Raw genomic sequence first — 70,573 nt, 5'->3', positions numbered from 1 at the left:
GTGTTTTAACGAAGTTATAAGCGATTTTAGTTTTCCTTAGGTTTTCGACCAAAAAGTCGATTTTTGAAGGGAAATATGGGTGATCACAAAATAAGCTTATTTTTCGATTTAAACGTGTTTTAACGAAGTTATAAGCGATTTTAATTTTCCTTAGGTTTTCGACCAAAAAATCGATTTTTGAAGGCAAAAATGGGTGATCACAAAATAAGCTTAGTTTTCGACTTAAACGTGTTTTAACGAAGTTATAAGCGATTTTAGTTTTCCTTAGGTTTTCGACCAAAAAATCGATTTTTGAAGGCAAAAATGGGTGATCACAAAATAAGCTTATTTTTCGATTTAAACGTGTTTTAACGAAGTTATAAGCGATTTTAGTTTTCCTTAAGTTATCGACCAAATAATAGATTTTTGAAGGGAAATATGGGTGATCACAAAATAAGCTTATTTTTCGATTTAAACGTGTTTTAACGAAGTTATAAGCGATTTTAGTTTTCCTTAGGTTTTCGACCAAAAAGTCGATTTTTTAAGGGAAATATGGGTGATCACAAAATAAGCTTATTTTTCGATTTAAACGTGTTTTAACGATGTTATAAGCGATTTTAGTTTTCCTTAGGTTTTCGACAAAAAAATCGATTTTTTAAGGGAAATATGGGTGATCACAAAATAAGCTTATTTTTCGATTTAAACGTGTTTTAACGATGTTATAAGCGATTTTAGTTTTCCTTAGGTTTTCGACCAAAAAGTCGATTTTTGAAGGGAAATATGGGTGATCACAAAATAAGCTTATTTTTCGATTTAAACGTGTTTTAACGAAGTTATAAGCGATTTTAATTTTCCTTGGGTTTTCGACCAAAAAGTCGATTTTTTAAGGGAAATATGGGTGATCACAAAATAAGCTTCGTTGTCGATTTAAACGTGTTTTAACGAAGTTATAAGCAATTTTAGTTTTCCTTAGATTTCGACCAAAAAATCGAGTTTTGAAGGGAAATATGGGTGATCACAAAATAAGCTTAGTTTTCGATTTAAACGTGTTTTAACGAAGTTATAAGCGATTTTAGTTTTCCTTAAGTTATCGACCAAATAATAGATTTGAAGGGAAATATGGGTGATCACAAAATAAGCTTATTTTTCGATTTAAACGTGTTTTAACGAAGTTATAAGCGATTTTAGTTTTCCTTAGATTTTCGACCAAAAAGTCGATTTTTGAAGGGAAATATGGGTGATCACAAAATAAGCTTAGTTTTCGATTTAAACGTGTTTTAACGAAGTTATAAGCGATTTTAGTTTTCCTTAGGTTTTCGACCAAAAATCGATTTTTGAAGGGAAATATGGGTGATCACAAAATAAGCTTAGTTGTCGATTTAAACGTGTTTTAACGAAGTTATAAGCGATTTTAGTTTTCCTTAGGTTTTCGACCAAAAAATCGATTTTTGAAGGCAAAAATGGGTGATCACAAAATAAGCTTATTTTTCGATTTAAACGTGTTTTAACGAAGTTATAAGCGATTTTAGTTTTCCTTAAGTTATCGACCAAATAATCGATTTTTGAAGAGAAATATGGGTGATCACAAAATAAGCTTATTTTTCGATTTAAACGTGTTTTAACGAAGTTATAAGCGATTTCAGTTTTCCTTAGGTTTTCGACCAAAAAGTCGATTTTTTAAAGGAAATATGGGTGATCACAAAATAAGCTTATTTTTCGATTTAAATGTGTATTAACGAAGTTATAAGCAATTTTAGTTTTCCTTAGATTTCGACCAAAAAATCGAGTTTTGAAGGGAAATATGGGTGATCACAAAATAAGCTTAGTTTTCGATTTAAACGTGTTTTAACGAAGTTATAAGCGATTTTAGTTTTCCTTAAGTTATCGACCAAATAATAGATTTGAAGGGAAATATGGGTGATCACAAAATAAGCTTATTTTTCGATTTAAACGTGTTTTAACGAATTTATAAGCGATTTTAGTTTTCCTTAGGTTTTCGACCAAAAATATCGATTTTTGAAGGGAAATATGGGTGATCACAAAATAAGCTTATTTTTCGATTTAAACGTGTTTTAACGAAGTTATAAGCGATTTTAGTTTTCCTTAGGTTTTCGACCAAAAATATCGATTTTTGAAGGGAAATATGGGTGATCACAAAATAAGCTTAGTTTTCGATTTAAACGTGTTTTAACGAAGTTATAAGCGATTTTAATTTTCCTTAGGTTTTCGACCAAAAAATCGGTTTTTGAAGGCAAAAATGGGTGATCACAAAATAAGCTTAGTTTTCGACTTAAACGTGTTTTAACGAAGTTATAAGCGATTTTAGTTTTCCTTAGGTTTTCGACCAAAAAATCGATTTTTGAAGGCAAAAATGGGTGATCACAAAATAAGCTTATTTTTCGATTTAAACGTGTTTTAACGAAGTTATAAGCGATTTTAGTTTTCCTTAGGTTTTTGACCCATTTTTGAAGAGAAATATGGGTGATCACAAAATAAGCTTATTTTTCGATTTAAACGTGTTTTAACGAAGTTATAAGCGATTTTAGTTTTCCTTAAGTTATCGACCAAAAAATCGATTTTTGAAGGGAAATATGGGTGATCACAAAATAAGCTTATTTTTCGATTTAAACGTGTTTTAACGATGTTATAAGCGATTTTAGTTTTCCTTAGGTTTTCGACAAAAAAATCGATTTTTGAAGGGAAATATGGGTGATCACAAAATAAGCTTAGTTTTCGATTTAAACGTGTTTTAACGAAGTTATAAGCGATTTTAGTTTTCCTTAAGTTATCGACCAAATAATAGATTTTTGAATGGAAATATGGGTGATCACAAAATAAGCTTAGTTTTCGATTTAAACGTGTTTTAACGAAGTTATAAGCGATTTTAATTTTCCTTAGGTTTTCGACCAAAAAATCAATTTTTGAATGCAAAAATGGGTGATCACAAAATAAGCTTATTTTTCGATTTAAACGTGTTTTAACGAAGTTATAAGCGATTTTAGTTTTCCTTAGGTTTTCGACCAAAAAGTCGATTTTTTAAGGGAAATATGGGTGATCACAAAATAAGCTTATTTTTCGATTTAAACGTGTATTAACGAAGTTATAAGCAATTTTAGTTTTCCTTAGATTTCGACCAAAAAATCGAGTTTTGAAGGGAAATATGGGTGATCACAAAATAAGCTTAGTTTTCGATTTAAACGTGTTTTAACGAAGTTATAAGCGATTTTAGTTTTCCTTAAGTTATCGACCAAATAATAGATTTGAAGGGAAATATGGGTGATCACAAAATAAGCTTATTTTTCGATTTAAACGTGTTTTAACGAAGTTATAAGCGATTTTAGTTTTCCTTAGATTTTCGACCAAAAAGTCGATTTTTGAAGGGAAATATGGGTGATCACAAAATAAGCTTAGTTTTCGATTTAAACGTGTTTTAACGAAGTTATAAGCGATTTTAGTTTTCCTTAGGTTTTCGACCAAAAAATCGATTTTTGAAGGGAAATATGGGTGATCACAAAATAAGCTTAGTTTTCGATTTAAACGTGTTTTAACGAAGTTATAAGCGATTTTAGTTTTCCTTAGGTTTTCGACCAAAAAATCGAGTTTTGAAGGGAAATATGGGTGATCACAAAATAAGCTTATTTTTCGATTTAAACGTGTTTTAACGAAGTTATAAGCTATTTTAGTTTTTCTTAGATTTTCGACCAAAAAATCGATTTTTTTAAGGGAAATATGGGTGATCACAAAATAAGCTTATTTTTCGATTTAAACGTGTATTAACGAAGTTATAAGCAATTTTAGTTTTCCTTAGATTTCGACCAAAAAATCGAGTTTTGAAGGGAAATATGGGTGATCACAAATAAGCTTAGTTTTCGATTTAAACGTGTTTTAACGAAGATATAAGCGATTTTAGTTTTCCTTAGATTTTCGACCAAATAATAGATTTGAAGGGAAATATGGGTGATCAAAAAATAAGCTTATTTTTCGATTTAAACGTGTTTTAACGAAGTTATAAGCGATTTTAGTTTTCCTTAGGTTTTCGACCAAAAATATCGATTTTTGAAGGGAAATATGGGTGATCACAAAATAAGCTTATTTTTCGATTTAAACGTGTTTTAACGAAGTTATAAGCGATTTTAGTTTTCCTTAGGTTTTCGACCAAAAATATCGATTTTTGAAGGGAAATATGGGTGATCACAAAATAATCTTAGTTTTCGACTTAAACGTGTTTTAACGAAGTTATAAGCGATTTTAGTTTCCTTAGGTTTTTGAACAAAAAATCGATTTTTGAAGGCAAAAATGGGTGATCACAAAATAAGCTTATTTTTCGATTTAAACGTGTTTTAACGAAGTTATAAGCGATTTTAATTTTCCTTAGGTTTTCGACCAAAAAATCGGTTTTTGAAGGCAAAAATGGGTGATCACAAAATAATCTTAGTTTTCGACTTAAACGTGTTTTAACGAAGTTATAAGCGATTTTAGTTTCCTTAGGTTTTTGAACAAAAAATCGATTTTTGAAGGCAAAAATGGGTGATCACAAAATAAGCTTATTTTTCGATTTAAACGTGTTTTAACGAAGTTATAAGCGATTTTAGTTTTCCTTAGGTTTTTGACCCATTTTTGAAGAGAAATATGGGTGATCACAAAATAAGCTTATTTTTCGATTTAAACGTGTTTTAACGAAGTTATAAGCGATTTTAGTTTTCCTTAAGTTTTCGACCAAAAAATCGATTTTTGAAGGGAAATATGGGTGATCACAAAATAAGCTTAGTTTTCGATTTAAACGTGTTTTAACGAAGTTATAAGCGATTTTAGTTTTCCTTAAGTTTTCGACGTCGATTTTTGAAGGGAAATATGGGTGATCACAAAATAAGCTTAGTTTTCGATTTAAACGTGTTTTAACGAAGTTATAAGCGATTTTAGTTTTCCTTAAGTTTTCGACCAAATAACAGATTTTTGAAGGGAAATATGGGTGAACACAAAATAAGCTTATTTTTCGATTTAAACGTGTTTTAACGAAGTTATAAGCGATTTTAGTTTTCCTTAAGTTATCGATCAAAAAATCGAGTTTTGATGGGAAATATGGGTGATCACAAAATAAACTTATTTTTCGATTTAAACGTGTTTTAACGAAGTTATAAGCGATTTTAGTTTTCCTTAAGTTATCGACCAAAAAATCGAGTTTTGATGGGAAATATGGGTGATCACAAAATAAGCTTATTTTTCGATTTAAACGTGTTTTAACAAAGTTATAAGCGATTTTAGTTTTCCTTAAGTTATCGACCAAAAAATCGAGTTTTGAAGGGAAATATGGGTGATCACAAAATAAGCTTATTTTTCGATTTAAACGTGTTTTAACGAAGTTATAAGCGATTTTAGTTTTCCTTAGATTTTCGACCAAAAAATCGGGTTTTGAAGGGAAATATGGGTGATCACAAAATAAGCTTATTTTTCGATTTAAACGTGTTTTAACGAAGTTATAAGTCGATTTTTGAAGGGAAATATGGGTGATCACAAAATAAGCTTATTTTTCGACTTAAACGTGTTTTAACGAAGTTATAAGCGATTTTAGTTTTCTTTAGGTTTTCGACCAAAAAATCGATTTTTGAAGGGAAATATGGGTGATCACAAAATAAGCTTAGTTTTCGATTTAAACGTGTTTTAACGAAGTTATAAGCGATTTTAGTTTTTTCCTTAAGTTATCGACCAAGAAATCGATTTTTGAAGGGAAATATGGGTGATCACAAAATAAGCTTATTTCTCGATTTAAACTTGTTTTAACGAAGTTATAAGCGATTTTACTTTTCCTTAAGTTATCGAACAAAAAATCGATTTTTGAAGGGAAATATGGGTGATCTCAAAATAAGCTTATTTTTCGATTTAAACGTGTTTTAACGAAGTTATAAGCGATTTTAGTTTTCCTTAGATTTTCGACCAAAAAATCGAGTTTTGAAGGGAAATATGGGTGATCACAAAATAAGCTTATTTTTCGATTTAAACGTGTTTTAACGAAGTTATAAGCAATTTTAGTTTTCCTTAGATTTTCGACCAAAAAGTCGATTTTTGAAGGGAAATATGGGTGATCACAAAATAAGCTTATTTTTCGATTTAAACGTGTTTTAACGAAGTTATAAGCGATTTTAGTTTTCCTTAGATTTTCGACCAAAAAATCGAGTTTGGAAGGGAAATATGGGTGATCACAAAATAAGCTTATTTTTCGATTTAAACGTGTTTTAACGAAGTTATAAGCGATTTTAGTTTTCCTTAGATTTTCGACCAAAAAGTCGATTTTTGAAGGGAAATATGGGTGATCACAAAATAAGCTTATTTTTCGATTTAAACATGTTTTAACGAAGTTATAAGCGATTTTAGTTTTCCTTAGATTTTCGACCAAAAAGTCGATTTTTGAAGGGAAATATGGGTGATCACAAAATAAGCTTAGTTTTCGATTTAAACGTGTTTTAACGAAGTTATAAGCGATTTTAGTTTTCCTTAGATTTTCGACCAAAAAGTCGATTTTTGAAGGGAAATATGTGTTTTAACGAAGTTATAAGCGATTTTAGTTTTCCTTAAGTTTTCGACCAAATAACAGATTTTTGAAGGGAAATATGGGTGAACACAAAATAAGCTTATTTTTCGATTTAAACGTGTTTTAACGAAGTTATAAGCGATTTTAGTTTTCCTTAAGTTATCGATCAAAAAATCGAGTTTTGATGGGAAATATGGGTGATCACAAAATAAACTTATTTTTCGATTTAAACGTGTTTTAACGAAGTTATAAGCGATTTTAGTTTTCCTTAAGTTATCGACCAAAAAATCGAGTTTTGATGGGAAATATGGGTGATCACAAAATAAGCTTATTTTTCGATTTAAACGTGTTTTAACGAAGTTATAAGCGATTTTAGTTTTCCTTAGATTTTCGACCAAAAAATCGAGTTTGGAAGGGAAATATGGGTGATCACAAAATAAGCTTATTTTTCGATTTAAACGTGTTTTAACGAAGTTATAAGCGATTTTAGTTTTCCTTAGATTTTCGACCAAAAAATCGAGTTTTGAAAGGAAATATGGGTGATCACAAAATAAGCTTATTTTTCGATTTAAACGTGTTTTAACGAAGTTATAAGCGATTTTAGTTTTCCTTAGATTTTCGACCAAAAAGTCGATTTTTGAAGGGAAATATGGGTGATCACAAAATAAGCTTATTTTTCGATTTAAACATGTTTTAACGAAGTTATAAGCGATTTTAGTTTTCCTTAGATTTTCGACCAAAAAGTCGATTTTTGAAGGGAAATATGGGTGATCACAAAATAAGCTTAGTTTTCGATTTAAACGTGTTTTAACGAAGTTATAAGCGATTTTAGTTTTCCTTAGATTTTCGACCAAAAAGTCGATTTTTGAAGGGAAATATGTGTTTTAACGAAGTTATAAGCGATTTTAGTTTTCCTTAAGTTTTCGACCAAATAACAGATTTTTGAAGGGAAATATGGGTGAACACAAAATAAGCTTATTTTTCGATTTAAACGTGTTTTAACGAAGTTATAAGCGATTTTAGTTTTCCTTAAGTTATCGATAAAAAAATCGAGTTTTGATGGGAAATATGGGTGATCACAAAATAAACTTATTTTTCGATTTAAACGTGTTTTAACGAAGTTATAAGCGATTTTAGTTTTCCTTAAGTTATCGACCAAAAAATCGAGTTTTGATGGGAAATATGGGTGATCACAAAATAAGCTTATTTTTCGATTTAAACGTGTTTTAACAAAGTTATAACCGATTTTAGTTTTCCTTAGGTTTTCGACCAAAAAGTCGAGTTTTGAAGGGAAATATGGGTGATCACAAAATAAGCTTATTTTTCGATTTAAACTTGTTTTAACGAAGTTATAAGCGATTTTAGTTTTCCTTAGATTTTCGACCAAAAAGTCGAGTTTTGAAGGGAAATATGGGTGATCACAAAATAAGCTTATTTTTCGATTTAAACGTGTTTTAACGAAGTTATAAGCGATTTTAGTTTTCCTTAAGTTATCGACCAAAAAATCGAGTTTTGATGGGAAATATGGGTGATCACAAAATAAGCTTATTTTTCGATTTAAACGTGTTTTAACGAAGTTATAAGCGATTTTAGTTTTCCTTAGGTTTTCTTCGATTTAAACGTGTTTTAACAAAGTTATAAGCGATTTTAGTTTTCCTTAGGTTTTCGATCGATTTTTGAAGGGAAATATGGGTGATCACAAAATAAGCTTAGTTTTCGATTTAAACGTGTTTTAACGAAGTTATAAGCGATTTTAATTTTCCTTGGGTTTTCGACCAAAAAATCGATTTTTGAAGGGAAATATGGGTGATCACAAAATAAGCTTATTTTTCGATTTAAACGTGTTTTAACGAAGCTATAAGCGATTTTAGTTTTCCTTAGGTTTTCGACCAAAAAATCGATTTTTGAAGGGAAATATGGGTGATCACAAAATAAGCTTAGTTTTCGATTTAAACGTGTTTTAACGAAGTTATAAGCGATTTTAATTTTCCTTGGGTTTTCGACCAAAAAATCGATTCTTGAAGGGAAATATGGGTGATCACAAAATAAGCTTAGTTTTCGATTTAAACGTGTTTTAACGAAGTTATAAGCGATTTTAGTTTTCCTTAGGTTTTCGACCAAAAAATCGAGTTTTGAAGGGAAATATGGGTGATCACAAAATAAGCTTATTTTTCGATTTAAACGTGTTTTAACGAAGTTATAAGCGATTTTAGTTTTCCTTAGATTTTCGACCAAAAAATCGAGTTTTGAAGGGAAATATGGGTGATCACAAAATAAGCCTATTTTTCGATTTAAACGTGTTTTAACTAAGTTATAAGCGATTTTAGTTTTGCTTAGATTTTCGACCAAAAAGTCGATTTTTGAAGGGAAATATGGGTGATCACAAAATAAGCTTATTTTTCGATTTAAACGTGTTTTAACGAAGTTATAAGCGATTTTAGTTTTCCTTAAGTTATCGACCAAATAATAGATTTGAAGGGAAATATGGGTGATCACAAAATAAGCTTATTTTTCGATTTAAACGTGTTTTAACGAAGTTATACGCGATTTTAGTTTTCCTTAGATTTTCGACCAAAAAGTCGATTTTTGAAGGGAAATATGGGTGATCACAAAATAAGCTTAGTTTTCGATTTAAACGTGTTTTAACGGAGTTATAAGCGATTTTAGTTTTCCTTAGATTTTCGACCAAAAAATCGAGTTTTGAAGGGAAATATGGGTGATCACAAAATAAGCTTATTTTTCGATTTAAACTTGTTTTAACGAAGTTATAAGCGATTTTAGTTTTCCTTAAGTTATCGAACAATAAATCGATTTTTGAAGGGAAATATGGGTGATCTCAAAATAAGCTTATTTTTCGATTTAAACGTGTTTTAACAAAGTTATAAGCGATTTTAGTTTTCCTTAAGTTATCGAACAAAAGATCGATTTTTGAAGGGAAATATGGGTGATCTCAAAATAAGCTTATTTTTTGATTTAAACGTGTTTTAACGAAGTTATAAGCGATTTTAGTTTTCCTTAGATTTTGGACCAAAAAATCGAGTTTTGAAGTGAAATATGGGTGATCACAAAATAAGCTTATTTTTCGATATAAACGTGTTTTAACGAAGTTATAAGCGATTTTAGTTTTCCTTAGATTTTGGACCAAAAAATCGAGTTTTGATGGGAAATATGGGTGATCACAAAATAAGCTTATTTTTCGATTTAAACGTGTTTTAACGAAGTTATAAGCGATTTTAGTTTTCCTTAGGTTTTCGACCAAAAAATCGATTTTTGAAGGGAAATATGGGTGATCACAAAATAAGCTTATTTTTCGATTTAAACGTGTTTTAACAAAGTTATAAGCGATTTTAGTTTTCCTTAGGTTTTCGATCGATTTTTGAAGGGAAATATGGGTGATCACAAAATAAGCTTAGTTTTCGATTTAAACGTGTTTTAACGAAGTTATAAGCGATTTTAATTTTCCTTGGGTTTTCGACCAAAAAATCGATTTTTGAAGGGAAATATGGGTGATCACAAAATAAGCTTATTTTTCGATTTAAACGTGTTTTAACGAAGTTATAAGCGATTTTAGTTTTCCTTAGGTTTTCGACCAAAAAATCGATTTTTGAAGGGAAATATGGGTGATCACAAAATAAGCTTAGTTTTCGATTTAAACGTGTTTTAACGAAGTTATAAGCGATTTTAATTTTCCTTGGGTTTTCGACCAAAAAATCGATTCTTGAAGGGAAATATGGGTGATCACAAAATAAGCTTAGTTTTCGATTTAAACGTGTTTTAACGAAGTTATAAGCGATTTTAGTTTTCCTTAGGTTTTCGACCAAAAAATCGAGTTTTGAAGGGAAATATGGGTGATCACAAAATAAGCTTATTTTTCGATTTAAACGTGTTTTAACGAAGTTATAAGCGATTTTAGTTTTCCTTAGATTTTCGACCAAAAAATCGAGTTTTGAAGGGAAATATGGGTGATCACAAAATAAGCCTATTTTTCGATTTAAACGTGTTTTAACTAAGTTATAAGCGATTTTAGTTTTCCTTAGATTTTCGACCAAAAAGTCGATTTTTGAAGGGAAATATGGGTGATCACAAAATAAGCTTATTTTTCGATTTAAACGTGTTTTAACGAAGTTATAAGCGATTTTAGTTTTCCTTAAGTTATCGACCAAATAATAGATTTTTTAAGGGAAATATGGGTGATCACAAAATAAGCTTATTTTTCGATTTAAACGTGTTTTAACGAAGTTATACGCGATTTTAGTTTTCCTTAGATTTTCGACCAAAAAGTCGATTTTTGAAGGGAAATATGGGTGATCACAAAATAAGCTTAGTTTTCGATTTAAACGTGTTTTAACGGAGTTATAAGCGATTTTAGTTTTCCTTAGATTTTCGACCAAAAAATCGAGTTTTGAAGGGAAATATGGGTGATCACAAAATAAGCTTATTTTTCGATTTAAACTTGTTTTAACGAAGTTATAAGCGATTTTAGTTTTCCTTAAGTTATCGAACAATAAATCGATTTTTGAAGGGAAATATGGGTGATCTCAAAATAAGCTTATTTTTCGATTTAAACGTGTTTTAACAAAGTTATAAGCGATTTTAGTTTTCCTTAAGTTATCGAACAAAAGATCGATTTTTGAAGGGAAATATGGGTGATCTCAAAATAAGCTTATTTTTCGATTTAAACGTGTTTTAACGAAGTTATAAGCGATTTTAGTTTTCCTTAGATTTTGGACCAAAAAATCGAGTTTTGAAGTGAAATATGGGTGATCACAAAATAAGCTTATTTTTCGATATAAACGTGTTTTAACGAAGTTATAAGCGATTTTAGTTTTCCTTAGATTTTGGACCAAAAAATCGAGTTTTGAAGGGAAATATGGGTGATCACAAAATAAGCTTAGTTTTCGATTTAAACGTGTTTCAACGAAGTTATAAGCGATTTTAGTTTTCCTTAGGTTTTTGACCAAAAAATCGAGTTTTGAAGGGAAATATGGGTGATCACAAAATAAGCTTAGTTTTCGATTTAAACGTGTTTTAACGAAGTTATAAGCGATTTTAGTTTTCCTTAGGTTTTCGACCAAAAAATCGAGTTTTGAAGGGAAATATGGGTGATCACAAAATAAGCTTATTTTTCGATTTAAACGTGTTTTAACGAAGTTATAACCGATTTTAGTTTTCCTTAGATTTTCGACCAAAAAGTCGATTTTTGAAGGGAAATATGGGTGATCACAAAATAAGCTTATTTTTCGATTTAAACGTGTTTTAACCAAATTATAAGCGATTTTAGTTTTCCTTAAAATCGATTTTTTTTCCAAAAAATCGATTTTTGAAGGGAAATATGGGTGATCACAAATAAGCTTATTTTTCGATTTAAACGTGTTTTAACGAAGTTATAACCGATTTTAGTTTTCCTTAAGTTATCGACCAAAAAATTGATTTTTGAAGGGAAATATGGGTGATCACAAAATAAACTTATTTTTCGATTTAAACGTGTTTTAACGAAGTTATAACCGATTTTAGTTTTCCTTCAGTTATCGACCAAAAAATTGATTTTTGAAGGGAAATATGGGTGATCACAAAATAAGCTTATTTTTCGATGTAAACGTGTTTTAACGAAGTTATAACCGATTTTAGTTTTCCTTAAGTTATCGACCAAAAATTCGGTTTTTGGAGGGAAATATGGGTGATCACAAAATAAGCTTAGTTTTCGATTTAAACGTGTATTAACGAGGTTATAAGCAATTTTAGTTTTCCTTAGGTTTTCAACCAAAAAATCGATTTGTGAAGGGAAATATGGGTGATCACAAAATAAGCTTATTTTTCGATTTAAACGTGTATTAACGAAGTTATAAGCGATTTTAGTTTTCCTTAAGTTATCGACCAAATAATAGATTTTTGAAGGGAAATATGGGTGATCACAACGAAGTTATAAGCGATTTTAGTTTTCCTTACGTTTTCGACCAAAAAATCGAGTTTTGAAGGGAAATATGGGTGATCACAAAATAAGCTTATTTTTCGATTTAAACGTGTTTTAACGAAGTTATATGCGATTTTAGTTTTCCTTAGGTTTTCAACCAAAAAATCGATTTGTGAAGGGAAATATGGATGATCACAAAATAAGCTTATTTTTCGATTTAAACGTGTATTAACGAAGTTATAAGCGATTTTAGTTTTCCTTAGATTTTGGACCAAAAATCGAGTTTTGAAGGGAAATATGGGTGATCACAAAATAAGCTTATTTTTCGATTTAAACGTGTTTTAACGAAGTTATAAGCGATTTTAGTTTTCCTTAGATTTTGGGCCAAAAATCGAGTTTTGAAGGGAAATATGGCTGATCACAAAATAAGCTTATTTTTCGATTTAAACGTGTTTTAACGAAGTTATAAGCGATTTTAGTTTTCCTTACGTTTTCGACCAAAAAATCGAGTTTTGAAGGCAAAAATGGGTGATCACAAAATAAGCTTATTTTTCGATTTAAACGTGTTTTAAAGAAATTATAAGCGATTTTAGTTTTCCTTAGGGTTTCGACCAAAAATATCGATTTTTGAAGGGAAATATGGGTGATCACAAAATAAGCTTATTTTTCGATTTAAACGTGTTTTAACGAATTTATAAGCGATTTTAGTTTTCCTTACGTGTTCGACCAAAAAATCGGTTTTTGAAGGGAAATATGGGTGATCACAAAATAAGCTTATTTTTCGATTTAAACGTGTTTTAACGAAGTTATAAGCGATTTTAGTTTTCCTTAAGTTATCGAACAAAAAATCGATTTTTGAAGGGAAATATGGGTGGTCTCAAAATAAGATTATTTTTCGATTTAAACGTGTTTTAACGAAGTTATAACCGATTTTAGTTTCCCTAAGATATCGACCAAAAAATTGATTTTTGAAGGGAAATATGGGTGATCACAAAATAAACTTATATTTCGATTTAAACGTGTATTAACGAAGTTATAAGCGATTTTAGTTTTCCTTAGGTTTTCGACCAAAAATCGATTTTTGAAGGGAAATATGGGTGATCACAAAATAAGCTTAGTTTTCGATTTAAACGTGTTTTAGCGAAGTTATAAGCGATTTTAGTTTTCCTTACGTTTTCGACCAAAAAATCGAGTTTTGAAGGGAAATATGGGTGATCACAAAATAAGCTTATTTTTCGATTTAAACGTGTTTTAACGAAGTTATAAGCGATTTTAGTTTTCCTTAGGTTTTCGACCAAAAAATCGATTTTTGAAGGGAAATATGGGTGATCACAAAATAAGCTTATTTTTCGATTTAAACGTGTTTTAACGAAGTTATAAGCGATTTTAGTTTTTCTTAAGTTATCGACAAAAAAAATCGATTTTTGAAGGGAACTATGGGTGATCACAAATTAAACTCATTTTTCGATTTAAACGTGTTTTAACGAAGTTATAAGCGATTTTAGTTTTCCTTAGGTTTTCGACCAAAAATCGATTTTTGAAGGGAAATATGGGTGATCACAAAATAAGCTTAGTTTTCGATTTAAACGTGTTTTAACGAAGTTATAAGCGATTTTAGTTTTTCTTAAGTTATCGACAAAAAAAATCGATTTTTGAAGGGAACTATGGGTGATCACAAATTAAACTCATTTTTCGATTTAAACGTGTTTTAACGAAGTTATAAGCGATTTTAGTTTTCCTTAGGTTTTCGACCAAAAAAGGGAATGGAAATATGGGTGATCACAAAATAAGCTTATTTTTCGATTTAAACGTGTTTTAACGAAGTTATAAGCGATTTTAGTTTTCTTTAAGTTATCGACCAAAAAATCGATTTTTGAAGGGAAATATGGGTGATCACAAAATAAGCTTATTTTTCGATTTAAACGTGTTTTAACGAAGTTATAAGTGATTTTAGTTTTCCTTAGGTTTTCGACAAAAAAATCGATTTTTGAAGGGAAATATGGGTGATCACAAAATAAGCTTAGTTTTCGATTTAAACGTGTTTTAACGAAGTTATAAGCGATTTTAGTTTTCCTTAGGTTTTCGACCAAAAAATCGATTTTTGAAGGGAAATATGGGTGATCACAAAATAAGCTTAGTTTTCGATTTAAACGTGTATTAACGAAGTTATAAGCGATTTTAATTTTCCTTAGATTTTCGACCAAAAAATCGAGTTTTGAAGGGAAATATGGGTGATCACAAAATAAGCTTATTTTTCGATTTAAACGTGTTTTAACGAAGTTATAAGCGATTTTAGTTTTCCTTAAGTTTTTGACCAAAAAATCGATTTTTGTAGGGAAATATGGGTGATCACAAAATAAGCTTAGTTTTCGATTTAAACGTGTTTTAACGAAATTATAGAAATTTAATTTTATTGGCCATAAATTTCGTTTTGGAGGAAAAATAAATATTCAAAATTCATTCACATTAAGCTGTGGCACCCCTTTGGAATATCTTATTGTTTTGTTTTGTTTTGTTTTGTTTTGTTTTTAATAAAAAGATAACTTTATCGAAAGTAAAAAAAAGTATTTTGCAATAAACATTTATTTAGTTTAACAAAGTCTCTAAACAAATAAACACACAACTACGCACGATCTCAAACAAAATAATAACAAAAAACAAAAACAAATTTGCTTAGAAAAACATGGCAGACTTTATCACCACTTACCACCAAGAACAAAAACTCTGGAAGGGTTTGAATAAACCTAAACTTTGCAATGAAAATATTTCTGCTGGAGCAAAGGCCTTAGAACTATTGCGCTCCAAAAATCCTCAAGATATAATGCAAATTTCTGATAGTGAAAAAGCCACAATGACCTATGGCTCAGCCCTAAAAGTAGCCATTAAAATAGCTGAATATTTTAGAAGTCTTGCATTAACCGCCGATGATGTGGTGGGAATTTTAGCACCCGATACTACCTATGTTATGCCAGTGGCTTTGGCTTCATGGTTTAATGGTACACCTTTTCAGGCCATTAATTGTAAATGGGAAACGGGTTTGTAAATAAATTTTAAATAATTTTTATAATTTAATGAATGTGATTACATTTTTAGCTGTTATTCGTAATCTTTATGAGTTTAGTCGTCCCAAAATTATATTCTGTGATGGTTTACAATATGAAAAAGTTAAAGCAGCTTGTGAAAATTTCAAACCCTTAATATATACTCTGTGCAATCATTTGGAAAATGTGCCACAAATAGAAGATTTATTGCAGCGGTCGTTAGGGTATGAGGAGGAATTGTATCAGTAAGTACAATATTTTTAAATATTTATAGAATTTTTATATTGTTTTTTTTTTTTTTGGTAAGTTGTTATCAGTTATGCAAAAAATTCTATAAAATATTTGACTCATAGATTGCCTGACCTTTTCTAATATTAAGCGATAGCTTAACTATATAAATAAATAAATTATAAATATACATATAACCATTTTTAAAAGTGTAGTTCAGAAAATTTTCAGAGTGCAAATCAGGCCCCAAAGTCTTTATCAGACATGAGTTCAAAGTTTTCTTTACTTTCCAGTTCTGTACCATGTTGACAGTATATTTCATAATCAATTTCTGAGTTTTAGAATCTAGTTCAAAAACTATTAAGAAGTCCGAACCAGAGACTAGTTTTAAGTCTATTTCTAGGCCTATTTTAGAATCTAGTTCAGGGTCTCGATCAAAGTCAGTTGGATTTCGTTTAAAATACAACAATTTCATAAAAATGTTGTCCGGAATCTAATTCAGAGTCTTATAAGAACCTACTTTAAAATCTTTATCAGAGATGAGTTCAAAGTCTCTTTCAGAATTTTATTTACTTTCTAGTTCGGTATCACATTTATGAGTCCAAATCAGAGTTATGTTTAGAGTATATTTTAGAATCTAGTTCAAAAACTATTAAGAAATCCAAACCAGAGTCTAGTTTAAAGTCTATTTCTAGGCCTATTTTAGAATCTAGTTTAGGGTCTTGAACAAACGCAGTTAGATTTCGTTTAAAATACAACAATTTCATAAAAATGTTGTCCAGAATCTAATTCAGAGTCTTATAAGAACCTACTTTAAAATCTTTATCAGAGATGAGTTCAAAGTCTCTTTCAGAGTTTTATTTACTTTCTAGTTCTGTATCACATTTATGAGTCCAAATCAGTGTTATGTTTAGAGTATATTTTAGAATCTAGTTCAAAAACTATTAAGAAATCCAAACCAGAGTCTAGAACTAGAATCTAGTTCAAAAACTATTAAGAAATCCAAACCAGAGACTAGTTTTAAGTCTATTTCTAGGCCTTTTTTAGAATCTAGTTTAGGGTCTTGAACAAACTCAGTTAGATTTCGTTAGAACATAACAATTTCATAAACATGTTGTCCAGAATCTAATTCAGAGTCTTATAAGGATCTACTTTAAAATCTTTATCAGAGATGAGTTCAAAGTCTCTTTCAGAGTTTTATTTACCTTCTAGTTCTGTATCACATTTATGAGTCCAAATCAGAGTTATGTTTAGAGTATATTTTAGAATCTAGTTCAAAAACTATTAAGAAATCCAAACCAGAGTCTAGTTTAAAGTCTATTTCTAGGCCTATTTTAGAATCTAGTTTAGGGTCTTGAACAAACGCAGTTAGATTTCGTTTAAAATACAACAATTTCATAAAAATGTTGTCCAGAATCTAATTCAGAGTCTTATAAGAACCTACTTTAAAATCTTTATCAGAGATGAGTTCAAAGTCTCTTTCAGAGTTTTATTTACTTTATAGTTCTGTATCACATTTATGAGTCCAAATCAGAGTTATGTTTAGAGTATATTTTAGAATCTAGTTCAAAAACTATTAAGAAATCCAAACCAGAGACTAGTTTTAAGTCTATTTCTAGGCCTTTTTTAGAATCTAGTTTAGGGTCTTGAACAAACTCAGTTAGATTTCGTTAGAACATAACAATTTCATAAACATGTTGTCCAGAATCTAATTCAGAGTCTTATAAGGATCTACTTTAAAATCTTTATCAGAGATGAGTTCAAAGTCCCTTTCAGAGTTTTATTTACCTTTTAGTTCTGTGTCATATTTATGAGTCCAAATTAGAGTCAAGTTAAAGTCTATTTATGGGTCTATTTAGTATCTAGTTCAAAGTCTATTTGTGAGTCCAAATCAGTGTGTACTTTAGAGTCGATTTCTAGGTCTATTTTAGAATTATGTTGACTTTCGATTTGAGTTTAACAATTTCCCGCAAATGTAGTTCAAATCAGGGTATTCTTCTTTTTTTCAGACTTGAGTTCATGTTATCTTTCAGAGTATACTTTAATTGCCAGTTCTGTGTTATATTAAGAATGTTGTTCATTTGGGAGTCTAAAATAGAGTCGAGTTTATAGACTACTTCTAGGTCTATTTTGAAATCTAGTTTAAAGACTATTTGAAAGTCCAAATCATTGTCTACTTTAAATCATGATCTGTAGAAAATTCGTGACGGATTAGAATGGGTTTTAAAAAAATTTAAACAACTCAAAGAAATACGATTAACTGATAATAAATCGAAATTATCGAAAGACAAAGCCTTACGAAATCCCTACTAAAACCAAAGAAGATATATTTCCCCTTTTACACCATATATTTCAGAGCTGAACCGCTAAAATATGGCAGCAAACAAACTATGGTCATAATGGTATCATCCGGTACTTCTGGTATGCCGAAAGGAGTTTGTGTACCCAATAGTACCTGTATAACAGATTTTGGGTAAATATTTACTAAAGACTAATGCACTATCCTCTTTCAACTCATATATTTCTTTCCCTTACAGTTTCACTAATGCCAATACCAAAATGTTTTCCACCAGCAGCATAGATTGGTCTAGTGGTCTTTTGACCTTCATGGCCAATGTTTTAGTGGGTGGAACACGCATTATTACCCAACAACCTTTTACACCCGAATATTTACTGCAACTTATAGTGAAATATAAAATAAACTTTCTTTCCACAAATCCGGCAAATTTGTTGCAAGCTTCACTTTTAAAGGAATACACCGGCGAAACTATGAAAAGTATTAATTTGATATTTACCGCAGGATCCTATTGTTCGGAGTTAAATCTCGAACGTATGCGTTCAGCTTTAACTCAAGGTTTATTATTTTATGGTTATGGTGGCACTGAAACGGGAGGTGTGGCAGGTAGACTAAACTCTAATAAACCCAAATCAGTGGGTAGAATTTTGCCAAATGTCCAGTTGAAAATTGTGGAGGTGGATACAGGCAAGCGTTTGGGTCCCAACGAGATAGGAGAGATCTGTGTTCGACATGATTATGAATGGTGTGGTTATTATAATAATGCTGAAGCTACTGCTGCTACTTTGGATTCTGAAGGTTTCATACACACCGGTGATTTGGGTTATATCTACGAGGACAATTTTTTATTTTTAACCGGACGTTGCAAGGACATAATGAAATATTTAGGTTTTCAATATTCTCCTAATGATATTGAAGAGATTATTGCTGAAATGGAGGATGTGGTAGATGTTTGTGTTTTTGGAGTTTACGATGAAGTAAAGCAAGATGTTGCAGCAGCAGCGGTGGTTAAGAGAGAGGGTAGTGTTTTAACAGCGGAGCATGTTGTGAAATATGTGGAAAGTAAAACAGAGGCGCAACATAAAAGAATACATTATGGTGTATTTTTTGTAAAGAAATTACCCAGAAATCATAATGGCAAACTTTTGAGAGATAAAATTAAGGAAATATGTTTGGAAATGGAAAGATGTAATAAGAAGAAGGATTATTAAACGTAAGTGAAGTAGATGTGAAAAAAATTTTAAAAAATCAAGAGTTTTGTATTTTAATGTTTAGACTTTTTCTTTTTATTTCAAGAAACTTTTGAGTTTTGGAAAATTTAAAGCAATTTTCTTTAATTGGAAGTAATAAATAATGTTATTAATATAATAATTAACTAATAACTTTTTAATGAAAAGAAAATACTTCTTTACAAAATCGAAGTTTTAATAAAATAAAATAAATCACAGATGTTCTTTATTTTCTCTATAAGAATTATTATTTAAAGTTTTAGAATAGAGTTTAGGATTTTTATAACAATTGGATGATTTCTTAATAAAAACTATAATCGACGAAAAATTAAATTAAACATTGATTTTCATTATTTACTCATATAGACAAACAAATAAATAATAAAAATTTATTTCTAATGCAAAACAAATGATCACCTGTTGATTTTTTATAAAAATAATCAAAAATATCTAAAAATCAGTTTTTAAAGGAATCACATATTTTCACTATTTTCTCTATTGAAACATTCTCTCTATCACTATTTTCATATAAAAATCAATTATTAACATCTTACCTTATAATCTGGAATAATATGCCATCGACATCTTCTTGTTCAATAAAACTGCTTCTTTTATTATTAATTTTATAAATTTCTCAAAATGTATATAAATTCATAAAAAATTTTTAATTTTATTTAATTTTACATTTAATTTTTTAATTAATTTTCAATTTCTTTTAAAATTTACTAAAAAAAAAATTCAAATTGGGCATTTAAATTACTCAACGGATATAAAAAACACGGTTGAATTGTTAAAAAACAAGTGCTGCCACCTTTAAACCAATGGCAACACTAAACGCGACGCTAACATTGCTCTCTCACATTATGCTCTCACAAATGGCAACAAGTACCGTTAGAAATTTTCTTCAACAAATTTTACCTCCAACTTTACACACAAATTTAACACTTTTAACTTTAAATTTCCACAAAACTTTCATTTCACACTTAGACACCAACAATTTATTTACACTTTTATGTACTTTTTACAATTTAAACTACACTTTTACACTTGAAATTAATGAACTTTTCACAACACAACCGCCATTAATAAAAATCACGAATAAAAACTAAAACAAAATGACAAATAACAGACGCATGCAGAGGGAATTAATAACTCAATGAGGTATTTCACAGCAAACAGCTTTTGTTTATATTATGTTATGCTTACTAAACACAGCTTTGACAAGATGTGTCAAACTAATGTGCGAAATGTCAACCCTTTTCTCTTTCTCTATATCCGGTCAGCCATAAGACCTGTAAGTGCTGTTCGTAATTTTTTTAATATTTTACCAAAAAAATCAAGTGAATTATTTAAAAATCCATTAAATTATAATGCAAAATCGAAAACTACATATATTAAACTATAAATGTGCATATTTATTTTGTGATAATATTGAGTTATTCACCAAGAAAATGGAAAAATTGTAGTAGACATTTTGACAGAATGTTAATGGTTGTAAAGTGTAGAAAAAATGGTTTAAAAACAAAGAAAATTAAACTATAAAAGTGAAAATTAGTGCTAATTCACTTGATTTTTAATTGGTATTTAATGGAACAACGAAATTGTTAAAAATTTAACTAATATTTAACTTATTCTCTGTTTAATTTTATGTGTTCCGTGTTGTTTATATCATATTGGTGGCACCAACAACTAATACTCCCGTTCAACAACTAAAACAACAACAATAATAAACCAACAGCCAGCAAGATGAGGAAGATTATGAAACAAAACAAAATCGTAATTGTCCTTAGTGGACGTTACGCCGGCCGTAAGGCTATCATTGTCAAGACCGTTGATGATGGCACTCCCGACAAGCCATTCGGTCATGCTCTCGTTGCCGGTATCGACAGATACCCCCGCAAGGTAACCAAGTCCATGGGCAAGACTAAGTTGAAGAAGAAGTCCAAGATCAAGCCTTTCTTGAAGGTATTGAACTACAACCACTTGATGCCCACCCGTTACACCGCCAGCGAAATCGGTTTCGATAAGTTGTCGGCTAAGGACCTTAAGGATCCCATCAAGAGGAAAACACACCGTTTCCAAACTCGTGTCAAATTCGAGTCATCCTACAAGGAGGGCAAGAACAAGTGGTTCTTCCAAAAGTTGCGCTTCTAAACAGTGCCACTGTCTTATGTGCTTATTCCCTCAAGGCATTCTGATGACGGACTCGTCGCCAACTGTGTTGCGAGTGTGTTTTCTTTAGTTTTTAATTAAATCAAACAAACAATAACATCAATATTTGTAGGATATTAAACATAATTTTCTATGTTTTCTATTCTTCTGCTGTGTGGAGCTCTGTATGGAGGAACTTTTTTTTGTGACGTATTTTTTTATGGAAAAAAGTTACAATAAAATAAAATTTTAAAAACAAATTTCGTTTTAAAACAGTGTTCAAATTAATTATTATGAAGTGAAGTGATAATGTTTACAGAAAGTGTTATTACAGGGTTCTAAAACTGATGTGGAAAAAATGTTTAACATTGTCATGGATGTTGAAGAATTTACACTACAAACATGTGTTTGTTTTCATTGTTTACATTGGAGAATTAACGAATTTGTTGTACCTCAAGTAAACAAATAATATTTCGGGTTGAAAATTTTTAAATATTGGAATTTAGATTCGTTTTCCCAAAATGCAAAGTTTAGTGAAACGAAATTTGGAAGTTAATGAAGATTTAGTTTTAAAAAAATGATTAGAAACTGTTTATATATTGGGACCACACATTTATTTATGATCTTTGCGGTGGTCTCATGTTTATTTAAATTGAATGTTATTAGGAATACCTATTCTGCTGAACTTCAATACAGTTTAGTAAAAGATATTATTATTTTAAAAGTTGCGACCAGTTAGGTTTTCCGAATAGTTGACAGTTTGGTTATAGTATGAGAACCTTGACTAATAAATTAGAAACTATTATTTTAGATATAATAAGCTACTGAAATACAAGAAATGATTCTGAATCCAAATTTTGTACTCAAACTTCGCCCATATCTAACGGGCCAAATAACGCCATACGTGATCGAGTAAAATTGATCATAATTATATGCGTTAATTCGCTCCCAGCTTTCCATTTAGAAAACTGCCTTTTTCGAGGTATTTGATTACAACTGCGCAAGATTACTCGAGCACATAGTTCTTTTCCTAGACATGTTGTATATTAAATTAAAGGTCTTTTGAATACCTTTCATTTGATGTAGATATTATCCATATAGAAAAAACATCGGGACTATATTTATTATTGACATTCAAACAATTTTCCGAATGGCGCTAGGGTCAAACGAAATTCATCACAGTCATTAACTCAAGTAATTGTAATGACTTTTATTGAGATTCTGGTATATTAAACATAGTTATGAGCTCAAAGTTGAAATATTGGACCGGTTAAGCAATTTCAAATTTCATAAAATTATTTTGAAAATTGCAAACACTAGTTTGATTACAAATTGTACATCGATGGACGGATATGGCTAAATCGATCTAGAAAATGATTCTACGCCGATTGTTATACTTTAAGGTTGGTATAGGACTAATATTTTTGGGCGTTACAAACATCAGCACAAACCCAATATAACCTCCGCACAAAGGTTAGGAAAAAAGAAAAAAATTACACTCATACGTTTAAAAGTTAAACATTTCAAAAGTCTAGTCTATCATCTAATCTATAGTCTAGTCTATAATCTAGTCTATAGTATAGTTTACAGTCTAGTCTAGTGTATAGTCTATTCTACAGTTTAGTCTATAGTCTAGTGTATTGTCTATTCTACAGTTTAGTCTATAGTTCTGTCTAAAGTCTAGTCTATAATCTAGTCTATTTAGTGTATAGTCTATCTAGTCTAGCTGAAAATTAGTTTAGTACTTTAAAGTACTATTTTTGTAATAAGTTAGTACTATTCTAAAATTTAAAATTTTCATGTCTGTTACTGCTCCTTTTTGTAAAATCTAGCCTTTCGTAGTCAAAATTAGAAATTTGAAACATTTCCCAAATTTCCCAACAATTTTTGAAATAAAACAAATTTTTTTCTATGGTTTCAAATAATTTAATTATTTACTTGACTATCTAAACAAATATTCGATTATATCAATAATATATTGTAAAATAAAACAAATTTTAATACATAATGGTCAAGAGAGTTTAAGTAGCAAGTAATGGGGGACATTGTTTTAACAAAAATTAAAAAAAAAATAATACAATTAAACAAATCATAAAAATAAATTGAGAATCACAAATAATACAATTTATTATAAATTTTAAAAGGAGGGATTTTTTTTTTTTTAAGTCAAGTAAAGTATAATTAAAAATTGCATTTGAATTTAAAGCAAAAAAGCCCAAGACTTTTTTGTTTAGTATGATAGAGTAGATGGAGTATATTTTATGTTTAGAATACAATTTAAATTTAAGTTATTAAACTAAATATGTAAAGAATAGTTGTAATTATGACTGGAAACTCATAATGAATATAGTAAATTAGAAAAAAGAAACAAAGAACTAATTAAAGTTGCAAGTTTTTGCTAAATCGAAGAGAAATAGGTTTAAAGTTTAGGGCAATCTGTAAAAAAAGAAAGGAAAAAAGAAAATATAATGAAAATTTGTTAGAATTAAGAAAGACTATAAAAACAAAGAGACATATGGAGTTAAAATTACCTGTATAAATTGTAGTTAAGTCCTTTTTGTATTTGATTTAAAGAAAGAAGAACAAACAGAGGATTTTGGGGGTAGAAGTTTTCAACAAAGTTTCCAATCATAGGTATTATTTTCAAACAGTCACAGGAACGTTTTAAAACATTTTCACTTCACATGTAAGCATTTGTTTTTATTTAAAGGCTGATTGTTGTGTAAAGGAGTAATAAAGGGGAATTTTTTCCAGCTTTTCAAAGGTTAGTATTTGTATTTTTATGTTGGGTTACTTAAACACTAAAGTTTGTAAAATATTGTAATATTTGGTGGTTAAATAAATTAAAAACTGAAAACAATGTTATATATTTTTTAAAAAGTTTTCCTGTTTAAAATTGGCTGTAATAGTTTCCATGAGGCCTGTTTTTTGATTTTGAACCAATTACATTTAAAAAATGTTAAACCATCCATGATATTGATTTGATTTTTTTTGACACATTTACATTACACCATAATAATTTTTTGAAAAATGTCAAGGTGGTAGCGTGAAGGGGGAACACATTTAAGCCGTTGTTTTTGGGGCGGGGTTTTTTTATGAGTTGACAAGGGGTAGGAGGGAAGAGAGAAAATTGAAACATATTGTTATTAGTTTTGCGTTTTTTTGAAGGACAATTTTATAATATTTTTTTAATAATACAAATAAAAATTTTGAAAAAACCAATTGTAAATTTAAAAAGCCAAAAAATGATAATTACAATTAAATAAAAATAACCATTACATACGTGTTATATGAAAAACCAATTGTACTACTTGGATACCCAAAGAAAATAATACATAGTGCGTGTTTGCTAAGAGTTTGTGCTAAAGATGTATTTAGTGTACGATTACACCTAATAAAACACAATTACTTAAACAATTGTTAGTAAAGCCCTTTAATTATGGACCATTAACATATTTCAGACCATTACTAAGAACCCCAAATATGTATGTGTTTTAATTCCAGATTCCAGTTAGTAACATTAAAGTAAAATTGTGTTTAATTTAACTGTTAGTTATTAATAAACGCATAAGGTTAATTAAAGCATTGCCTACATAATGTAACACTTTTTTCTTTATAAATAAAACCATAAAATACTTTTAAAAGAAAAATTATTTGCTGAAGGGATATAAACATATAAATAATACAAATTTATAATATAAATAATAAAAATCATATAAAACAAGAAAATAATAATCTACAACATAAGACTAAGACAATAAATTAACTTTACTTGAAAAAAAAAATAAACAATTAAAAAAATGGTTTAGCTAATAAAACGACAATTTAATAAGTTTAAGTGGGGAAAAATAAACTAACTATAACAGGCAAATTAAAGTAAATAATATAATAATATTTTAACAAAATAAAACAGGAAGTGGGTGGGTTTAAGGGATGTGAGGGATGAGGGTTAAATAGGGGAAAATACATAAATAATAATAATATTTCAAATAAAATAATTCGTAATACAAAGTGCAGTAGTAGAAGATAAAAAGGAGACATTACCAGTTAACACGCTTGTTAGAGAGAATATCCAAAATACTCTTAACCACATCGGTACTAGAGTTGGTGCCACCCAAGTCTAGAAATATAAAAAATAACAGTTTTTAGAAAAAATATACATTTTTTGTGAAACTATATAGTGTCTTATATAATCTAGTCTATAGTCTAGTCTATAATCAAGTCCATAGTCTAGTCTATAGTCAAGTATATAGTCTAGTCTATAGTCATATCTATAGTCTAGTCTATGGTCGTCAAGTCAATATTCTAGTCTATAGTCTAGATTATAATAAACAATTAAATCTAGTTTGTAGACTAGTCTATAGTCTAGTCTATAATAAACAACTATGTCTAGTTTATAGTCAAGTATTGTCTATAGTCTAGTCTATAGTCTAATCTATAGTCTAGTCTATAGTCTAATCTATAGTCTAGTCTATAGTCTAGTCTATAGTCTAGTCTATAGTCTAGTCTATAGTCTAGTCTAGTCTATAGTCTAGTCTATAGTCTAGTCTATAGTCTAGTCTATAGTCTAGTCTAGTCTAGTCTATAGTCTAGTCTATAGTCTAGTCTAGTCTAGTCTAGTCTAGTCTAGTCTATAGTCTAGTCTATAGTCTAGTCTATAGTCTAGTCTATAGTCTAGTCTATAGTCTAGTCTATAGTCTAGTCTATAGTCTAGTCTATAGTCTAGTCTATAGTCTAGTCTATAGTCTAGTCTATAGTCTAGTCTATAGTCTAGTCTATAGTCTAGTCTATAGTCTAGTCTATAGTCTAGTCTATAGTCTAGTCTATAGTCTAGTCTATAGTCTAGTCTATAGTCTAGTCTATAGTCTAGTCTATAGTCTAGTCTATAGTCTAGTCTATAGTCTAGTCTATAGTCTAGTCTATAGTCTAGTCTATAGTCTAGTCTATAGTCTAGTCTATAGTCTAGTCTATAGTCTAGTCTATAGTCTAGTCTATAGTCTAGTCTATAGTCTAGTCTATAGTCTAGTCTATAGTCTAGTCTATAGTCTAGTCTATAGTCTAGTCTATAGTCTAGTCTATAGTCTAGTCTATAGTCTAGTCTATAGTCTAGTCTATAGTCTAGTCTATAGTCTAGTCTATAGTCTAGTCTATAGTCTAGTCTATAGTCTAGTCTATAGTCTAGTCTATAGTCTAGTCTATAGTCTAGTCTATAGTCTAGTCTATAGTCTAGTCTATAGTCTAGTCTATAGTCTAGTCTATAGTCTAGTCTACAGTCTAGTCTATAGTCTAGTCTATAGTCTAGTCTATAGTCTAGTCTATAGTCTAGTCTATAGTCTAGTCTATAGTCTAGTCTATAGTCTAGTCTATAGTCTAGTCTATAGTCTAGTCTATAGTCTAGTCTATAGTCTAGTCTATAGTCTAGTCTATAGTCTAGTCTATAGTCTAGTCTATAGTCTAGTCTATAGTCTAGTCTATAGTCTAGTCTATAGTCTAGTCTATAGTCTAGTCTAGTCTAGTCTAGTCTATAGTCTAGTCTATAGTCTAGTCTATAGTCTAGTCTATTGTCTAGTCTATAGTCTAGTCTATAGTCTATAGTCTAGTCTATAGTCTAGTCTATAGTCTAGTCTATAGTCTAGTCTATAGTCTAGTCTATAGTCTAGTCTATAGTCAAGTCTGTAGTCTAGTTTATAGTATAATTTATAGTCTAGTTTATAGTATAGTCTATACCCTAGTTTTATAATTATTTTTGTTATTTTTATTTTAGCAATTAAATGTTGTATTGAAAAAGTTTTTTAAAACTTACCTGGAGTTCTAATACCCCTATCGACAATGGTCTCATAGGTGGCTTCCTGAATAACACGGGCATGTTCCTTATGGCCCAAATGATTCAACATATCAACACTGGCATTAATCATGGCAACAGGATTGGCAATATTTTTGCCGGCAATGGCAGTACCAGTATTACGAGTACCAGGTTCAAAAATGGCATACTTAAAAAGTATAAAAGCAACAACAAAAACAGTTAAAAAATAAATTCTATGTAAAAATTATAATAAAATAACAAAATACAAACATGATCACCGTAGTTACGGCCAGACAAAAGACCAGCACCACCAATCAAACCGCAAATGACATTAGAAACAATGGTACCATACAAATTGGTCATGTTCATGACATCGAACTAAAGGAATATATAAAAAATATAGCTTTACAAAATTTAAAATTCTTCAAAATTTAATCTATTTCACCCACCTGATGAGGATTAGATACCAACTGCATGCAAGTGTTATCAATAATCATGTTGTTGTGCTCCAATTCGGGATAATCTTTGTGCACTCTTTTGGCAACATCCAAGAACAAACCATCAGATAATTTCATAATATTGGCCTTGTGTATGGTGGTCACCTTCTTGCGACCATTTTGACGAGCATATTCAAAAGCATAACGAGCTACACGTTCGGCATTTTCGGTGGTGACGACCTTCATGCTCTCAACAATACCGGGCACAGATTCGTGTTCCAACATGGCGTACTCACCATCGGTATTTTGACGAATCAAAACAATATCGATATTGCTATGGCGAGCAGGAATACCGGGGAAAGATTTGCAGTGCACAACATTAACATACAAATCCAATTCATTACGAATGGCCACATTACGGGAAACTTCAGTTAGACTGTGAGATTTAGTTTCAATGTTACCCTTGATGGCTACACCATTACGTTTGATGGAGGTGATGGCATATTCCAAATCATCATTGCCCTCAGTAGAGGGATCAATGTCAATTACCTCAAAATCAATGGGAGCACCGCAGTAGGCGAAAATATCGCGAATGTAATGCATTAGTTCGGGACCAATGCCACCGCCGGGCAACATAGTTACAGCATGACGACCACCATATTGAGCTGAAGGAATATCTGTTTTCTTTTATTTTTTACAAGAAAATAAAAGTTTATACTTATAACCTCACAATTTCGTATTGCTAAAACAAAAAAAATATATTTTGCACAAAAACAACTTACAGTTAATTTTCTTTGCAAAGCAGATTTGGTATGGGCCACATCTTCAGTTTTTTCCTTAGTCACCAACAGGGGATAGCTCTGCAGAAAATTATGCGTATAAAAATATTAATATAACAATCACAGGATATTATTTTTCTGTCGCCAAATTATGTAATTTTTTTTTTCTTTCAAATTTTTATTTGTTTTAAAAATTTTTCTTTCGTTTTTCTTACCCTGCACAGGAATGGTGTTTGGGTCTTGAGCAATCTTTGCGTTAAACGTACAGCCATGGTTTTTTATAAATTTTCCGGCGTATTTTTAAATAAATTTATTAGAAAAATAATTTTTTGCAAAAATTGATGTTCTTTGATGGTCGGCCGTTTTGTGCACTACAGAGTTACTCGGATCAAGTCGCCTTCTAGCCGCCGGTCAATTTTTATAAGTCGTGCCACCGTCCTTTGAATTGCAAAGCCGGCATAGTCGTAGCCGCAGTTTTCTGTTTTGTTTTACACATATGAGATATTGTCAAAAACTTATCATTCCTTTTCAATTGAATTTAATTCCTAATAACTTTCAAAATAATGGAATTGTAACAAACTTCTAGATTGTAGGTCTCCATTTCAGCCAGCAATAATTTGTTCAAATCTTAAAAATCGGTTGTCAATGCTCGGGATTCGAAATTTGTCTTCAGAATTTCTTTAATTATGAATTTCTAACAGTTTTTTATATATCGGCAGATCCTCATTTAATAAAAAAAATTTCTTCAGATTATCATCTATGGAAAAACTGTTATAATAAAAATCTCTAAATTTACAGAGACAATTAATTACCTGTACAACAAACTATTATGAAGATGTTTTTCTAAAAAACGGACAACTTCAACTTATTAATTTTTAATTAATTTACTTTGGACAACTTTCTAATGAAAAATTTCCGTTTGGAATTTAGCCGACATATTATTTGCAGCCCCGTCCAAAACTAGTAACGGCGTCAAGCATATTTAAACGGTTTGAATTTAGTGATGCCACCCAGCCCAACAATTTTTATAATTAAATTTCTTTAAAAAAATTAAAAAACATAACCAGTAGGAAGAAATAAAAATGGAAGTATAAAAGTATAACGATCATATGCACATGTAAAATATATACCAACACAAATGAGATATTTTAAATATATGTCCTCCCTTTTGGACCCTTTAGTGCTTTAATTAATTTTGCACAACGTAGGTATACGGACTTGATTCTTTTCCTTAATTGGACAGATTTTCCTAATTTGTAGCACTTAATCGATTGGCAAACTCTTGACCGGTTTAGTTAGATGTTGGATCGATTACAAGGACTCAATAATATAATAATTTTTGTGAATTAAGAAACTTATTGGGTATCCGAAGACCCCATTTAATCAAAACAATATCCAGGGAATCATATATTTCCAATTAAAAACAAACTTTATAAACAGATGATTCCTTATGTGAGCTAATTAGGAAATAAAAATTGACCCATATTTTTCTCGTTTTATTTAGCTGCCATTGCTTTGGCAATTGTTACCATTTTACGTACAACATTTTTATCACAAATATCATAGGGCAGTACATCAGCCTTACCCATTGATACCTCACATTCCATTTTATTAACATTATTACTATCCTCAGTATTGTCTGCTGCCGCTTTGGCGGAGGCATGAAATTCTGTACATTTGCTGGTGGTTAATATTTCTTCTAAATTTGTTACATTTACACCCGCACCTGGCATTATTGTTATGTCCTTATGATGTTTAGCTATTAATTGGCACAAATAATCCAATCCCTCCTCGGCCGTTTGTCTAAAACCACTGGATAGTAAACGTTTAAAACCCATGTCTATAATTAACTCCACATTTTCATCCATTTTCTCAGGATTGGTGACATCGAAGGCCCGATGAAAGGTAAGCGGCAAACCTTTAGCTTTTTCCACCACCTGTTGGCATTGTTCTGTATTTATTTCTCTGCCGGCGGTAAGAGCACCAAAGACAAAACCATCTGCTCCTTCGGCCAGCAATAAGTCCATGTCATGTAAAATGGCAGACATTTCAAGTTCGGTATAAACGAAATCATGACCTCTTCTGGGTCTCAACATACAAAATATAGGTATGGTTAGAGGTAAATCTTTGAGAGCCTTTAAAATTCCCACAGAAGGTGTCAGGCCTCCTTCACTTAAAGCAGAGCAAAGCTCTAAGCGTGCAGCTCCACCCTCTGCAGCTGCTATAGCCGATGCTATAGAATCTACACAAACTTCCAATTTTATATTATGACTAGAAGACATTATTAATAAGAAATATAATTTGTTAATTAAAATTGGAGAAAGTTTTGCTATTATCAGTAAAATTTTATTTATTTATCTTTACGTCAAGTGCTGCCAAGTTTAAAAATGACAAATAAACATACTTTTTTTGTGTTATGACTACTAAACACAGCTTTATTAAATGTCATGACAAATTTACGTAAGGTGATATTGATAGCTCAGCTATTTGTATGAGAAATGTCAAATCACTCGTATAAAAACTATTCTCGTAATAACAGATATGTCAAATTATTTATAAATATGTTATTTATTTAAATCCACCTTACCTTGTGTCATTCAAGCTTGTTCTTCTTTGTTATTTTTTCATCAATCAGAGAATTTGCACATTTTTTATAAAAACCTAGTAAATCACATTATTTTTCTTTAAAATTATTAATAAAACTTATTAAATAACAATGGCTGATCATGAAATTAATGGCGCTGAAGACGATGTCCAAGATAAGAAACAAAAAAAGCAAACTAAACATGATGGTGGTGCTGCCGATCTGGAAAGAGTTACTGACTATGCTGAAGAAAAGGAAATCTCCACCGCCAATATATCAAGTGTAGGTTTAGTTCTTGATAAGTTGCAAATGTTAACAAATTTATTAATTTTGTGCGATTTTATAGGCTGTAGAACAATTCGGCAATCAAAGACAAAAGGAAGATGAGTTAAGGGAGGCCAAAGAAAAGGAACTGCAAATGGTCCAAGTTAAGAAAGAAGATATAGAACTTATAGTAAGTTGCGAAGGAGTATAGAATTTTCTTACTTTTCTAAAATGTTGTTTTTTTACTTTTAGATGAACGAAATGTTGATTACTAAAATGCAAGCTGAAAAAGTATTGCGCGAACAGAGTGGAGATGTAGTGGCGGCTTTGGAGGCAATTATTGCTAATTAGTTTTTTCTAAGTTATATTTTTTTAATAATCTAAATAAATATTTTAAAAGGAACTAATCAATTTTAATGCAATTGGTTATTTACTTGATTTGCTATCGACAAAATTTGCCTTGTATGTAGTTCACAGCAAAACCCGAAGTAAACAGCAGGACGAATGGAACATCGAGGTAATTGCCGGTTCACACAGGTCAACTTTTTTTGGAAACCTTGATTTTGTGTGTGAGAAAAAGAGAACGAATATCAATTATCTCTTCCACCCACACATAAAATCAAACTGCCACTATCTGAATTTCGGTAACAATAACAGCACCTAGTATTTTTTACAGTGTAGGCACAGATTAAAATTTTGGTTTATGTCTAAGCTTAAGGATAAAGTCCTACAATTTAGTACTAAACTAAAAATGTGTATAACTAAAATGAAAAAAATTTGGCAACATTGTTTGGAAGCTATATTAACTGAAAAGTATGGCAGCTATGTATAAAAGGTTTTTGAACAGACTACACTATTCAATTATGTTTGTCAAGGGTTGCATCTAGAATAGAGAAAGAAAATTAGAAATAAGCGTTTTTTTAAATAGAATAGATTTAAACTAGGCTATATAATAGACAATATATTGCTATAGATTAGACTATAAATTATACTATAGACTAAACTATTGATTAGACTATAGACTGATCATTGACTAGACTACAGATTAGGCTATAGATTTTCTTTCAGAAATTACAAGGTTTTCATCAAATTTTAATTCGAGTTATAAATTTTACTTAAATATTCTCTAACACATACTAACCACCCTCTATAAAATAACAACAAAATATAAATTTAACACTATAATGATGAATTTTATTTAAACCAATTAAATTTAATCTAAACCATATAATTTTCTTGCACATACTATTAAACTTTCATATGTCCATTGCGTTATTTCAAAGATACATTTAAAATTTAATTTTCAAAAAATAGTTTTTATAAATCCAAGAAAAACAAGAAGAAAAACTTAAACAAAAAGTGGTAAATAAACAATACATATATAATTCGTTTAAAGTTTAATTTAAAAATATTAATCCGCTGCAGCTATAGTTATATGAATAATTAACTTAATAAATTAAACTATGTATTTAAATATTTTTGTAAATTGTCACACGAAGGCATATTGATATTTTGGGCCTTGCGGAACAAATCACGATCGCCAAAACTACGGGCCTTTGCCAGCATAGAGTCGCCTGAAGGAGGAAGGAAAAGGATTAAAAACATTTCTTAGTATTTCTATTAAAAATTAAAAACAAAAACTTACGATAATTTCTTTCACGACTACAAGAGTGTTTTAGATGATTAAAGAAATCTTCTTCCACCGATTCCTCTAAACGTCCCACCGAACCTTGATACTCGGAATAGAAGTTGTCTTTTACATAATAGGGAATTTTCAAGCCATTGGTTTCACGTTTAACCGAGTATTTACTGAAATAAATAAATTTTTCAATATTTATAACAAAACATTGTTAAAAAACTTACTGTGAGGGTGACAAACTGTAAATGGGATCAGATATAAAGAAGGAGGACATCATAGACAAACCAATAAGCAGCAGAATAGGCAAAAGATTTATCAAAGCCGAAGAAGAGGATTGATTCTGTAACGATTAAATAAAATAAATAAACCAATATATTTAACTTTAAAAAACAAATACCTCTCTTTCTTCTCTTTGTTGACGGCGACGTTGTGACCGCATGTAAACATTTTGTTGGGGAAACCCGGTGCCAAAGAACATATTAAATAATTCTTCTGCGCTTACATCGGCCTGGAAACCACGTGCATAGCCATAATCACTGGCATAATAATTGCCACGCATGCCACCATTACCTCCACCACCGCCACCACTATGTGACTCATTAATGCCGTACATATCATACTGTTTACGCTTCTCCGGATCCGTTAAGATAGCCGCAGCATTGCCCACAGCCTTAAAAGCTTCTACTGCACCGGGAGCACGATTTTTATCGGGATGCAATTGCAAGGCAAGCTTTTTATAAGCTTTTTTAATTTCCGAATCGGTTGATTGTTTTGTTACGCCCAAGATCTCATAATAATCTTTACATTTCTTGACTTTGCGTACAGCCTCCAACTGGTCGGAGGTATAGTCAGGTTCGGCATTACGTGAGTCTGATAATTTACGTTTACGCACTCCCTCACCATTGCTGGTATTATTGGCGGAGGATGCTGTAGAACCTCCGCCGTTTGCGGGGAAACTTTTGACTTTGGTTAAAAGATCTAAGGGGAAAATCAAGTTATTTTTTAATGGGAATTATAAAATAATTACAATTTAAAGTTTAAACTGTAGAAAACAATAGTTTTTTATAAACTTTCATTATTTAAAATCTCCGGGGAAATTATGCCTTGCCTTTCTTACTTATCTTAGAATTTTGTTTCCATAAAAATGCAATAAATTTAAAATTCTTTCAATGTATTAGAAAGTTCTTCAATTAATTTTTCTTTTGAAAACTATTTTACATATTCCACTAACTCACCTTTGGCCTTCTGAGTAGGAAAAAGTTTCTCCGCCTTTAGTAAAAACTTTTCGGCCTTTTCCAATTTACCCTCGGATAGTGCTTGGACCGCTATATCAATACAGCGTAAAGCCTCATCTTTATTACCCTCTATGATCGTCATTGTTTATTTTACTATCGATAGTTGTTTTTCACGTAATTTCGTTTATTTTACTTCAAGACCACCTTTTCGGGGTCTATCGGAAAGAAACAAACAAAAAAAGGTACGCGATACGGGTACGTGCTGTTTAATATATTAATATGTATGTAGCTTTATACTACGCGATGTCTTAATGTAGTAAAATTTAATATAAAAAAAAAGAAAAATATATGGGTCAGGGGTGTTTTGGGGTAAAAATCTAATTTTTTCACTCGTACTAGAGAAGACCCTTAACTGTAAAGGAAGAAAATTTTATTTTATTCACCAATAAACAACAAATTTCCTATTTGAACAACAATACCTTAAATGTTTTTAAACAAATTTTAACAAAATTAACACTTTTTCTTTAGTTTTAAATAATTTTTCTTGTTAATTATAAATCCACATCATTTTTTCTTGTATTATTATAAGGTAAAAGACAGTAATAAAAAATAGAAAGAGAGAATGAGACAAAGAAAAATATATGACATTTTAAATTGTCATCAAAGAGACATGTTTAGTAAGTAAAACAAAACAAACTAAACACTGCTGCTTTAGGATAAAAAGAATTAAAATTATTAAAAATATAAATAAAAAATATAAGCAAATTATTTAAAACACATAATTAAATGCTAAGCTTTATTTGTATTGCATTTATTTTTCACTTAATTTTATTTTTCTTTTGCTGATCTGGCAACTCTTTTTTATTTAGTTTTTTGCCGTCTGACTTTTCTTGGGAATGTCGTTCGTCGGTCGTGTGTTGCTTTTGCTTAATTTTTCCTAAATAATTGCATAAATTTTAAAAATTCCTTTAAAATCTTAACATTTAATAAGAATTTTATCGAGATATTTCAAAAGTTTAACAATTATTTACTTTTAAAGGTGTGAAAAATCATTTAAAAAAATAGAATTCACAGACGTCTTTGCAAATTACAACAAAAACAACGTTGTTTTTAATTGAGTTGCTGCGTACGTTTTTGAGAACGAGAGTGTGATTTGTGTGTGTGTTTTTTGTGGTGTAAAAATGGCGACAGGCTTTTAAAAGCTATAAAACATATTTCATGTAAATTGTTATATTTACAATTTAAACGAAATTTTTTTAAATCAAATCAAAAAGAAAATAAAACTTACAAAACTAATAACATCTTTGCTGTGGCAATAAAAACAACATAAAGCGAAGGTAAGTGGTTTTCTTTCTCATAAGCATTTTTTCTATTTGTAACCATAACACACAGTTGTATTTAAGTGTTTCGAATGGCTGAGAGCCGACAAAACCTAGCCGCCAGCGACAAAAGTTAATCGTTTTAAATCTCTTAAAAATAAACTTATTATTATAGAATTATTTAGCAATTTCGTTTAATTTTCGAAATTTATTAAGTTTGCATTTTATTTTCATTTTGTGCGCTTTTTTGTTATTCGACTAAAAGTAAGAATTCTAAGTGCCGCCTATATTTTTACATTCTAACGCCGCCTGCTTGAAATCATTAGGCGCAGAAGTCTGGGGCAGCTGTTCAAAACAAAACAAATTACATTTTAAAAATATAAATTTATAGTGCATTTATTTAAATTTTAAAGCATTTTTCAAATTTAAGTGGTTCGTAGAATTCTTATGTTGATTGTATTTAAGTATTTTCTTAAAAAAATAAATTTTAATTATTTCCAAGTGTTTAATTAGAAATTTGACTACATTTAACTTGTTTACAATTGGTGAGTTTGTGTACTAATTGGATTTGATGATTTTAGTAAGAATTTATAAAAAATGGCTCTAATAAAGAAAAATACTTATTTTTAGCTTAGTAAGAAATCAACAGTTTAGTTCTAGGTCTAGTTCAGTTCTAGGTCTAGTTCAGTTTTAGATTAGTTTACGTTCAGTTCATGTTCATTTCAAGTTCAGTTCTAGATCAGTTTTAGAGTAATTTTAGTTAATTTTATTCCAATCTTCATTTTTAAAAAATAGTAACACTGTAATGAATGGATTTTATATAATTTTATTCTAATCATTATTTTCTCGTATTGGTGAATTAATTAAATCTTTTTACATTTTCAGAATTTCAGTCTTTATAAATTTAGGATTTTGTTTTTAAAATAACTATCTATTAGTAATCATTTTGAAATCTTTACAATCTATTTACATTTCTTAACAAATTATTAAAAATATGTTTAAATTCTATTTAATTTTTCGTGATAATCTTACGGGTATACCACCCTTGGGCATTATGGGAATACCAAAGTTATCAATTTCAATTTCATGACGATTAGGATTGATTTCTATATTGAAATTAGTTAATACTTGAGCAATTGCGGCTTTTACATTTACTCTACCCATACGTTGAGCTGCAAAACAAATGAAATATATTTTAGGATTAAGATGAAATTTGTAAAATAAAATCTATCTTCAACTTACCTATACAAATACGTGGTCCCTCTCCAAATGGCATATAAGCAATGGGATCGTAATTCATATTCTCCTCCAAAAATCTTTCAGGATCATAACGTAACGGATTGGGGAAGTATTCAGGATCACGATGCATACCAAATAATGATATTATAATTGGTGTACCGCTTTTAATAACCATATTTGTATCGGGTATGGGGTAGTCATGGGTACATTCACGGTTCAATATGGGTAAACCTGGATATTTACGTGTTGTCTCCATTATGCATAAATCTAAGAATTTCATATCTTTCAATGCATCATAAGTCATTTTGCCATGCTTTTCCAAAGCCTGTTCAACATCTTCTTGGGCTTTTTTCAACAGTTCAGGGTATTGAGCCAATTCGTAGAGGGTAAAAGCGGTAGTAGAGGCAGAGGTCTCAAAACCGGCTACATAAAATAAAAACAATTGGGCTGCTATCATATCCACCGACAAGCTGCTTAGAGCATCTTTTTGTGTGTAAAGTAAAAAGAAAAGAAAACCGGAAAATTGATTAAAAATTTAAATTTTATACAATTCTTTGTAAAGATAGTGAACACACACTTATATATGTCACTACTAGTTATGTATTATTTTGTGTGCTTAAATTTTCCTACCCTTTGTTTTCTCTGCCGACCATTCTTCATCGTTATCATCATTGATTTTTCCTGTATTACGTAGTTGCAACAACAATTGCAACATATCCTTACGTGTCACATTATTTTTTTCTCTATATTCGATAGTGCGACGCACTAGTTTTTTCATAGAGTCAGGAGCCGGTTCTGACCAGCCCATACGTTGAAATACTTTTTCCAAACTGTAAAGAAATTATGTAGACGTTTTTTTTTGCGCAATAATCATTTTGTAAAACAAATAATTTGACTTTTTCAGTTTTTTAATGTTAGGTATAAGATTTTTGTTAAATGACATTTTTAATTTCCATATAGATAAATGAGGCATTCGGTTTTGAGATTCTAGTTCAGTTCTAGTTCAGTTCAAGTTCAGTTCTAGTTCAGTTCTAGTTTAGTTCTAGTTCAGTTCTAGTTCAGATCTAGTTCAGTTCTAGTTCAGTTCTAGTTCAGTTCCAGTTCAGTTCTAGTTCAGTTCTAGTTCAGTTCTAGTTCAGTTCTACTTCAGTTCTAGTTCAGTTCTAGTTCAGTTCTAGTTCAGTTCTAGTTCAGTTCTAGTTCAGTTCTAGTTCAGTTCTCAGTTCATTCTAGTTCAGTTCTAGTTCAGTTCTAGTTCAGTTCTAGTTCAGTTCTAGTTCAGTTCTAGTTCAATTCTAGTTCAGTTCTAGTTCAGTTCTAGTTCAGTTCTAGTTCAGTTCTAGTTCAGTTCTAGTTCAGTTCTAGTTCAGTTCTAGTTCAGTTCTAGTTCAGTTCTAATTCAGTTCTAGTTCAGTTCTAGTTCAGTTCTAGTTCAGTTCTAGTTCAGTTCTAGTTCAGTTCTAGTTCAGTTCTAGTTCAGTTCTAGTTCAGTTCTAGTTCAGTTCTAGTTCAGTTCTAGTTCAGTTCTAGTTCAGTTCTAGTCCAATTCTAGTTCAGTTCTAGTTCAGTTCTAGTTCAGTTATAGTTCAGTTCTATTTCAGTTCTATTTCATTCTATTTCAGTTTTCTAGTTCAGTTCTAGTTCAGTTCTAGTTTCAGTTCTAGTTCAGTTTCTAGTTCAGTTCTAGTTCAGTTCTAGTTCAGTTCTAGTTCAGTTCTAGTTCAGTTTCTAGTTCAGTTCTAGTTCAGTTCTAGTTCAGTTCTAGTTCAGTTCTAGTTCAGTTCTAGTTCAGTTTCTAGTTCAGTTCTAGTTCAGTTCTAGTTCAGTTCTAGTTCAGTTCTAGTTCAGTTCTAGTTCAGTTCTAGTTCAGTTCTAGTTCAGTTCTAGTCCATTTCTTCTAGTTCAGTCTAGTTCAGTTCTAGTTCAGTTCTAGTTCAGTTATAGTTCATTTCTGTTCAGTTCTAGTTCAGTTCTAGTTCAGTTCTAGTTCGTTCTAGTTCAGTTCTAGTTCAGTTTCTAGTTCAGTTCTAGTTCAGTTCTAGTTCAGTTCTAGTTCAGTTCTAGTTCAGTTCTAGTTCAGTTCTAGTTCAGTTCTAGTTCAGTTTCTAGTTCAGTTTCTGTTCAGTTCTAGTTCAGTTCTAGTTCAGTTCTAGTTCAGTTCTAGTTCAGTTCTAGTTCAGTTCTAGTTCAGTTCTAGTTCAGTTCTAGTTCAGTTCTAGTTCAGTTCTAGTTCAGTTCTAGTTCAGTTCTAGTTCAGTTCTAGTTCAGTTCTAGTTCAGTTCTAGTCAGTTCTAGTTCAGTTCTAGTTCAGTTCTAGTTCAGTTCTAGTTCAGTTCTAGTTCAGTTCTAGTTCAGTTCTTAGTTCAGTCTAGTTCAGTTCTAGTTCAGTTCTAGTTCAGTTCTAGTTCAGTTCTAGTTCAGTTCTAGTTCAGTTCTAGTTCAGTTCTAGTTCAGTTCTAGTTCAGTTCTAGTTCTTCTAGTTCAGTTCTAGTTCAGTTCTAGTTCAGTTCTAGTTCAGTTCTAGTTCAGTTCTAGTTCAGTTCTAGTTCAGTTCTAGTTCAGTTCTAGTTCAGTTCTAGTTCAGTTCTAGTTCAGTTCTAGTTCAGTTCTAGTTCAGTTCTAGTTCAGTTCTAGTTCAGTTTCTAGTTCAGTTCTAGTTCAGTTCTAGTTCAGTTCTAGTTCAGTTCTAGTTCAGTTCTAGTTCAGTTCTAGTTCAGTTCTAGTTCAGTTCTAGTTCAGTTCTAGTTCAGTTCTAGTCAGTTCTAGTTCAGTCTAGTTCAGTTCTAGTTCAGTTCTAGTTCAGTTCTAGTTCAGTTCTAGTTCAGTTCTAGTTCAGTTCTAGTTCAGTTCTAGTTCAGTTCTAGTTCAGTTCTAGTTCAGTTCTAGTTCAGTTCTAGTTCAGTTCTAGTTCAGTTCTAGTTCAGTTCTAGTTCAGTTCTAGTTCAGTTCTAGTTCAGTTCTAGTTCAGTTCTAGTTCAGTTCTAGTTCAGTTCTAGTTCAGTTCTAGTTCAGTTCTAGTTCAGTTCTAGTTCAGTTCTAGTTCAGTTCTAGTTCAGTTCTAGTTTCAGTTCTAGTTCAGTTCTAGTTCAGTTCGTCTAGTTCAGTTCTAGTTCAGTTCTAGTTCAGTTCTAGTTCAGTTCTAGTTCAGTTCTAGTTCAGTTCTAGTTCAGTTCTAGTTCAGTTCTAGTTCAGTTCTAGTTCAGTTCTAGTTCAGTTCTAGTTCAGTTCTAGTTCAGTTCTAGTTCAGTTCTAGTTCAGTTCTAGTTCAGTTCTAATTCAGTTCTAGTTCAGTTCTAGTTCAGTTCTAGTTCAGTTCTAGTTCAGTTCTAGTTCAGTTCTAGTTCAGTTCTAGTTCAGTTCTAGTTCAGTTCTAGTTCAGTTCTAGTTCAGTTCTAGTTCAGTTCTAGTTCAGTTCTAGTTCAGTTCTAGTTCAGTTCTAGTTCAGTTCTAGTTCAGTTCTAGTTCAGTTCTAGTTCAGTTCTAGTTCAGTTCTAGTTCAGTTCTAGTTCAGTTCTAGTTCAGTTCTAGTCAGTTCTAGTTCAGTTCTAGTTCAGTTCTAGTTCAGTTCTAGTTCAGTTCTAGTTCAGTTCTAGTTCAGTTCTAGTTCAGTTCTAGTTCAGTTCTAGTTCAGTTCTAGTTCAGTTCTAGTTCAGTTCTAGTTCAGTTCTAGTTCAGTTCTAGTTCAGTTCTAGTTCAGTTCTAGTTCAGTTCTAGTTCAGTTCTAGTTCAGTTCTAGTTCAGTTCTAGTTCAGTTCTAGTTCAGTTCTAGTTCAGTTTCTAGTTCAGTTCTAGTTCAGTTCTAGTTCAGTTCTAGTTCAGTTCTAGTTCAGTTCTAGTTCAGTTCTAGTTTCAGTTCTAGTTCAGTTCTAGTTCAGTTCTAGTTCAGTTCTAGTTCAGTTCTAGTTCAGTTCTAGTTCAGTTCTAGTTCAGTTCTAGTTCAGTTCTAGTTCAGTTCTCAGTTCAGTTCTAGTTCAGTTCTAGTTCAGTTCTAGTTCAGTTCTAGTTCAGTTCTAGTTCAGTTCTAGTTCAGTTCTAGTCAGTTCTAGTTCAGTTCTAGTTCAGTCTAGTTCAGTTCTAGTTCAGTTCTAGTTCAGTTCTAGTTCAGTTCTAGTTCAGTTCTAGTTCAGTTCTAGTTCAGTTCTAGTTCAGTTCTAGTTCAGTTATAGTTCAGTTCTAGTTCAGTTCTAGTTCTAGTTCAGTTCTAGTTCAGTTCTAGTTCAGTTCTGTTCTAGTTCAGTTCTAGTTCCGTTCCTAGTTCAGTCCTAGCTCAGTTCTATTTCTAAGTTGTTAAACTTAACGTATTGTTTTTGATCTCAGTTTTTAATAAGTTGTAATTGGAAACATCAGAAGATTAATTAATTAATTCGTTTACTAATTATTTTGTACTTAATCTAGAAACATCTGAATTAGCAATTAAACAATATAAACAATATGTGGCCGCAGAGGTCGTTTATACGATAGCTTATGTTTACGTAAAAGTTAAATAATTTGTAATAAATAATTTTATGGTATATAAATTTAACAAAAAAATAATTTATTTTTGTTTTTTAATTAAATGTATTTTAAAGATGTTTCCCTTATCTTCTTTATTAATTTTGTTAGTTTCTTTTTTTACTTACCCTGGAAACAAAAATTGGCAAGTGGCACGGAAATTTCCAAGATAGCTGTTCTCATTTACATTTCGACTTAAAGCAAAGAACTCATTATCGGGTTTTTCAAAACTATTGACTTCTAAGCCGAAAATAGTTGATGCTATAATATCAATAGCGTAGCTGTAACAAAATAAAACGTAAATTAAAATAAATAATTTCGCTATCAACATGGCAAAAAATGATCACAGATTGCTCAATTGAAACAGTATCATTCTCTTATTAGATAATTTAGATTCGCAACGATCACTTCTAAAGAGCTTCCAGTACTCACGTAACAAAAATTTGTTTTGTTTCCACTGTCGCACTGCTGCCATCCTCTGGCAATTGTGAACGAATATAATCCACCATTCTATTCGAAACATCCTCTATGGTACCGAACATTCCCTTCAATTTACCCGATGTAAAAGAAGGTGTTAGTTTTGTTCTCAAAGACTTCCATTTTTTGCCCTTTAAAAAGAATAGACCTCCTGACATGGGATCATGTTCCTCATCCACATAAACACCACGATCATGAAAGCTACTAAAATCTTTAGTCAAAACATCACGTGACAATTTAGCATCACGCACCAATAAAGCCGGACGATTTATTAAGTAAATGCCCACTACTTTATCTTTGCTTTCTCTGTAGACATCGTAAATAGCCATTCCAAGAGATTTTTTCCATGTGCGTATAACCGGATCCAAAACACCGAAAGGTATTTGGGCCTCCACATAGGGAAAACCCATACGTTGCCAATAACTATAACGCCATTTTAAATAGACTACAATTAAGGTGCTCACTGTTATTATTAGATATAGTAACATTTTGTTTTTGAAGTCTACTCCTGTTGCAAATAGTTCACACTTTAAACTTGAAATTTAATTTTCTATACTTTTTTAAAACAACCTACTTGTATAATTTTCTAAATGCAACTGAATTTTTCAGTAAAATTCTATCTACTTTATAGACAATTTTATTATTATTTTTAAATTCTTATCAACATCTTTTAAACATTTTGGGAGGGATACTTTATTCTAAATTGCTTCTGCTCTTTAGAAAATCATTACTTCGTAGAGCGTGTGTTATATTATTAAATAATCTGAAAATAAACAAACAAATTAATTAATTATCATTCTAAGCACAATTAGACAGTGTCCATTTTTTGTGTTATCAATAAAATGTTCACATATCTGGAATGTAGCGCATATTGTTATTAGAACAGAGGTTGGCGGTTTAGTTTTTGGAAACAAAATTTTAGGACTTGTTGGTGTTTTTCAATATCAAGAAAGAGTTTATCAATTTAGAATCTATTTAAATTTAGAAACTGAAAGATATCTCTTAAGATTTTAACAAAGATTTAATTTAACCTTTCCAAATATGATTAGAAGTGAAATTGCGAGACGCTTCAATTAGGAAAAACGATTTCAGTTTTAGTAAAGTTCTAGTTCAGTTCTAGTTCAGTTCTAGTTCAGTTCTAGTTCAGTTCTAGTTCAGTTCTAGTTCAGTTCTAGTTCAGTTCTAGTTCAGTTCTAGTTCAGTTCTAGTTCTAGTTCAGTTCTAGTTCAGTTCTAGTTCAGTTCTAGTTCAGTTCTAGTTCAGTTCTAGTTCAGTTCTAGTTCAGTTCTAGTTCAGTTCTAGTTCAGTTCTAGTTCAGTTCTAGTTCAGTTCTAGTTCAGTTCTAGTTCAGTTCTAGTTCAGTTCTAGTTCTAGTTCAGTTCTAGTTCAGTTCTAGTTCAGTTCTAGTTCAGTTCTAGTTCAGTTCTAGTTCAGTTCTAGTTCAGTTTTAGTTCAGTTCTAGTTCAGTTCTAGTTCAGTTCTAGTTCAGTTCTATTTCAGTTCAAGTTCAGTTTTATGTAGTTCATTTCTGGTTTTAAATCAGTTGTAGTATTCCAACATCTAACTACAAAAATTAATAGTAGGGTCTTTAAACAGTTTATCACTATCACTTTTTACTCTCTCCTTCTCTTTAAAAATACATGTCCTACATTAATTTTAAAGCGTAAATTTTTTAAAATTCTTATCAGTCAAATAATAAATACTCTTCTTATTATAATTGTCCACGGCTTAATTGAATGGTCATTTTGCCAAGTCATCATGAACAAGGCCACAATTTGTTGTCCCCCTAAAATAAACAATTTAAGTTTAACAATTTCTTTCAGAATAATATAAATTAAATACCCTGCAGTTCTTTAAAATAAAAAGTTATTTCTTTATTAAAGTTTCTGTAGCTTTTAAACTGACTATATAACCACAACTTTGGGCTAGGTTAGGTTGAAATGATGTATATTACAATAAATCGGATTCTATGGGACCTATTACTCTTTAGTAAGACAAATTGTTAGGGCCTTGTAACTTGAGAAATAGAGATTTTCCATTAAGGCTTTTAAAAATGCTGGGTAAATATTATTGTTTTGATTTCCCTACATCAGAGGAGCGCAAGATTGCCATTACATAGCACGCGTGATAGGGTAAGAAAATTCTGCTGACGCTAAGTTGATACACATACACTATAGGTTTAATTCTTCTTCTTTTTATAATGAGCAATATCAGTTGGTTTGCTCTCAACTTGAAAAACAAAATCAAATCAGTTGCTGATCAGCACTTGTCGAAGCGAGGTCTGTACGCGACGTTTTTAAAATACACACAGAAATACAACAACAAAATTTTGAGAAAGCCGAATTAATGTAGGAGAACATGAGAGAACAGTTGATAGTTTTTTATATATAGACTTTGATATACGCTGGCTGTCAAAATCCATAATAAATATTTGACAGTTAGCATATGCTTTATAGTTTATAGTCATTTTATTAGTATACTTTTATTTTGAATTGAATTATGTTCTCTGCTGCTTTACCAACACAAATAAAACTATGGTAGTCTATGGTAGTATGTGTTTGAGCAACACTGCCCTACATGATAAACATAGTTTACTTTATTCTCTCCGTCTCACTATCATTCTCCTCTCTCTTATTATTTAAGTGTATTTCTCCCAACATGATTCAGCATATTATCTGAACTAATTCGTCTGCTATGTATATTATCAATTCCTATCTGTAATGTATTTATTTAGGAAAAACTTTTAAGTAAACAATTACAATTGTTATAAAAAACTAAATTTTGCTAAAGCGTGTTTTTATTAATATTTGTCATTGTTTCTATTAAGTGCTTTATAACATGTATTTAAAATTATTGATTGACAATTTGATTTCGTGATAAAAATTTAAAAACATTAGTTGCGTTTACGTTATTGGAACAGATTTTATAATCAAATGGGTGCGTCCAAACTTTAAATTCCAATGCACTGCGAGAAAATTTTCATATAAATTTTTAAGTAAATATTGATTGGAAAATGTGTTTTTGTTAGATAAAAGGTGAAATATGTATGTTTTTGCAATTCTTGTTGAAAATTGAGTTTATAGTAAAAAAATATAATATTTTTAATTTTAGTTAAATTTTTATTTTTTATTTAAATTCCTAGTTTAGTTTTAGTTCAGTTCTAGTTCTAGTTCAGTTCCAGTTCAGTTCTAGTTCAGTTCTAGTTCAGTTCTAGTTCAGTTCTAGTTCAGTTCTAGTTCAGTTCTAGTTCAGTTCTAGTTCAGTTCTTAGTTCAGTTCTAGTTCAGTTCTAGTTCAGTTCTAGTTCAGTTCTAGTTCAGTTCTAGTTCAGTTCTAGTTCAGTTCTAGTTCAGTTCTAGTTCAGTCTAGTTCAGTTCTAGTTCAGTTCTAGTTCAGTTCTAGTTCAGTTCTAGTTCAGTTCTAGTTCAGTTCTAGTCAGTTCTAGTTCAGTTCTAGTTCAGTTCTAGTTCAGTTCTAGTTCAGTTCTAGTTCAGTTCTAGTTCAGTTCTAGGTTCAGTTCTAGTTCAGTTCTAGTTCAGTTCTAGTTCAGTTCTAGTTCAGTTCTAGTTCAGTTCTAGTTCAGTTCTAGTTCAGTTCTAGTTCAGCTTCTAGTTCAGTTCTAGTTAGTCTAGTCAGTTCTAGTTCAGTTCTAGTTCAGTTCTAGTTCAGTTCTAGTTCAGTTCTAGTTCAGTTCTAGTTCAGTCTAGTTCAGTTCTAGTTCAGTTCTAGTTCAGTTCTAGTTCAGTTCTAGTTCAGCTCTAGTTCAGTTCTAGTTCAGTTCTAGTTCAGTTCTAGTCAGTTCTAGTTCAGTTCTAGTATGTCTAGTTCAGTTTAGTTCAGTTCTAGTCAGTTCTAGTTCAGTTCTAGTTTCAGTTCTAGTTCAGTTCTAGTTCAGTTCTAGTTCAGTTCTAGTTCAGTTCTAGTTCAGTTCTAGTTCAGTTCTAGCTTCAGTTCTAGTTCAGTTCTAGTTCAGTTCTAGTTCAGTTCTAGTTCAGTTCTAGTTCAGTTCTAGTTCAGTTCTAGTTCAGTTCTAGTTCAGTTCTAGTTCAGTTCTAGTTCAGTTCTAGTTCAGTTCTAGTTCAGTTCTAGTTCAGTTCTAGTTCAGTTCTAGTTCAGTCTATTCTAGTTCAGTTCTAGTTCAGTTCTAGTTCAGTTCTAGTTCAGTTCTAGTTCAGTTCTAGTTCAGATCTAGTTCAGATCTAGTTCAGTTCTAGTTCAGTTCAAGTTCAGTTCTAGTTCAGTTCTAGTTCAGTTCTAGTTCAGTTCCAGTTCAGTTCTAGTTCTGTTCTAGTTCAGTTCTAGTTCAGTTCTAGTTCAGTTCTAGTTCAGTTCTAGTTCAGTTCTAGTTCAGTTCTAGTTCAGTTCTAGTTCAGTTCTAGTTCAGTTCTAGTTCAGTTCTAGTTCAGTTCTAGTTAGTTCTAGTTCAGTTCTAGTTCAGTTCTAGTTCAGTTCTAGTTCAGTTCTAGTTCAGTTCTAGTTCAGTTCTAGTTCAGTTCTAGTTCAGTTCTAGTTCAGTTCTAGTTCAGTTCTAGTTCAGTTCTAGTCCAGTTCTAGTTCAGTTCTAGTTCAGTTCTAGTTCAGTTCCTAGTTCAGTTCTAGTTCAGTTCTAGTTCAGTTCTAGTTCAGTTCTAGTTCAGTCCTAGTTCAGTTCTAGTTTTTAACGCGCAAGGCGTCATACAGTAAAACAAGTAGATCCCAAATTATCCGATACTCCTAGCAACACTGTTAAAGAAGGAGAATTCAAATGGTTTGTGGGTTTTAAACCAAACCCTTACCTACATTAGTAAATTATTCATCCTTTCTCATACCAGTTTAACCTCCAATATCATTAACCACTTTTTATTAACCATTATTATATTTCGCCTTGATTAAACCAATCAAACAGGTGCGTGTGTAATTGGAATACAAGTGGTTTTGTAATTATGACTTTATTTTTAAGGACACCACACATTAAAATGTGGTCAACCAGACTACAGGGAAATATATGCCTAAAAGATGCCTGACAGGTGTAGTGAGTACAAGTAAACATAAATTAATATTTTATTTGTAAAGTGTTAAACATAAATATTTTTGTTTAAAGGTGAAATGAAAGTAACATGTTTTCAAAGAAAAATTATTTGAATGAATGTCTTAAAGGTGTAGGATATTAAATAAAAAGTTAAAAGTGATTAAAATTGTGCATCCATTTCTTAAGTGTATTGTACTTAAATTACTTTTTTGGAATATTCATTGTTTAGTATAAAAAAGGGTTAAAATTGTTATTTCAAAATGAAAATCATTTTTTCAAAACTAAATTTTCCTAAAATGAATTGAAAAGATAAAATAGCTCAGATGAGTCAGAGAGTTGTGTGTTAAGTAAAGAAATTTACAGTCATTCCAACATGTTGTAAGAGTAACACAAAACATACAATTTGATTTATAGCGATGCTGTTCAAAGCATGATCTTCCTGTTATTCCTCTACTCGTCCAAAATGCATATGGGCATTTCCACCGAAAAGTCTACTTTTGCTACATCAAGTCACGCACCGTTATGTTGAGCTCAAATAGCTGTATATTTAGGAAAATGAAGAGACAAATCGAACTGAATAATTCTGAGATATGGGCAGTTATTTGTGCTTGATTTGATGTGAAAAAAGTAGACTTTTCGGTGGAAATGCCCATATGAAGCTAATATGAGTTTGTAAAACTCACAATTTTGAATATTTTTAATAAATTTTCTTTTTTTTTTAGTTTTTTCCAATTTGCATTTTAGCTGTCTAACAAAATGCCTTTTTTGAAAATCTAAGAACATTTTCCTTACAAATTTCTTTAATTTTGCCACATTTGCATTAGAGAAAAGTGTGGCATACGTTTCACTTTAGTTAAAAATACAAAACAAAAAAGGAGACATGGCAAGAAATCGTTTAATACAAACCAAAAAAAAAAAACATATTTGAATTAAATAAAAATAAAAACATCAGTTCAATGTCTTTAGATGACTTGTGTTGTCGTTGCGTTTAATGCTGTGAGTGTGTGTCTTTTTGTGGTGAATAAAATCATTTCTCGTTTGCAGTGATGACTCTGCCGGGTTCGTTTGGCGTTCGCCAAACCAACCAACCGACCAAAGAAATTGTATAAATATATATATATATATATATATAAACCAAAAGATAGCAGCAATCCAAACATTCGTACCATGAATCAGCCAGCCATTTAGTTAGTTTTTTAGTCAAGCAACCAACCAACTACTTTCAGCCATCAGCAATCCATTTAGCAAACATGTATGAAATTTGTATTTGTACATGAATTGTCGTCGTGTGGTTGTTTAATCTTTTGTTTGGTTGGGATGTGCAGTGGAATAAAGGCTACCAGATAATATTATTCTCCAGTTTTCCAAAATTATCTCTTAAAATCTTTTGTAATATGAACTAATCTTATTCGAAAGTTATTTTGGCGTCCAACTCAAAGAGTTTTCTTTTCCGAGGTTTTCTGAAATTCACAGAATCTAAAGAGGCTCCAATACCAAAATCTTTCGTTCTCGAAAGGAAATTTGGTTTCAACTCGTTGAGCTTTCTAAAATTCAGAATTTTCATTTCAAAACTGCATCAAACCCAATATTATTGAATATCTTATTCTGCAGTGTGACCAAAAGCACAGATGCTATCAAAGACCACAATGTCCAGTAAGTAATCCAGTAGTTATTTCAAGGTTTCTTTTATTATGCAATGATTACTTGTGTCACTTCAAAACTGCGGCATCTACAAACTACTTATGTGCTCCTAGGGGTCATACTTCAGTTCACAAAGTGAGAACTTAGTTATGGTACCAAAGACCGGAGTTATCTGTTTCATAAACTAATTCTAATAATCCCCTTAGTATCGGACACATTTCCCTCTGATAGTTTTGTCTTATCACAGATTATGACACGCAGATCAAACTCTACCTTAAACCAGAAACCAAGGAAAGAGTATTCATTCCGCTTACTCTATTTTTAGTGGAAGCGAGAAACGTTTAGGAGAAAAAACCAAAGACCGGAGTTATCTGTTTCATAAACCAATTCTAATAATCCCCTTAGTATCGGACACATTTCCCTCTGATAGTTTTGTCTTATCACAGATTATGACACGCAGATCAAACTCTACCTTAAACCAGAAACCTAGGAAAGTTTTCATTCCGTTTATTTTAATTGTAGTGGCAACGAGAAACGTTTAGGAGAAGAAAATACTTTTCACTTTATCACTGTGTTCTTCCAACGAATGGTCTCTCACTTTGCCAAGTTTGTTTTGCTGTTTCTAAATGATGACATTGTTATTCATTGAGGCGATCAATTAGTGCTCAAGTACGATAACTCTAATGAAGAGAGCTGGATTTAACTTTGTTGGTCGATAGACCCCAATGGTGAAAATCCAGGAAACGAAGATTAGGTCCAGTGAAATGATTTGCGACGAAAGTGTCGTGTTGCTCGCATATGCATATTATATTGACATCATTTGCTGTGTTACGAGCAGTAAATTTAGAAAGCAGCCAACGATCATGGACCTAATGGTGGGTGAGGTCAAGATCTAAAGGCAAGCTAAAACATTACAACATTTCGACAGCTCTTTGCTGTAAAGACTTCGTTTACATAGGAGACACGATGAATGATGTCAGTTTAGAAATCAAGCGGAGAATAGCTCTTGCAAATAGATGCCATTTTGGACTTGGTAAGGAATTGAGAAAAAAGTCCATGCCCGATGGACGAATGGACTGTACAAATCACTCATATTAACTGTCCTTATGTATGATTAGATTAGCGATTGAGCTCCCCAATGAAGAGGTCAAGTAAAACCCCATTGTGGATTCGCAAATCTACTCCCAACTTTACATCTAGTAGTAGCTCAGTCGCTACTTCACTTCAGTTGGTAACTCTACTAGATAAACTGATTATGGTTGTAGCAATTGTTTGGTTTTATTGTAAAGAGACATTCATCCATTGTGTCGTCCGCTGTTATTCCTGAGGTTTATTTTATTTTTGTTGTTTTATTTTTATTATTTATATAGAAATGTAAAAACAAAGCATTTTATATAAAAATAAAACAACAACAGCAGCAGCAAAACCATATAAATTGTTTACATTTGTTGTTGTTGTTGTTTTTATTTTTATTTTGGAGAAGGCAATTGATCGCAAAATGTAACCAGCAGCAGCAGCTACATACAAACCATAACAATGAGAGCACAATTGATACAAAATAAAAACATTGGCTTTTTTGAAAGTTAAACAACCTTTAGGACTCGGTAGATTGGCAAACCGACAACGAGTGTCAACGACTAAGTTGTATGAGTAAGTTAGTTGACTATATGGCTGACTGGTTAGTTAACTAACTGTCGGTTTACTTATTTTGGTGTAAGAAATTGTTTTTGTTTTTTTTTGTTGGATTAACTTAAATTGGATTGGAAACTACAATGTTTACAAGGGAGAGAATAAATTAATAAAACAAAATACATATAGGAAGCAGTAAGTTAAATGGACGAATGTAAACAATACTGAAAAAAGGTACTAAATTTAGTACATAAATAAGTACATTTATTTAATATGAATGTAATGTTTAAATGGTGGTGAATGCACTTTAAGTTTATTTTGATTTAAAAAGTTTACTTTGGGTTGAATTGGAAAAATTTACGATGGAAATTGGTATACTTTGTAATATGAAAATGTTTAACGAGTTTGGAGAAAGAACTAAGGATCAGGGAGCGTTAAAAAGGATAGTTATCTTAATCGTTCCAATACAAACTCTAGGCAATATAAAATCTGGAAATAGGTTTTTATTGTTAAATGACCTCAATAAACCTAGAATGGTGCATAATGATTCCATTCTAGGAAATGGATTTTTTCAACTTTTATGGTGCACAATCTGGAGAACATGATGTGGTGGAAATTCTGAGCTGAAATTCCAAATTCGGATTTAGCGCTGTATAGTCCATTAAGAAAGAATACTTTGTTTGGTTTCTCTGATACCTACACATGACCTAACTCTGAGACCAATGGGCTGCGCTGAATAATGTCTTCGCGGTGTTATAACGTCTCAATTATGGTCAAAAACGGGTTTTATGGCACGATATTTGAAAATTATAATTTTATTTGAATTTCTGGGCCCAAATTACGGCATACGATATCGATCGAAATCTGAATAGAATCTAAATGGAGTTTTCGATCGATATCGTATGCCATAATTTGGGCCCTGAGTTCTTTAACTGGTGCCACAACTTGTTGGCCAAAACGGGGGTTTTCTAACCTTCATGGCACGATATCTGAAAATCATGATGTGGTGGAGAAGTTCAACATTCGGACTCCGCGTCCTTTAGAAATGTATGCTTTGGTCTCTATGTTTCGTCTTTTTCAAGGGGCTCAACGATTGCGTTCCACTCTCGTTTATCTGTTGCTGTGTTGTTTAATTCGTTCCACGACTTGAGGGCTTTTACTACTACTATGTCCAGCTATCGTTGCTATGTTTGATTTGGTCGACCTTTTCTACGGCTTCCCCAGCGGATTCCAGATTCCAGGGCATTTCGCAGAGAATGCCCAATCCAATCAGGTTCTCCTTGCTATAATTAACTTAATTATCGCCATTTTACCAATAAAACAAAATCAACTTGACAACACCAATTAAAAAAACTTGCCGAGACAATTGTACATATATATTTTTTCGTTCTATAAATTATTGAGATGACTATAATAACCGACCGGCTTAAGTTTGCTGATTATTTTTGGAATCCGTTAAAAAAAAAAAATATGCCCCCTAGAAGAATTAAAATAAATACATAACAAACGATGCGTGTGAGTTTACTTAAGAATTATTTCAGACTATTGTACTCTTAATACTTACGTACGCTAAATTAACAACAACAACAGCAGCAGCAACATTCAGTTAAACAATCGTGATTATAACAAGATCGTGAGGTTTAAGTTTTTACGCCAAACGGGGCAAGTAGTAGAGCAGAAAGGGTGATAAAGCATTGACTCTCTTTTACAACAGCATTATCTGTAGAACAACTAACCACCTTCCATCTATCTTTTCAACTCTTTGTTGTTGTTGTTGGTGATTGTTTCTTGTACACACGTTACAATGTTGTATTGTAATTGATTTAAAGTTGTTTTTTTATTTATAAATTTACAAAAAAAGCAATGCATTTTTGCTTTCAATAAAATTATATTTAAAATGTGACGCAGAAAAAAATGGAGCAGTAAATATGGAGTATTGCATGCAGATTATATGGTTTCTTAAATGGAGACATGTTGTAAAGTTGTTGTGTGAATTTATAAAAAAATTTTGAGCAGAAGAAGATATTGGATACAAAGAGTTGATTAGTGGTATAAGAGACATACATATATTGGAAATATGTGTATTAAGAGGTTATGAAATTTTAAATTATTTTTTAACTAGAGACAAACTACAATTTCCTGTAAATGAATTTAAAAAAATTTTTTATCAAAGTAGTGGTGTACATTTTTGGACTTTGCAAACAAATGGGAGACGATATCTGAGTATTCTGTTTTTAAACGAAATGTAATGTTCTTGAAATATCAGGGGTATTCTGATCTTTTACTGTTTTTGATGTAGCATGAAGGAATTCTAAGCAAAGTTTACGCAAGTGATAGTCTTGACGGTTACGTTTAGAGTAGAGTTGACTCCTGATCATTACAATTATCGCCAACAACGTTTCTTTGACAACGATTAAAGTTCTTGGGGTCTTATGGGTTAATCAATGATCCAGTGCTCGGTTTCAATAACATGTGAGGCATGGGTATATTTCTAACTAACTAACTGACTAACTAACTAACTGACTAACTAAGTAACTAACAAACTAACAAACTAACTAACAAACTAACAAACTAACTAACAAACTACTAACTAACTAACTAACTAACTAACTAACTACTAACTAACTAACTAACTAACTAACTAACTAACTACTAACTAACTAACTAACTAACTAACTACTAACTAACTAACTAACTAACTAACTAACTAACTAACTAACTACTAACTAACTAACTAACTAACTAACTAACTAACTAACTAACTAACTAACTACTAACTAACTAACTAACTAACTAACTAACTACTAACTAACTAACTAACTAACTAACTAACTACTAACTAACTAACTACTAACTAACTAACTAACTAACTAACTAACTAACTAACTAACTAACTAACTAACTAACTAACTAACTAACTAACTAACTAACTAACTAACTAACTAACTAACTAACTAACTAACTAACTAACTAACTAACTAACTACTAACTAACTAACTAACTAACTAACTAACTAACTAACTAACTAACTAACTAACTACTAACTAACTAACTAACTAACTAACTAACTAACTAACTACTAACTAACTAACTAACTAACTAACTAACTAACTAACTAACTAACTAACTAACTAACTAACTAACTAACTAACTAACTAACTAACTAACTAACTAACTACTAACTAACTAACTAACTAACTAACTAACTACTAACTAACTAACTAACTAACTAACTAACTAACTAACTAACTAACTAACTAACTAACTAACTAACTAACTAACTAACTAACTAACTAACTAACTAACTAACTAACTAACTAACTAACTAACTAACTAACTAACTAACTAACTAACTAACTAACTAACTAACTAACTAACTAACTAACTACTAACTAACTAACTAACTAACTAACTAACTAACTAACTAACTAACTAACTAACTAACTAACTAACTAACTAACTAACTAACTAACTAACTAACTAACTAACTAACTAACTAACTAACTAACTAACTAACTAACTAACTAACTAACTAACTAACTAACTAACTAACTAACTAACTAACTAACTAACTAACTAACTAACTAACTAACTAACTAACTAACTAACTAACTAACTAACTAACTAACTAACTAACTAACTAACTAACTAACTAACTAACTAACTAACTAACTAACTAACTAACTAACTAACTACTAACTAACTAACTAACTACTAACTAACTAACTAACTAACTAACTAACTAACTAACTAACTAACTAACTAACTAACTAACTAACTAACTAACTAACTAACTAACTAACTAACTAACTAACTAACTAACTAACTAACTAACTAACTAACTAACTAACTAACTAACTAACTAACTAACTAACTAACTACTAACTAACTAACTAACTAACTACTAACTAACTAACTAACTAACTAACTAACTACTAACTACTAACTAACTAACTACTAACTAACTAACTAACTAACTACTAACTAACCTACACTAACTAACTAACTAACTAACTAACTAACTAACTAACTAACTAACTAACTAACTAACTAACTAACTACTAACTAACTAACTAACTAACTAACTACTAACTAACTAACTAACTAACTAACTAACTAACTACTAACTAACTAACTACTAACTAACTAACTAACTACTAACTAACTAACTAAACTAACTACTAACTAACTAACTAACTAACTAACTAACTAACTAACTAACTAACTAACTAACTAACTAACTAACTAACTACTAACTAACTAACTACTAACTAACTAACTAACTAAACTAACTAACTAACTAACTAACTAACTAACTAACTAACTAACTAACTAACTAACTAACTAACTAACTAACTAACTAACTAACTAACTAACTAACTAACTAACTAACTAACTAACTACTAACTAACTAACTAACTAACTAACTAACTAACTAACTAACTAAACTAACTAACACAAACAAACAAACAAACAAACAAACAAACAACAAACAAACAAACAAACAAACAAACAAACAAACAACAAACAACAAACAAACAAACAAACAAACAAACAAACAAACAAACAAACAAACAAACAAACAAACAAACAAACAAACAAACAAACAAACAAACAAACAAACAAACAAACAACAAACAAACAAACAAACAAACAAACAAACAAACAAACAAACAAACAAACAAACAAACAAACAAACAAACAAACAAACAAACAAACAAACAAACAAACAAACAAACAAACAAACAAACAAAAAACAAACAAACAAACAAACAAACAAACTAACTAACTAACTAACTAACTAACTAACTACTAACTAACTAACTAACTAACTAACTAACTAACTAACTAACTAACTAACTAACTAACTAACTAACTAACTAACTAACTAACTAACTAACTAACTAACTAACTAACTAACTAACTAACTAACTAACTAACTAACTAACTAACTAACTAACTAACTAACTAACTAACTAACTAACTAACTAACTAACTAACTAACTAACTAACTAACTAACTAACTAACTAACTAACTAACTAACTACTAACTAACTAACTAACTAACTAACTAACTAACTAACTAACTAACTAACTAACTAACTAACTAACTAACTAACTAACTACTAACTAACTAACTAACTAACTACTAACTAACTAACTAACTAACTAACTAACTAACTAACTAACTAACTAACTAACTAACTAACTAACTAACTAACTAACTAACTAACTAACTAACTAACTAACTAACTAACTAACTAACTAACTAACTAACTAACTAACTAACTAACTAACTAACTAACGAACTAACTAACTACTACTAACTACTAACTACTAACTAACTAACTAACTAACTAACTACTACTAACTAACTAACTAACTAACTAACTAACTAACTAACTAACTAACTAACTAACTACTAACTAACTAACTAACTAACTAACTAACGTAACTAGCTAACTAACTAACTAACTAACTACTAACTAACACTAACTAACTAACTAACTACTAACTACACTAACTAACTAACTAACTAACTAACTAAGACCGGAGTTATCTGTTTCATAACCAATTTCTAATAATCCCCTTAGTATCGGACACATTTCCCTCTGATAGTTTGTCTTATCACAGATTATGACACGCAGATCAAACTCTACCATTAAACCAGAAACCTAGAAGTTTTCATTCCGTTTATTTTAATTGTAGTGGCAACGAGAAACGTTTAGGAGAAGAAAATACTTCAACAAAAAAACGCGAAAACCCCCTCTGTTGCCCATATTTTGCGCTTCCCACAATTAAGGATTGGAGAAGTGAAGTACTGTTGCTGAGTAATTGCCTTTCTTTATCACTGTGTTCTTCCAACGAATGGTCTCTCACTTTGCCAAGTTTGTTTTGCTGTTTCTAAATGATGACATTGTTATTCATTGAGGCGATCAATTAGTGCTCAAGTACGATAACTCTAATGAAGAGAGCTGGATTTAACTTTGTTGGTCGATAGACCCCAATGGTGAAAATCCAGGAAACGAAGATTAGGTCCAGTGAAATGATTTGCGACGAAAGTGTCGTGTTGCTCGCATATGCATATTATATTGACATCATTTGCTGTGTTACGAGCAGTAAATTTAGAAAGCAGCCAACGATCATGGACCTAATGGTGGGTGAGGTCAAGATCTAAAGGCAAGCTAAAACATTACAACATTTCGACAGCTCTTTGCTGTAAAGACTTCGTTTACATAGGAGACACGATGAATGATGTCAGTTTAGAAATCAAGCGGAGAATAGCTCTTGCAAATAGATGCCATTTTGGACTTGGTAAGGAATTGAGAAAAAAGTCCATGCCCGATGGACGAATGGACTGTACAAATCACTCATATTAACTGTCCTTATGTATGATTAGATTAGCGATTGAGCTCCCCAATGAAGAGGTCAAGTAAAACCCCATTGTGGATTCGCAAATCTACTCCCAACTTTACATCTAGTAGTAGCTCAGTCGCTACTTCACTTCAGTTGGTAACTCTACTAGATAAACTGATTATGGTTGTAGCAATTGTTTGGTTTTATTGTAAAGAGACATTCATCCATTGTGTCGTCCGCTGTTATTCCTGAGGTTTATTTTATTTTTGTTGTTTTATTTTTATTATTTATATAGAAATGTAAAAACAAAGCATTTTATATAAAAATAAAACAACAACAGCAGCAGCAAAACCATATAAATTGTTTACATTTGTTGTTGTTGTTGTTTTTATTTTTATTTTGGAGAAGGCAATTGATCGCAAAATGTAACCAGCAGCAGCAGCTACATACAAACCATAACAATGAGAGCACAATTGATACAAAATAAAAACATTGGCTTTTTTGAAAGTTAAACAACCTTTAGGACTCGGTAGATTGGCAAACCGACAACGAGTGTCAACGACTAAGTTGTATGAGTAAGTTAGTTGACTATATGGCTGACTGGTTAGTTAACTAACTGTCGGTTTACTTATTTTGGTGTAAGAAATTGTTTTTGTTTTTTTTTGTTGGATTAACTTAAATTGGATTGGAAACTACAATGTTTACAAGGGAGAGAATAAATTAATAAAACAAAATACATATAGGAAGCAGTAAGTTAAATGGACGAATGTAAACAATACTGAAAAAAGGTACTAAATTTAGTACATAAATAAGTACATTTATTTAATATGAATGTAATGTTTAAATGGTGGTGAATGCACTTTAAGTTTAGTTTGATTTAAAAAGTTTACTTTGGGTTGAATTGGAAAAATTTACGATGGAAATTGGTATACTTTGTAATATGAAAATGTTTAACGAGTTTGGAGAAAGAACTAAGGATCAGGGAGCGTTAAAAAGGATAGTTATCTTAATCGTTCCAATACAAACTCTAGGCAATATAAAATCTGGAAATAGGTTTTTATTGTTAAATGACCTCAATAAACCTAGAATGGTGCATAATGATTCCATTCTAGGAAATGGATTTTTTCAACTTTTATGGTGCACAATCTGGAGAACATGATGTGGTGGAAATTCTGAGCTGAAATTCCAAATTCGGATTTAGCGCTGTATAGTCCATTAAGAAAGAATACTTTGTTTGGTTTCTCTGATACCTACACATGACCTAACTCTGAGACCAATGGGCTGCGCTGAATAATGTCTTCGCGGTGTTATAACGTCTCAATTATGGTCAAAAACGGGTTTTATGGCACGATATTTGAAAATTATAATTTTATTTGAATTTCTGGGCCCAAATTACGGCATACGATATCGATCGAAATCTGAATAGAATCTAAATGGAGTTTTCGATCGATATCGTATGCCATAATTTGGGCCCTGAGTTCTTTAACTGGTGCCACAACTTGTTGGCCAAAACGGGGGTTTTCTAACCTTCATGGCACGATATCTGAAAATCATGATGTGGTGGAGAAGTTCAACATTCGGACTCCGCGTCCTTTAGAAATGTATGCTTTGGTCTCTATGTTTCGTCTTTTTCAAGGGGCTCAACGATTGCGTTCCACTCTCGTTTATCTGTTGCTGTGTTGTTTAATTCGTTCCACGACTTGAGGGCTTTTACTACTACTATGTCCAGCTATCGTTGCTATGTTTGATTTGGTCGACCTTTTCTACGGCTTCCCCAGCGGATTCCAGATTCCAGGGCATTTCGCAGAGAATGCCCAATCCAATCAGGTTCTCCTTGCTATAATTAACTTAATTATCGCCATTTTACCAATAAAACAAAATCAACTTGACAACACCAATTAAAAAAACTTGCCGAGACAATTGTACATATATATTTTTTCGTTCTATAAATTATTGAGATGACTATAATAACCGACCGGCTTAAGTTTGCTGATTATTTTTGGAATCCGTTAAAAAAAAAAAAATATGCCCCCTAGAAGAATTAAAATAAATACATAACAAACGATGCGTGTGAGTTTACTTAAGAATTATTTCAGACTATTGTACTCTTAATACTTACGTACGCTAAATTAACAACAACAACAGCAGCAGCAACATTCAGTTAAACAATCGTGATTATAACAAGATCGTGAGGTTTAAGTTTTTACGCCAAACGGGGCAAGTAGTAGAGCAGAAAGGGTGATAAAGCATTGACTCTCTTTTACAACAGCATTATCTGTAGAACAACTAACCACCTTCCATCTATCTTTTCAACTCTTTGTTGTTGTTGTTGGTGATTGTTTCTTGTACACACGTTACAATGTTGTATTGTAATTGATTTAAAGTTGTTTTTTTATTTATAAATTTACAAAAAAAAGCAATGCATTTTTGCTTTCAATAAAATTATATTTAAAATGTGACGCAGAAAAAAATGGAGCAGTAAATATGGAGTATTGCATGCAGATTATATGGTTTCTTAAATGGAGACATGTTGTAAAGTTGTTGTGTGAATTTATAAAAAAATTTTGAGCAGAAGAAGATATTGGATACAAAGAGTTGATTAGTGGTATAAGAGACATACATATATTGGAAATATGTGTATTAAGAGGTTATGAAATTTTAAATTATTTTTTAACTAGAGACAAACTACAATTTCCTGTAAATGAATTTAAAAAAATTTTTTATCAAAGTAGTGGTGTACATTTTTGGACTTTGCAAACAAATGGGAGACGATATCTGAGTATTCTGTTTTTAAACGAAATGTAATGTTCTTGAAATATCAGGGGTATTCTGATCTTTTACTGTTTTTGATGTAGCATGAAGGAATTCTAAGCAAAGTTTACGCAAGTGATAGTCTTGACGGTTACGTTTAGAGTAGAGTTGACTCCTGATCATTACAATTATCGCCAACAACGTTTCTTTGACAACGATTTAAAGTTCTTGGGGTCTTATGGGTTAATCAATGATCCAGTGCTCGGTTTCAATAACATGTGAGGCATGGGTATATTTCTAACTAACTAACTGACTAACTAACTAACTGACTAACTAAGTAACTAACAAACTAACAACTAACTACAAACTAACAAACTAACTAACAAACTAACTAACTAACTAACTAACTAACTAACTAACTAACTAACTAACTAACTAACTAACTAACTAACTAACTAACTAACTAACTACTAACTAACTAACTAACTAACTAACTAACTAACTAACTAACTACTAACTAACTAACTAACTAACTAACTAACTAACTAACTAACTAACTAACTAACTAACTAACTAACTAACTAACTAACTAACTAACTAACTAACTAACTAACTAACTACTAACTAACTAACTAACTAACTAACTAACTACTAACTAACTAACTAACTAACTAACTAACTAACTAACTACTAACTAACTAACTAACTACTAACTAACTAACTAACTAACTAACTAACTAACTAACTAACTAACTAACTACTAACTAACTAACTAACTAACTACTAACTAACTAACTACTAACTAACTAACTAACTAACTAACTAACTAACTAACTAACTAACTAACTAACTAACTAACTAACTAACTAACTAACTAACTAACTAACTAACTAACTAACTAACTAACTAACTAACTAACTAACTAACTAACTAACTAACTAACTAACTAACTAACTAACTAACTAACTAACTAACTAACTAACTAACTACTAACTAACTAACTAACTAACTAACTAACTAACTAACTAACTAACTAACTACTACTAACTAACTAACTAACTAACTACTAACTAACTAACTAACTAACTAACTAACTAACTAACTAACTAACTAACTAACTAACTACTAACTAACTAACTAACTAACTACTAACTAACTAACTAACTAACTAACTAACTAACTAACTAACTAACTAACTAACTAACTAACTAACTACTAACTAACTAACTAACTAACTAACTAACTAACTAACTAACTAACTAACTAACTAACTAACTAACTAACTAACTAACTAACTAACTAACTAACTAACTAACTAACTAACTAACTAACTAACTACTAACTAACTAACTAACTAACTAACTAACTACTAACTAACTAACTAACTAACTAACTAACTAACTAACTAACTAACTAACTAACTAACTAACTAACTAACTAACTAACTACTAACTAACTAACTAACTAACTAACTAACTAACTAACTACTAACTAACTAACTACTAACTAACTAACTAACTAACTAACTAACTAACTAACTAACTAACTAACTAACTAACTACTAACTAACTAACTAACTAACTAACTAACTAACTAACTAACTAACTACTACTAACTAACTAACTAACTAACTAACTAACTAACTAACTAACTAACTAACTAACTAACTAACTAACTACTAACTAACTAACTAACTAACTAACTAACTAACTACTACTACTAACTAACTAACTAACTAACTAACTAACTAACTAACTAACTAACTAACTAACTAACTAACTAACTAACTAACTAACTAACTAACTAACTAACTAACTAACTAACTAACTAACTAACTAACTAACTAACTAACTAACTAACTAACTAACTAACTAACTACTAACTAACTAACTAACTAACTAACTAACTAACTAACTAACTAACTAACTAACTAACTAACTAACTAACTAACTAACTAACTAACTAACTAACTAACTAACTAACTAACTAACTAACTAACTAACTACTAACTAACTAACTAACTAACTAACTAACTAACTAACTAACTAACTAACTAACTAACTAACTAACTAACTAACTAACTAACTAACTAACTAACTAACTAACTAACTAACTAACTACTAACTAACTAACTAACTAACTAACTAACTAACTAACTAACTAACTAACTAACTAACTAACTAACTAACTAACTAACTAACTACTAACTAACTAACTAACTACTAAACTAACTAACTAACTAACACTAACTACTAACTAACTAACTAACTAACTAACTACTAACTAACTAACTAACTAACTAACTAACTAACTAACTAACTAACTAACTAACTACTAACTACTAACTAACTAACTAACTACTAACTAAACTAACTAACTACTAACTAACTAACTAACTAACTAACTAACTACTAACTAACTAACTAACTAACTAACTAACTAACTAACTAACTACTAACTAACTAACTACTAACTAACTAACTAACTAACTAACTAACTAACTAACTAACTAACTAACTAACTAACTAACTAACTAACTAACTAACTAACTAACTACTAACTAACTAACTAACTAACTAACTAACTAACTAACTAACTAACTAACTACTAACAACTAACTAACTAACTACTAACTTAACTAACTAACTAACTAACTAACTAACTAACTACTACTAACTAACTAACTAACTACTAACTACTAACTAACTACACTAACTAACTAACTAACTAACTAACTAACTAACTAACTAACTAACTAACTAACTAACTAACTAAACTAACTAACAAACAAACAAACAAACAAACAACAAACAAACAAACAAACAAACAAACAAACAAACAAACAACAAACAAACAAACAACAAACAAACAAACAAACAAACAAACAAACAAACAACAAACAAACAAACAAACAAACAAACAAACAAACAAACAAACAAACAAACAAACAAACAAACAAACAAACAAACAACAAACAAACAAACAAACAAACAAACAAACAAACAAACAAACAAACAAACAAACTAACTAACTAACTAACTAACTACAACTAACTAACTAACTAACTAACTAACTACTAACTAACTAACTAACTACTAACTAACTAACTAACTAACTACTAACTAACTAACTAACTAACTAACTAACTACTAACTAACTAACTAACTAACTAACTAACTAACTAACTAACTAACTAACTAACTAACTAACTAACTACTAACTAACTAACTAACTAACTAACTAACTAACTAACTAACTAACTAACTAACTAACTAACTAACTAACTAACTAACTAACTAACTAACTAACTACTAACTAACTAACTAACTAACTAACTACTAACTAACTACTAACTAACTAACTAACTAACTAACTACTAACTAACTAACTAACTAACTAACTAACTAACTAACTAACTAACTAACTAACTACTAACTAACTAACTAACTAACTAACTAACTACTAACTAACTAACTAACTAACTAACTAACTAACTAACTAACTAGCTAACTAACTAACTAACTAACTAACTAACTAACTAACTAACTAACTACTACTAACTACTAACTAACTAACTAACTACCTAACTACCTAACTAACTAACTAACTTAATGGTTCGTGGAGCATGCTAAACACTAAACACTCCGTCTGCTTCCAAAAATCAGTTGAGCAATTGTTATCCCCTCCGACGAAGATCTGTCGGATGTAAAGGGGATAAGATGAGAGACAACACATTTATCTTAGACATAATCTGCTATTAGGTTTAACCGATAAAATGTTTTGAATTTTTATATATGGAAATCTTCATCTGTATTGATCGCAAATATTTAATTTTGCACTTTTGCAAATAAAAGAAATTACATATATTTTTCTGCTCACCTGTGTATATCTTGTAATATTAATTTTTTCCTTTCTTCTATACCTATTTGCAGATAATTTTATACTTTCCCCCTCATTGCATCCACCAGAAATAGAAAAGGATAATAAACAAATTTCGGTAAAATAAGGTAAGTTTCTCTTTAGATATTTTTTACCACTACCTATTATAAATCAACCAAATTAAGTTGGCAATACTCAAATAAGTAATGTCAACTTAACAAACAACTATTAAAACCAACAAATAATTGACATCAATCGAACAAATTACGGCAAAATTTTTACTATTTTGATTCAAACTTAAAAGCAGGAAAAGAATATGCAAATATATTATTTACAGCTGGCAATACCGCAAAAATTTACAACAAAACAACAACAACAATAGCTTTATAAACTAGCTCTCTTTTAGCTGACTCTATTAGTTACTGCTCTCCTAAAAACACAAAACAACCCAACAAACATGTTCTGTTTAGTTGTCGAAAAGGGGGGTTTTTTTCTATTTCTGTTTTCTTTGGTGTTTTTTTTCTGGCCTTTTTGTTGTTATTGCTTTAACTACAAATATTAAGTACAAAGTAAATGTAAGAAAAAAGCTCTTCAGTCGTCAGCTGCTGCGCGTAGAGAGAACAACAGATTTCGTGTATACAAATTGTTATATGTATGAATGTGTGTGTGTGTATCTCTGTGTGTAATGAAAATATAGTAGAAAAATAGCAGCAATAACAAAAACAACAACACAGTAAACGTATTAATACGCGAATTGTACAACTGAGTGCATAAAATAGAAAAAATTGACAACTCAGTTGTCATTAGATTTTATTATTATTATTGTTTGAAAAAAAAAAAAAAAAACAGCAAAGAAAAATATCTATAATAAATTTAAATAACAATTGTTTATATAAATTAAAAAAAATCAACAAATTTAAAGAAAATAATAATTTTTTAAGAAAAAAGTGTCTGTCTGCAGCATTTAAAGTTTTTTTCTAAAGTGTAACGTGACCTTAATTGTTAAAATGTTGCAAAACGTGCTTTTTGTTGTAATAAAGATTTAAAATAAAATACCTATCTAAAGAAAAACATAATTTTCTATATTTGACAAAGAACAAATTAAGAAATTTTAAGAAAAATCTTAACGTTAACTAAAGAAGATTTTAATAAAAAGTATAAAAATAATATTTTAAATGTTAATTATATTTATAAAACAATTTTCTATGTTTGTGTGTGTGTCCGTGAGTAGGTGTAATTGTTTTTGAGAATTTTGCCAAGTTTTCTTTATATGGTTTTAATTTTTAAGCTTGTTTATACATTTTTAAAATTTTTCTTAATATTTTAACTTTCTTTGGCAAATAAGAATATTTTTTGGAAAAAAAATTCTTTAATTTAAAGATTTTTTTCGGGGTTTGAGGTCATAAACCATGAATTTCAAGTACATACTATACACTAGAAAGAAGAAAAAAAAAAAACAACAATAATAACAAGTAAAAGCGTTTATATTCGGCAGTAACGAATCTTAAGTACCCACCACCAATGTAAGGATTGATGCAGAACTTTTAGAGGATCAACTTATCGGTCCAGAAATAACAGAGATATAAGCAAATTTCTGAACTATCCTTCATCAAAATTACATTTCTCCAAATATTTCTCTTCAACTGAGTCAGTTTCAAAGTTTATCTAAAAATATTTCTCTGTATAACGGTTTTTCTAAAGAATCTTTTCTGTATAACAGTTTCTAAAGAAAGTATTCTACATAACAGTATTTTCTATTGGAAATTGTCCGAATAACTATTTTTATAAAAAATATACTGTATAACAGTTTTTTTTATAGAAAAAATTTCTATATAACAGTTTTTTCTATAGAAAAACATGTCCATATAACAGTTTTTTCTATAGAACATTTTTTGTATAATTGTTTTTTTCTAAAGAAAATATTCCTTATAACAGTTTCCGTATAACAGTTTTATCTAGTGAAACTATTCTGTATGAAAGTTGATTAACAGAAAATATTCTGTATAACAGTTTTTTTCGAACGAATACTTTGTATCTTTCTACAGTATTTTCTAGAAACAAACAAAAAATTTCTCTATAACAGTTTTTCTAAAAAAATATTCTATATAACATTTATTTCAAAAGAAAATTTTGTTTATAACGGTTTTTTCTAAAGAAAGTATTCTGTATAACAGTTGTTTTTTAGAAAAACATCTCAATATAACCGTATTTTCTATAGAAAATATATATATATATATAACTATTTTTGTAAAGAAAATATTGTGTATAACAGTTTTTTTTTCTAAAGAAAATATTCCGTATAACAGTTTCTTAAGGAAAGTATTCCTTATAACAGTTTTGTCTAACGAAACTATTCTGTATGAAAGTTCAACAGAAAAGTTTCTGTATAACAGTTTTTTTTTCGAAAAAATACTTTCTATATAACAGTATTTTCTAGAAACAATTCTATATATCAGTTTTTTTCTATAAAAAACTTTCTGTATAACAGTTTTTTTACAGAAACTAAAGGAAATATTCTGTATAACAGTTTATTATACAAAAAAAAATTACAGTTGCTTCTAAATAAAACCTTCTTTATAATAATTTTTTAAGAGAAAATATTCTGTATAACAGTTTTTTCTAAAGAAAATTATCGGTATAACAGTTTTTTCTAATGAAAAATTATCTGTATAACAGTTTATTCTAATGAAAAATTATCTGTAAAACAGTTTTTCTAAAAAAATATTCTATATAACAATTATTTCTAAATAAAATTTTCTGTATAACGGTTTTTTCTAAAGAAAGTATAAAAGTATAAAAGTTTTTTCTAGATAAAAATCTCTATATAAACGTATTTTCTATAGAAAGTTTTTTGTATAACTGTTTTTATAAAGAAACTATTCTGTATAACAGTTTTTTCTAGCGACTCTATTCTGTGTGAAAGTGGTTTAACAGAAAATATTCAGTATAACAGTTTTTCCAAAGATATGATATGATCAATAATTCGTTGTGTTACAAACGTAGCGACAAAATCAATAGACCAGACCCCCATCTTCTTTGATAATGGTTATAACAAGATGAGAAGATGAACGTGTATGAGAGGTGGCTAATGATGAGAAGACTAGTTAGTACTAGTAGTAGCAGCACTAAAAATAGTAGTAGATTCAGAGTTGCCACATAAATTCAAAAAATTTCTACAAATTTTAAAATTTGCGTCAAAATTACTGCAAAAATCTTGCAAAAATATAAATATTAAAAAAATTGTTTGCTTCTCTAAAGCAAAAACTATTGGCATCACTCTTAAGCAAACTAAACAAGACCAAGCACAAACGAGAACAACAACAAAACAATAAAAATAAAAACAAACAGCTCAATAGCCAACCAAACTAGACAGTCAGCAAAAAAAATATTCACACAAACTCAATCTCAGAGATAAATTTCTAGTTTAAACTAAAAACTAGAAAAAGATTTTTTTAATTTTATTATATTCATTAATATTTATATTTTTTAATTTATATACAAATAATTTAACAAATTTATATTTATTAATAAGTTATTTGCTAAAATGTAGGTGTTTTATTTATTCTTATTGTTTTGTTTTCTCTCTCTCTCTTAATACACCCCCTCCCCATCCCTGTTTTTTGTATTCATAACAAGTTTTCCACAGCATTGCCAGCTTAAAAATGTAAAATTTTTGGGGTTGTGTTAAGAATGTTTTTAATGCAAAAAAAAAGCTTTTTTTACTGTGATTTATTTTGCTCATTGCTTCTGTGAGAGAGTGTCAGTGGGAAAATTACATGTGTAAGTTTTTGCAGAGAGTGTGAGAAAGAGACAGTGTGCAAAACGTGTGAAAATTACTATGTACAATTTTTGTTTGTGCTAAAAACTAAATTCGAGAGGTCAAGTGAATTTTTGTATACAAATGTTAAACAACGAAAATAATAATAATAAAAAAGTGGGGATGCCGGATGTTTGTAGGTATAAGAGAGATTAAAATTTTATTAACAATTGCTATAACAGGAAAATTTTAAAGAAAAAATGAGAAAAAATTTTGTTAAAAGGAAATAGAAATCAATAACATAGAATATAATTAAGGAAGATTTTCTGTATAACGGTTAAAAAAGTTTCGCGATAATAAAATTGCTATATAGTTGTTTTTTATAATTGTACTGTATAACTGTTTATTTTAAGAAAAATTTCCGTGTAACAGTTGTTATTAACAAAATGTTCGGTATAATAGTTTTTCTAAAGAACATTTTCTACACAAAGTTTTTTAAAGAAAAGTTTCTGCATAACTATAACAGTTTATTTGTCGAAACATTTTCCGAAGAAAAATTTCTCTATAACAGTTTTTTTCTAAAGAAAAACTTCTGTATAACAGTTTTTTCTAAAGAAACTTATCGGTATAACAGTTTTTCCTATAGAAAAATGTCAGTATAATAGTTTTTTCTAAAAAAAACCTGTAGAATAGAAGATTCTAAAAAAGATTTTCTGCATAACAGATTTATCTAAAAAAACTTATAAGTATAACAATTTTTCCTAAAGAAAGTTTTCTGAATAACAGTTTTTTTCTGAAGAAAATGTTTTGTATAACAGTTTTTCTGAAAAAAATTATCAGTATAAGAGTGTTCCTAGAGAATGTTTTCTGTATAAAAGTTTTTTCTGAAGATAGTTTTTTGTATAACAGTTTTTCTAAAGAAATTTATCGGTATAAGAGTTTTTCTAGAGAATGTTTTCTGTATAACAGTTTTTCTAAAGAAAATGATCAGTATAATAGTTGTTACTAATGAAAATTAGCAATATAATAGATTTTTTTACGAAAATCTTCTGTATAACAGTTTTTTCTTAGAATTTTTCTAACAATTTTTCCTAAAAAAATTTATGTATAAATTTTTTTTTTAAAGAAAATTATAAGAATAAAGTTTTCCTTATAAAGATTTCTGAAAAACAGTTTTTTTTTAACAAAACTTATCAAAACAATAGTTTTTCCTAAAGAATATTTTCTGTATAACAGTTTTTTTTCAAAGAAACTTATCAATATAACAGTTTTTGTAAAGAGACTTTTTTATATTTACTCTAACGGATTTTTATAATGAAAATTATTAGTAAAACAGTTTTCTCTAAAGAAAATTTTCAGTATAACAGTTTTTATAACGATTTTTTTATGTAAATTTTCTGTATAACAGTTTTTTCTAAAGAATAACAGTTTTCCAACGAAGATTATTAGTATAACAGTTATTTCCAAAGAAATTTATTAGTATAACAGTTTGTTCTAAGAAAATTTTCAGTATAACAGTTTTTCTAATGAAAATTTTCTATTCAACAGTTTTTTCTAAAGAAAATTATCAGTATAACAGTTTTTACAACAAAAATTATTAGTATAACAGTTTTTACAACGAAAATTATTAGTATAACAGTTTGTTATAAATAAAATTTTCAGTATACCAGTTTTTCTATAGAAATTTATCACTATAAGAGTTTTTTTCTGAAGAAAACTTTCAGTATAACAGTTTTCTCTAAGTAGCTTTCAGTATAACAGTTTTTTCTAAGGAAAATTATGAATATAAGAGTTTTTACTAAATATAATGTTCTGTATAACAGTTTTTTAAAAAATATTTTCTGTATAACAGTTTTTTCTAAAAAAATGTCATCTATTGCAGTTTTTTTCTAAATAAATTTTTAGTATAACAGTTTAAAAAAATGTGTAGAACAGTTTTTTCTTAAAAATTACAAGTATAACAGTTCTTTCTATAAAAATTCATTGTTTTTCCTAAGGAAAATATTCTGCATAACATTTAATTTAAAACTATTTCTGCAGAACAGTTTTTTCTGCAGGCAAAATTCTGTATAATAGAATTTTTCTAAAGAAATTTTTTAGTATAGCAGTTTTTTCTAAAGAAAGTAATCAAGTTACAATATAACAATTTTTAACAGTTGTTTTTTGTAAATAAAATTCCCAGTATAACAGTTTTTTTTTAATCTAACATTGAAATTTCACTAAAGAATTTACTTTCTAACAAAACTTTACATTAAATGGCAATACTCTTCTCTGCTAATTATTACTTTTAAATTGTTTTCTCTTGCTCTTGCTCTCGCTCTTATCTTATTAATTACTATAAGAAAAATCAAAGGTGGCAATAGGAAATTAGCAAATAAACACAACAATAACAAAAACTAGAAAAACATGTGCTTCATTATAGTTTGTTGATTAATGAGCGAGCTAGAAATAAAACATGAAATAAGAACGCTAAAAGAAAAGTAAATAATAAAAACAATAATAAACAACAAGCTTTTTTCATAATAAATATACTCATTTATAAAAAGCAAAATAAAAAGCTCTCATTAAAATTTGCTTTTTTTAAACATTACTAGAGAAAAATGTTTAAGAAACTAAAAAGAGAAACCAGAGAAAAGATATTTAGTTGGGCAATTGCAATTTTAACCGGAACTTTTTCTTTAATTTTTTTTTTTTTTGCTATAAAGAAAAAACTAAAAAATTAATTAGAAAAGAGTGTTAATTAGATAAGGAAAAGTAAGAGAAGCTTGTTTTTGTTATTGTTGTTAAAGTGAGGGAGGTCATTGAGTTTTTTAAAAGATTTTTTACTAAAACCTAAGAATATAATTTGTTTTCGTTATTGTTGTTGTTTTTTTTTTTCAATTTTTTCCCAATGCTGTGTACTGTGCGAGATTCTTTATCTAAACATAGAGGAAGAACCTTGTACATATTCATCATGATTTATACTTAGATACAATTATACTAAAAGCAATAACAATAATAATATACAAGTTTAGTTTTTTGTGTTTAAAAGAAAAAACTGTTCTAAAATGGAAAACGTTAAATTTGAACTTTATAACGAATTTTTCATTAAATTTTTAACGATTTAACAGATTTTTTTGGAAATTTTGGAATTTTCAAACATAATTTCGAATTTTCAAAAACTGGCGGAAATGCTTAAAATTGCTTTATATGTTTATAAAATAGATTTTTCGACAAATTTAAATGATTTTTTCACAATTTTGACTAATGTTCGAATTTTCGAACTTTCGAAAATTAGCAAAAACTACCTAAAACTGCTTTTTATATCTATAAAATTGATTTTTTGGCTAATTTTGAAGATTTTTACAAATTTTGGATGATGTTCGAAAATTCGAACTTAATTTCGAATTGTCGAAAATAGCCTAAAATGCTTAAAAATTATTTTTAAATCTATGAAAATGTTTCCTAAGCCTATTATAGTAAGTTTTCTTGGTTTTAAAGCATGTTCGAAAATTCGAACTTAATTTCGAAATTTCGATTTTTGCGTTAAAATGTTTGAAAATGTTTTATAAGTCTCTGGAAATGGTTTTTAAACAAATTTAAACGATTTTCTAGAATTTTGAGTCATGTTCTAATTTTCGAACTTAATTTCGAATATTCGAAAATCGGCAAAATATGCTTAAATTGCTTTTTATGTTTATAAAATTGATTTTTTGGCAAATTTAAACGATTTTTAACAATTTCTTGTCATGTTCGAATTTTCGAACTTAATTTCGAATTTTCGAAAATGGCCTAAAATGCTTAAAAATTAGTTTTAAACCTTTAAAAATATTTTCTAAGTGAAATATAGTATTTTTTCTTTATTTTAAGCCATGTTCGAAAATTCGAACTTAATTTCGAAATTTCGATTTTTGCTTAAAAATGTTTGAAAATTATATCTAAGTC

General features: G+C 29.9%; 7 protein-coding genes across 10 annotated transcripts; 3 read left to right on the top strand and 4 right to left on the bottom strand.

Moving 5' to 3' along the window:
* Positions 1-15,024: 15,024 nt before the first annotated feature.
* On the top strand, positions 15,025-19,222 carry LOC119610120 (4-coumarate--CoA ligase 1-like). Its single transcript, XM_037965222.1, has 4 exons — positions 15,025-15,451; positions 15,510-15,702; positions 18,042-18,158; positions 18,223-19,222. The coding sequence occupies exons 1-4, from the start codon at positions 15,100-15,102 to the stop codon at positions 19,190-19,192; spliced, it is 1,632 nt and encodes a 543-aa protein (XP_037821150.1). The 5' UTR covers positions 15,025-15,099; the 3' UTR covers positions 19,193-19,222.
* A 1,220-nt stretch (positions 19,223-20,442) lies between these two features.
* Positions 20,443-21,621, top strand: LOC119610118 (60S ribosomal protein L27). Of its 2 annotated transcripts, none has more exons than XM_037965219.1 (2): positions 20,443-20,504; positions 20,949-21,621. In XM_037965219.1, the coding sequence occupies exon 2, from the start codon at positions 20,957-20,959 to the stop codon at positions 21,362-21,364; it is 408 nt and encodes a 135-aa protein (XP_037821147.1). In that variant the 5' UTR covers positions 20,443-20,504; positions 20,949-20,956; the 3' UTR covers positions 21,365-21,621. The 2 variants fall into 2 exon arrangements, with proteins under 2 accessions (XP_037821147.1, XP_037821148.1); XM_037965220.1 differs by having other exon boundaries at positions 20,495-20,513.
* Positions 21,622-23,463: 1,842 nt separating this feature from the next.
* LOC119610116 (isocitrate dehydrogenase [NAD] subunit gamma, mitochondrial) lies at positions 23,464-28,801 on the bottom strand. 3 transcript variants are annotated; one of them, XM_037965214.1, is made up of 8 exons: positions 28,596-28,801; positions 28,384-28,461; positions 27,614-28,285; positions 27,435-27,542; positions 27,165-27,351; positions 25,406-25,481; positions 23,893-24,282; positions 23,525-23,797 (listed from the first exon to the last, which is right to left on the bottom strand). In XM_037965214.1, the coding sequence occupies exons 1-7, from the start codon at positions 28,650-28,652 to the stop codon at positions 24,252-24,254; spliced, it is 1,209 nt and encodes a 402-aa protein (XP_037821142.1). In that variant the 5' UTR covers positions 28,653-28,801; the 3' UTR covers positions 23,525-23,797; positions 23,893-24,251. The 3 variants fall into 3 exon arrangements, with proteins under 3 accessions (XP_037821144.1, XP_037821142.1, XP_037821143.1); XM_037965216.1 differs by lacking the exon at positions 23,893-24,282 and having other exon boundaries at positions 23,464-23,797; positions 28,596-28,782; XM_037965215.1 differs by lacking the exon at positions 23,525-23,797 and having other exon boundaries at positions 23,956-25,481; positions 28,596-28,775.
* A 1,062-nt stretch (positions 28,802-29,863) lies between these two features.
* Positions 29,864-30,754, bottom strand: LOC119610119 (copper homeostasis protein cutC homolog). Its single transcript, XM_037965221.1, has one exon. It carries the CDS (start codon positions 30,660-30,662, stop codon positions 29,877-29,879), a length of 786 nt encoding a protein of 261 aa, XP_037821149.1. The 5' UTR covers positions 30,663-30,754; the 3' UTR covers positions 29,864-29,876.
* A 182-nt stretch (positions 30,755-30,936) lies between these two features.
* LOC119610117 (huntingtin-interacting protein K) lies at positions 30,937-31,682 on the top strand. Its single transcript, XM_037965218.1, has 3 exons — positions 30,937-31,246; positions 31,311-31,418; positions 31,481-31,682. Exons 1-3 carry the CDS (start codon positions 31,097-31,099, stop codon positions 31,577-31,579), a joined length of 357 nt encoding a protein of 118 aa, XP_037821146.1. The 5' UTR covers positions 30,937-31,096; the 3' UTR covers positions 31,580-31,682.
* An 894-nt stretch (positions 31,683-32,576) lies between these two features.
* Positions 32,577-34,757, bottom strand: LOC119610114 (dnaJ homolog subfamily B member 12). The gene is made up of 6 exons (XM_037965213.1): positions 34,582-34,757; positions 34,103-34,514; positions 33,265-33,845; positions 33,092-33,207; positions 32,874-33,037; positions 32,577-32,802 (listed from the first exon to the last, which is right to left on the bottom strand). The coding sequence occupies exons 2-6, from the start codon at positions 34,242-34,244 to the stop codon at positions 32,690-32,692; spliced, it is 1,116 nt and encodes a 371-aa protein (XP_037821141.1). The 5' UTR covers positions 34,245-34,514; positions 34,582-34,757; the 3' UTR covers positions 32,577-32,689.
* Positions 34,758-36,224: 1,467 nt separating this feature from the next.
* On the bottom strand, positions 36,225-42,226 carry LOC119610113 (probable cytochrome P450 6d5). Its single transcript, XM_037965212.1, has 5 exons — positions 41,584-42,226; positions 41,280-41,432; positions 37,291-37,490; positions 36,664-37,143; positions 36,225-36,593 (listed from the first exon to the last, which is right to left on the bottom strand). Exons 1-5 carry the CDS (start codon positions 42,114-42,116, stop codon positions 36,427-36,429), a joined length of 1,533 nt encoding a protein of 510 aa, XP_037821140.1. The 5' UTR covers positions 42,117-42,226; the 3' UTR covers positions 36,225-36,426.
* Positions 42,227-70,573: the final 28,347 nt, after the last annotated feature.

This window comes from Lucilia sericata, unplaced genomic scaffold (genome assembly GCF_015586225.1).
Source record: "Lucilia sericata isolate MDLA Ls3-8-SP2 unplaced genomic scaffold, ASM1558622v1 Contig001120F_arrow, whole genome shotgun sequence".
In the NCBI taxonomy this organism is placed as follows: Eukaryota; Metazoa; Arthropoda; class Insecta; order Diptera; family Calliphoridae; genus Lucilia; species Lucilia sericata.
The sequence above is the reverse complement of the archived record's forward strand: the minus strand, read 5'-3'. Positions and strand labels throughout refer to the sequence as shown.

What these genes read in the sequence shown, in the direction of transcription:
- LOC119610114 (XM_037965213.1), bottom strand. Translation starts at nt 34,244, where the DNA reads ATGACGATCATAGAGGGTAATAAAGATGAGGCTTTACGCTGTATTGAT. An exon ending in AACAAAGAGAAGAAAGAGAG is followed by an intron (nt 33,208 to 33,264) that starts GTATTTGTTTTT and finishes TAATCGTTACAG; the next exon opens with AATCAATCCTCTTCTTCGGC. An exon ending in TAGTCGTGAAAGAAATTATC is followed by an intron (nt 32,803 to 32,873) that starts GTAAGTTTTTGT and finishes TTCCTCCTTCAG; the next exon opens with GCGACTCTATGCTGGCAAAG.
- LOC119610113 (XM_037965212.1), bottom strand. Translation starts at nt 42,116, where the DNA reads ATGTTACTATATCTAATAATAACAGTGAGCACCTTAATTGTAGTCTAT. An exon ending in TGCCAATTTTTGTTTCCAGG is followed by an intron (nt 37,491 to 41,279) that starts GTAAGTAAAAAA and finishes ATTTCTTTACAG; the next exon opens with TTTGGAAAAAGTATTTCAAC. An exon ending in GGGACCACGTATTTGTATAG is followed by an intron (nt 36,594 to 36,663) that starts GTAAGTTGAAGA and finishes TTTGTTTTGCAG; the next exon opens with CTCAACGTATGGGTAGAGTA.
- LOC119610119 (XM_037965221.1), bottom strand. Translation starts at nt 30,662, where the DNA reads ATGTCTTCTAGTCATAATATAAAATTGGAAGTTTGTGTAGATTCTATA.
- LOC119610120 (XM_037965222.1), top strand. Translation starts at nt 15,100, where the DNA reads ATGGCAGACTTTATCACCACTTACCACCAAGAACAAAAACTCTGGAAG. An exon ending in TAATTGTAAATGGGAAACGG is followed by an intron (nt 15,452 to 15,509) that starts GTTTGTAAATAA and finishes TTACATTTTTAG; the next exon opens with CTGTTATTCGTAATCTTTAT. An exon ending in TATGAGGAGGAATTGTATCA is followed by an intron (nt 15,703 to 18,041) that starts GTAAGTACAATA and finishes CATATATTTCAG; the next exon opens with AGCTGAACCGCTAAAATATG.
- LOC119610117 (XM_037965218.1), top strand. Translation starts at nt 31,097, where the DNA reads ATGGCTGATCATGAAATTAATGGCGCTGAAGACGATGTCCAAGATAAG. An exon ending in CCACCGCCAATATATCAAGT is followed by an intron (nt 31,247 to 31,310) that starts GTAGGTTTAGTT and finishes GCGATTTTATAG; the next exon opens with GCTGTAGAACAATTCGGCAA. An exon ending in AAGAAGATATAGAACTTATA is followed by an intron (nt 31,419 to 31,480) that starts GTAAGTTGCGAA and finishes TTTTACTTTTAG; the next exon opens with ATGAACGAAATGTTGATTAC.
- LOC119610118 (XM_037965219.1), top strand. Translation starts at nt 20,957, where the DNA reads ATGAGGAAGATTATGAAACAAAACAAAATCGTAATTGTCCTTAGTGGA.
- LOC119610116 (XM_037965214.1), bottom strand. Translation starts at nt 28,652, where the DNA reads ATGGCTGTACGTTTAACGCAAAGATTGCTCAAGACCCAAACACCATTC. An exon ending in CTTTGCAAAGAAAATTAACT is followed by an intron (nt 28,286 to 28,383) that starts GTAAGTTGTTTT and finishes AAAAAATAAAAG; the next exon opens with AAAACAGATATTCCTTCAGC. An exon ending in TGGTATCTAATCCTCATCAG is followed by an intron (nt 27,543 to 27,613) that starts GTGGGTGAAATA and finishes ATATTCCTTTAG; the next exon opens with TTCGATGTCATGAACATGAC.